At 41.3% G+C, this 72,089-nt stretch overlaps 1 protein-coding gene across 2 annotated transcripts; it reads left to right on the top strand.

The window, feature by feature from the left end:
* Positions 1–19,835: 19,835 nt before the first annotated feature.
* Positions 19,836–67,813, top strand: GPD2 (glycerol-3-phosphate dehydrogenase 2; the record flags this gene model as incomplete). 2 transcript variants are annotated; one of them, XM_082001441.1, is made up of 16 exons in its annotated part: positions 19,836–19,934; positions 29,916–30,087; positions 33,391–33,515; positions 34,499–34,596; positions 35,655–35,818; positions 50,534–50,698; positions 51,445–51,589; positions 56,449–56,642; positions 59,238–59,372; positions 59,601–59,776; positions 60,302–60,433; positions 60,894–61,052; positions 63,594–63,706; positions 63,802–63,880; positions 63,997–64,095; positions 67,688–67,813. In XM_082001441.1, 16 exons carry the CDS (start codon positions 19,836–19,838, stop codon positions 67,811–67,813), a joined length of 2,181 nt encoding a protein of 726 aa, XP_081857567.1. The 2 variants fall into 2 exon arrangements, with proteins under 2 accessions (XP_081857567.1, XP_081857566.1); XM_082001440.1 differs by having other exon boundaries at positions 19,836–19,937.
* Between the last annotated feature and the right edge of the window lie 4,276 nt (positions 67,814–72,089).

The raw sequence follows: 72,089 nt of genomic DNA, 5'->3' as shown, positions 1-72,089 counted from the left end.
AGGCCTTTCAAAATGGCTTCTGAAAGCCTCTTCAGTAAAGGCTTCCAAAGCGTGCTCTTGTCTCTGCTTCCAGAGTGCAGAAAAATGGTACCATCCCCGGCGAGTTCTCTGCTGAGTGGAGTATGCGCACATCAACTTGGTTTTAACAGGTCACGGAATAAGCTGGGCATTTAAAAATATCCACCTACCCAAAAGGACAAATGAATACATATTGTGGAGCCTTCAGCAAAGATTGTTGAAACAAAACAAACAAAACAATCATGGTAATCTTTTAGGTAAGACTTATAATGTAGAACAACTTGTCAGTGCAGGTTAAAGTTTTAAGGCCTAGCAATTTTGACAGCGTCCCTTTGAGCACAGTGAGAGCGCAGGGACGAGCAGGACAGCAAAAGGTCACTTGGTCACACATATCTGCTGCCTCTTTTAAGTTTATCTCAAGACCCACCAGGCACGTCCCAATTAATTATTTAAATCTGCAGGGAAAAATATTTCTGTAGATGAAAAGGTATAATCTTAAATTCCAGGGAAGCTATAGGATGTCTGGCGTGGTCAAAAATAGTGTGAAGAGGAAGCCGGGGCGTGATATCCAATCCACAGGCTTTGGACACCAAGAGAAGTTGTTTGCATCCAGTAATGTTGATTTGCTTTAGGTATCAGCGAAGTGGAAACTTAGGGATTTTCCTATATCTCTTTGTTTTCAACTGAACAGTTCTGGATTACAAAAGGTCACCAAACCCAAACGGACAATGATATATGTGGTTATTTAAAATAACTTTTCCCAATACAACTATTGATTACGTTGTTAGCAATCTGCATAAGTTCCTTATAAACCTGTGGACACTCAGGAAATGTTTGTCCTAGATACCATTCAAATGGTCACAAAAGCCATCACGCAAGCTATGCTAGTGAAATGGGCATTGTAAGCGAACAAGAGACTCAAACCCAGTATGTATTCGTTATGTGCTGGAATATTAAGCTAGGGCTTTCAAAGTGATTCTATGTGTCTTTGAACAGGTTTTCTAAGATTCTCCCTAATCAATTCAATGGAGAAAATACCTGGATAAAAAGCAGACGTGTATATTCACTGGGGCTGATTTTGGTCTGTCATTGTCCGAGAGAAAAAAACAACATAGCACAAGTTCCAAAAAGCGTTTTGTCTTCCACGTTCTGAATATAACCTCTCAGTCTGGCACACATAAAGAGAAAATAAGTTTTAAAGATTTTTTTTTCGTATTTCCTGCCACAACACAGATCTTCAAACAACAGAAAATAAATACTCTTGAGTAGTCCAAGCAGTCTTCTTTCTAAAAGATATTGTCTGTCTTTTCTCTCTCTCTACAAATGAAATTCATGTTCTCTTTTAGACCTATCTCAGCTGTTTGGCCCAGAAAAGTATGGATACTTCACATCGCTTCTTTCCATTGCCCAGCTCTTCCATAGATAGCTGCCTGAGCTACCATTGCAGGGAGAGGCCCATTAATTATTGTGTTTGTTCTGCAACAAATAATGTGACCTGTGACCTTATTCTTTTCAAACTGCAATTTTTGCATTTGTTTCTGTGGCTCAGCCTTGATGTGTTACCTTTACACAAACAATAAGGCATAATTATTATGATAAACACATTAGTTTTAATAGAAATATGAGCCACCTTCTCTTTTCAGATACACACACACAGAGTGAAGGTTTTTATCTGTTGTAGTGTAGGGGGAAGATGTTTAAAGACTAGCAATACAGCCTGGTTCAGCTGGCAAACTGGGTATCCGATATGAGGCAATACAGTTGTATTTCTGAATGATACCCGATACCAGCAGGCAGAGATGGGAACACTTTTAAACATTTAATCATAGCATGACTGAGTACTTTTATTTTCCAATGGGAGGACCTACCATGGATCCTGGTAAAAAAATCTCAGCAGAGAAATTCTGCTTCTGTTTCTGTCACTTCGTTTCTGTCACTTCATTTCAACTCTTCTGCGATTGTTATTACTCCTTGCTCCTCACAAAGACATTTTCCTGAAGATGGATTAGGAGAAAACATATTTGTGAACGTATGAACAGATTTTCTTCTTATGATACATAACTTTGGCATGCAGTCAGGAAATGATGATAATCTTTTTCTCCATCTTCCCTTGCTAATGAAGAGAAACTGCCTCTGGGGCTAAGGACAAAAGGTGAACTCTCCCCGAACACAATTTACACCTGCTGAGCACATGATTTCAGGCATCTAAAATTCTTGTCTTGGCGGGTGTCCCAGGGACCAAGCCACACGCACGGAGACTTAGGAGGTAATATTTTCATCTAGACATTAAATAAAAAACAGGCTCAAGGGGGATGAATTTTGTGATACTTTGAAGGCATCTCATTTTTTTGCATAACCTCGCAAAAATCTTTCACTATTCAAACTTATGAAGACCAATCTTTACCAACCAGTAACTAAGACAAAAACACAGTTGAAAAGAAACTAAGATAAAAAGACAGCTGTAGTGAAAAGAAGCATAATCAAGAGAGGAAAGAACAGCCCATCTCTCATTCATTAGTAGCCGCACTGTGAATGCGTGGAGAACCTCTCCTGGAAAGGGAGATTGCTAGTAAATGTGATCCTTACAAAAGTTTTCACTCATTCTTGGATTTCCCTTTCTGAGAATAGTATAGTGCTCTCATTTTCTACCCCCTTTAAGATTTTGCAGGTTTGGAGTCAAAGTGCTGGGGTGCAGAATATGTTCACCTGGAAACTGGATGGAGACACACTTTACACTCATACACTGCCTTGTTTTGAATCAATCAAAAATTATCAGAAATCGATAGTGATAATGCAACCACATCTGGGTAGACCACAACCTCGAAGGGTGCGAGGATAGGATATTTTCCCAGTTCTAACAGATTTATGATGATGTTTTGCATATTTGTTAGGGTCGGATGACACGGCAACATTTAGTGCCATGTTAGTACACGTATATGGGATAGGTATTCACATCTAGGTAGACAGATCACATAAGATCATGCTGAACTTATTCACCACAAATTGCATTTAAATCCTTTTTTTCCTAGCCCAATTATTCTTCTTCCTTTCTCACACTCTCTCTCAAACCGCCTCCCAAAACCATACCCCCAAAAACCAATGAATCCACTTCTGGGGGAGGGGTTTCCTTTAATTTGCTGTTCTTTCTGTTCAGCTGAGGTATTCACCTGGATTCTAAGCCTGAATAACTATGGAGTGTACTAATTCCAGCTGCCACTTGAGATCTTACTTCCTTTTAAGAGAACTACCGTGTGTCCTAATGTGTCTGGGATAAAAGCTGCTTCCAGCATCAGTGGCCTGAATATCACTTACTTTGCAAAACTTCTGAAATCCAATCCTTGCAGTTGTTTAGTGACTTTAAATGCCACCTAGAGAGTTGATAGCCATACATTATTATTGCAGCTTCCAATTTAGCTCATCTGGTCATCTTCCCTCTTGGATTAGGTTCCTACGGCCTCCTCAGATGGGACCTGTTGCTGACATTTAGCTGGTTAATGGGGGACTGGAGTGTGCCTGAGGACACTGGGAGGGAGATGTGTCCCAGCCTTCATGGCAGCAGCAGGTTGTTTTTCTGTGCCTGATAGAAAACACGTCTCATGCTGCCTGTAAAGCATGTTGACTAAGCAGTGCGCACGAAAGAACAGCAATAAAAGCAGTTTCTGGGAGACAGCCAAGAAGCACGCTTAGAGACACAGCTGATGGCGGTATGCCTGGAAAGCAGGGAACCACGGACAGTACAGTGCACTGCGTGTGTAGGGGTCCTGGATGTGTGACACCGGCTGCATCAGGCAACTGATAGAGGCAGCGTATGGGCAAAGGCAGACTCGTGACAGGCTTATGGGTACAAATAGTCACAAGATCAGCTTGTGTTTTGGTCCAGCATGGAAAAGGAGATGCCAAACACTTGTGGAACCACAACTGCAGTGCACTGAAAATGTAAATTTGCAGGGAAGAGCATAGCCAGAAGTTCAGCAACAAGTTTTGGAGGGGGAGGAAGATCCTGGCTTATTACTAATGTGCGTCTGGCTTTCTCACTGCAAAAGAAGCAACAGGTAGGAATCTCCAGATGATTCCTCAAAAAAACATAGCTCTCTATGTTTGTCAGCTGTGTCCCTAGGATCCTGGGGTATGGGACCCAGGATGAGAAACAAAAAGGACCATTAGAGACCGTAATTCTTAGCGGCAGCCCTTCTGAGTCTTGTCACTTGGTATCACAGAACAGAAAGCAGTAAGAGGATACACAAAATGTCTTAAAAGGTATCACCCAGTCAGCAACTCACTTATTAGCCTGACACAGCAAGTGCCTAGGGAAGTTCAAGGCTGGAAATCTGCTATTTTGGAAAGGTGAAGAATTAGAAAGCTTTCAATCCAGGAAGCCTTCAATAGAGAAAAACAAGCCTTGTGCTGCAAGCTTCCTCTCCATGACACTGCGAGTGTCACCCTGTGGTGGGCTTCATTAGCTGTGCCCCAGAGGAGTAGTTGTGCAGCCTGCCTGCAGGTGGAAAGCCTGGCTTCTGTGAAGACCTGGATTAACTGCTGAATTGTGCTTTTGCCAAGTCCAGCAGACATCAGGAGCTCAGTGGGGTTTCATGAGAAGTTTCAGTTGAAGTAAGAGAGCTGGCAGATGTATCAAGCCACCGAGATGTTTCTCAACCAGCTTCATGCAATACTGGAGCCAAATGGAGAGGACACCTGAAAAAGAGAAGATGTGAATTTCTACACATCCATCATGCGCTGCATGGTTTTGTTTTGTTTTCAAAGGCAGATCCTCAGTGATTTAGCATTTTTCTGGTCTAGGATTTCCTCTGTGACTTGTCCGGCTCTACTACAGATCAAGAGACATGTCGGAAAGGTCTTCTCTCTTTCCACTGTACTGTGCTTTATCCCACTGGGCAAGCAGGGAAGGATCTGCAGTAGGTAAATAGGCATTAATACATATTACTATCATGTAATGGATCCGTTCCCCATTTATTTCTAAGGAAGAAAACTCTCCGTGACCCAAAAGTCAACCACCACCAGAATTCCCCAGAAACAAAGATGATAAATTCAATCACATACCAGTTCCTGGCTCAAAGGCAAGGGCAAACAACCCCAAGAAACTGCGAATGTCAGCGTCCAAAGGAGCCTGAGCTGCCCCCGTCGACCGGCTCGGGCTGCGCGGGCGGCGGAGCCAGCCCCCCACGCGTGGGGGACCTACGGCCCACGCGTGGGGGGCTGGCTCCGCCGCCCGCGCAGCCCGAGCCGGAGGAGGGGCCGAGATGGGCCGCGACGCCCTTAGCTATAGACCGGGGTGACGAGGGCCCGTCGCTCTCCTCAGCGCCGGAGCGGGAAGGCGGGAACAGGCCCCAGCGGCCGGGCCTAGTGCCGTTTCCCTTCCCGAGGAGAACCGGCCTGCCGTTAGGCCCCGCCGCGGCCTGCCGGCGGGGTGAGGCGGAGGGCAGGGCGGGGAGGTGCCGCTGGTGGCTTTAAGGCGGAGCGGGGAGGGCCCGGGAAGCTGCTGGAGGTGAAGCGAGGCGTGCCGCGGCCGGGAGAGCTCGCAGGGAAGCGGCCGCCTTCACCCCCCCCCACCCTTCCCCGCCCCGCTCCTCCTCGCGCCGGCCGGCGAGCAGCGCGGAGAGGGACCACGGGCTCCTGAGTGAGTGGATTTTGGGGTGTTTTTGTCTCGGGGGCGGGGGGTAATAGCGGAGGGGAGCGCTGCGGCTTCCAGGGCTTCGCACCTGGGCCCGGCTGCCGAGCGGGAGCGGTCCCCGCCTTGGGGGTGACTTTGCGTGAGCGGCTCTGGGCGCTGGCTGGGAGACCCGGGAGCGTGCCCTGCTCCGGTCGGGAGAGGGTGTTTCAGTGTGTGTCCGTGGAGGACACGCGTGTTATAACCACGGGTTAAACGCTGAAGTTGCTTTTATTACATGTCTATAGCAAATGCATCATTACTGGCTCTCTTCTTCTCCACATCTTAACTTTCACAAAGTGCAGTAAGTCTTGGCCCTACCAAGGGCTCCCAGCCCCCTCCCCCCTATTTTATTTAAGGTTTTGGGTGGAAGAATGACCCCAAAAGTGAGTGTATGGCTGTTTTAATGGAAGCAGTATAGAAGTGCTTGGTAGCTGTCCCATCTGTCTGTGTGTTGGCCCCTTGCGCAGAGGCTGGGCTCCTTCCGAGTGTCCTCATAACTGGAGATCCAGCCCTAGTGCCTGTTTATGGATAGCTGTTTCACATGTGTAGGTATCTATATATAACGGGGTGTTTTTTGTAACTCTTTCACTAGGCTTTCTTTCTCTGATAGAACTGGTATATGCTGTCTCCTATTAAAAAAAAGTGAATGCTGGGCAAAGAATAGCATAGCTATAGTTACACTGAACTTTGGAAAATTAAAACAGTTACTTCTTACTTGCATGGAACACTTTAATGGGACCGTTTCTGGGTGAGAGCGTGTCGGTGTAACAAGTCCTAAATTTTTTTGAGTTCTTTTCTAACCAATCACTTCAGTAAATGTTTGTAAGCCCATTACTACAGGAGAAGATAGAAATGCATGTGTGTGGAGACCTTGAGTTTAAAACAGCCACATTTACTACCTGCTGAACTTACTCTACTATTTACTGTAAACAGATAGTAAAGGGGCATTGAAAGTCAGCTCCTTTCCACCCGCTGTTAGGAAGCGGGGGCTCTCCCTTCTCCACTCTGAAATAGTTGCAGTTTTCTTCTCTGCCCTGCTCCTTGCTACCCTTCCTAATGTCTCTTTACTGCTGTAAGAGGCCCTCGCATCAGAGAGCTGTGCCTGCTGCAGCTGTGCTGAGCTTCTCGAGGGGCAGTGTCTTTGACCGTAGGGCAGGAGCGGTGGCTGGAATGCATCTCCCAGCTTGCTGGGCGCAGTTTCCAGCTGCATGCAGGGCAGCTGCAGAGGCAAGGGATGCTTTCTTCTGAAGGCTTAGAACATGGTGGACACGTGAACCTGTTACCACTACAGGCTCTTGCATTTGCCTTCTAGTGATTCTCAGGTAGTGGCTAGACTTCTTTGTACGTCTTATTTTCATTCTCTGTGTTTGCAGTCTGCTTCTCTACTGAGCTCTCTTTGAACCATGACTGCTGTTCTGTGATGGGGTTTCCACCCAGAAAGTTTCCCTGCGTGAGAGGTTTGCTTAAGTATAATTTCAGGCCGATGTCAGTGTAGGTTCTGAAGTCCCTTTGTAAGATAATCTTCTGACCATGGATAAGAAACAAGCTTGGAGATGCAGCTGTTAGGAGCATGGTGTATTTTTTTATAGAAGTTAATCAGACCTTTTTTTTTCCTCACTTATTTGTAGGTACGGTTCCTCAGAAATGTTTAGTGATGAGCAGTGACTGATGATTAGCTAGTAAAGACTCAATCTGATATTTCAAGATCTTTAAGGGTTGATAGCTAAGGCAAAATCCTGTATTGGCTCTTCTATAATAGTAATAAGCAGAATATTATTAATTTTAATGTTAGCCATTTACCAATTTTATTTAGTCTACCTTTGGATGAAAGTTTTGAGTAGGGACGTACGTGCATGAAAAATTATACACACATGCACCTTGTATCTAATTTATAGTGTTACTTTGGTTGTAAATATTATGGATGTATGCTTTGTTTTGCTTAATTATGTTTGTGCACATGTATGTATGCACAGGAGCATAGTAATAATAACTTCATGAGCTGGGCCCTTATTACATAACGTAGTATTTTCTCTGGAGATCTGCTTCCACCTGGTAATCTGTCATTAATAGAAATTTGTAAAGCTGGATGGATGTGGTAGGTTTAAAGGCCATTAATGCAAAACAGTTTTCCAAATGAAAGCTCACACAGGTTCCTTTCTGCTACCTACTTTGTCTTTGCACAGGTCTCTGCAAGCTTTAGCAAATATTTAAAAGAAATGTGCTTTTTCCACAGTCAGTTTGCAGTTGTTACTGTCTACTTTCCCATGTAAGTATCTCAATGGTTTCAAAACAAGGGTTTGTATTTGCAAGTAGCTCTGTTAAGCAACAGCTTACTTTTATCATAGTGCTCGTTTACATGCTGGCAAACACGACTTAAAGGATTATTCTACCTTTTCTAAAATACATGGGTCTATGCTGCACTTGGTTTAAATCAGAGGTCTGATAGTCTAGTTGTGTAAATTAGTTAATCTCCTGTGTGTTTCTTGGCCTTCCGGTTGCAGTTTGAGCCGACATTTCTTTGGGGATTAGCTTTATGATTGTGGGTGTGCCCCTGCAACTGATGTGAGCTCATGGATGTGAGCAAGACTGCAGAGTTCTGGATGCGGATAGCTGGGCACATCCCTGTCCCCTTCCTTCTTGAGTGCTCTCGGGAGAGTGGGAGACTGCTGAAAAGCTGAGTGCTGGGTAAAAAGGGAAATGAACAGGAAATAAAAATTAGAGGCAGGAAAAAAAATTCTGAAGCGGATTGGCCAAAAGTGGGAAGATCACCCTTTAAAGAAGGAAGGCCTCGTGTGCTTCAGCTGTTTCATGGGTAATTGTGGGTCTAGACTGCAGCTAGTTGGCATAACCGATGCGGAGCACAGAGACCACAGGGGCTGTGTTCTCAGCAACAGCCGCTTTGCTTTAGGGGTCTGCTGCAGTTGCACCACAGCTGTGGCTAATGTAGGTGTAGCCCATTTCTTCCAAAAAAGCATTATTTGTAGAAAATATTTTTTATTATCTAATGAACAAACAATTTATAATCAAAACTCTTCTACAGTATCATGGTATTGCATTTAGAAACATTCCGTATCCCTAAGTAGTTTTCTTTGAGCCAGGTTGCCAAGCGAATGTGTAGCTCTCTCTCAAGAAGGGGTTTCCAAATACGAGATGCACTCACCCTGAGTTATATCCTGATAATGCTGATGGAGCCCAGGTTGTCATTTCTCTGGTGGCTGGGAACAAAGTCTCCAACTGTGCCTTTTTTGCAAAGTGTTTCTCAAGCCAAGTGTTGATTCTGATTTCAAAATTGTATTGAATGTACACCCCTCCTCTGGGATTAGATTTGCATGTACTATCAGGTCTCAATCTTTCTACCAGTATATAAAATCAGGCTACTTCCTTGACACACCTAAGTAATCACCTAATTTGTAGGTATTTTTTTGAGCAGGTACCTGTTTGTATATGCAGGTCTGTGTCCAGTCTTGTAATAAGCAAAACACCTTGTTCTTTAATCCTTTCTCCTTTAGTGTTTGGCTAGTGGGGGGGAAAGAAAACTGGATATAGTTCAGTATTGGGATCAAGCTGAACTGGTAGACTGTCTAATCAAACATCTGCATTAAATAGGAAGAGAATGAAGAATATCAGAAAAAAGAGTGAACAGCTATAAATTAACTGTATCTAACAAGAACATTTGTTTCCAATTACAGTAATTGGTTTATAGTATTTGCAAGCTTGTATTCTGTGTGTGGTGGGTTTTACGGCTGATATTAACCCCCACTAATATAGAAAGCAAGAATGAACTATTTAAGCTAAAGACAGTGTTGGCACAAGAACAAAAAAGTGCGGAAATCATCCTGTGTACATTTAGTCAGTAATCAGGCTGGAGACTACATTTCCCACTCCTTGGGTGGCAGATTTCTTCAGTAGGACAGGAGAGAATTTAAATACTTTTATGATAAAACTTGATAAATATATTATGATGTTTCTATGGAGGGAAAGCTCAAAATACTCGTGACCTAAGTGTTTCTTTGTATTCCTGTTAGTTCTTAGGTACAGTCCTTGGGATTCCAGACATCATTGTCTGTAAGTATTGCCTCACTCTCAGAAGCATACTGCTTTCTCTGGCAAAATTATTACTATCTGAAATCCCAAGGAAGATTTACAAATCAGTCTTTTACCCTCATTATCTCTAAGACTTTTTTTTTTTTTCCTAGGAGGGTCATGAAACAGAAGAAGAAAGTGGTTAGGTTAAAAATATAATAGTGGAAAGAGAAGCCAAAAAACCTTTGTTCCTTGAAGGACACAGCTTAAAGCAGTTGGGGTATCATCTAATGCTGTGTGGGAAGAGACTGGTACCAGAGTACAAAAAGCAAATTAAGTGGTTTGAGGCAGTGGGGACCAAGAGAAGGAATGAAGATAGTATGCCTATTTTTTGCTTTGTTTTTCCTTTATTTTTGTGCATGTTGCGCTGCGACTACTTTTGGGCATGATAGCCAAGCTAGTTGCCTGTACTGGAGCGTGGGAAGGATTTTCCCCATATGCTGCTTTGCTTCCACTTATTAGTGCAGGGGGTTTTTGGGTTTTAAGTTCTGTGCACAGGAACTTACAAATTTGTGGTGTGGTCTGTGGCTTAAAGGGACTTGTAGCCCTGCGAGCTGTCTAGATATTGTGGGTTATGTTTCTGTGCTTGGTTGGCAAGGTAGTTCTTGGATAATTACTTTAATTAAAGTGCTGTAACTTGTGTTTAGGAACCTGAAGTAACCATCGGAGGCTTTAGGAGAGGATTTGGAGGAGGGACACTGCTGTGATGTTTCGGCCACATTTTGTATCCACTGGAACTCTTCCTTGGTGTGTGGCTTCATTATAGGTATGGCTTACAGTAATTACATGTAGAAGTCACGAGTGCATGAGTCAGTGGCCCGGACTTCTGCTAGTGAGGTAGATAACAAGCTTTGGTTGCCCTTCAAAGTGTGCTGCTTTGTTCTCTTGTTTGCTGTTGTCGCTGGTGAGGTAACGAGTAGCACAGGGCAGCCCAGGAGATTAGACCCAGATCAACTGAGGAGAGGTGCTTGATGACTGTTAGGAGTGCTGAAGGGGAAGCACGCTCAGTTTTGGTTGGTTTAAGCTTTAATCACTTCTCAGATGCTTACTTGAGTTAGTATGGTCTGACATCCTATGTAATGTAGTATTAACCACTTCAGTCTTGTGAAAAGCAGACAAGAAAAGATACAGGAGAGCTGGTAGATGATCTTGTTAAGGGGTGTGCTAATAGGATTATTTTCTGATTACACCTCCTTTTCCTTGTTGTTTGGCCACTTCCTGCGTTGGCACACCCATAAAACACTGGTAACATGCTCTCAGAATAGCGCAGCTTTAAACACTTAAGTTGCCCACAGTAAGAGTCCTAGCTGTGGCCTGTCTTACTGCTGTTCTGTGTGCCATCACAGTGGACACCTTTTAACTAGTCCTGCAAGAAGGATCAAAAGCTGAATTAGAGGGAGCTGAGGATAGTGACTTCAGCTGTTTGGAGAGGCAGAGGCGGTGCAGGACTCTCGACTCAGCCTGGAGGGGCGTTGGGCTGGGGCTCTCATCATCCAAAACTTACCTGAGAAGCTTTTGGAAGGAATGAGAGAGATTGAGTTAGACAGAGCTACTGTGCCAATGGCAAATTATGCAAACTGTAGTGGTGGTGATTATAAGCTTTCTATTTTTAAGTCTTCCATTGAGTGACTCACTTTATTAGATGTGTTCATTTAAAATGGAATGTGAAGCACCCAGATTCCATGGTAATGGCCTCATAAAGCACACAGATATATGACATAACAGATTGGATTTCTTCTCTTAATTTAACAGGTTTTGTGTCTCATACACCATGTCTGATGGCAGCATACAGGGCGTCACACACTCCTATTGCTAAGCTCCGCAGTTTGTATCCATCTGTCTCTTCACTTTTGCTAAAGTAGTCATCTTTCTTTGATCTCTAACTCACGATTCTGCATCTGAATTATCCACCATTCCCCTTCCCTCCCTCTTCCTTCATTCCTCTCATTCTTTTCCCCAACTTTGTCCATGCGCTGCTTAGATCCAGCCTGATATCTTAATAATGAGAAAGCACCTGACTACAGCAATGCCGGTGATTGCAGCACTTCCTTTTCTGTAACCTGGCCTCCTCAGGTGGGAGTGGGAGGCCTGGTAGGTGCCTGTGCGTGCTCTGGGCTGTACAGAGTTACACAACTCAAAATAAGATCCAGCCAACAGTCTTGCAGCTACCTGGGCTGGGCATTACGGGAAATAAGGAAGGCAAGTCGCTCCTGGTATTTATATGAGGCTAATGAGAACTGTGGAGTGGCAGATGTTTTTTGCATGGGGCATGCTATACAGAAACATCTACTGAAGACGGGTGTTGAAATCACTTCTTTAAAAAACAGGATGTAAGTTGCGCTTTGTATGCTGCTTATTTTTTTAAATGTGGTCCTGAAAGTGAAGCAGAAGAATCCTGCCTTTAAGAAGTGTATTGGGTGATGAAGCGGAGCCCTTGCCCATGCTGCAGGAGGTCCAGGGTCTCTTAGCTTGTGAGGTTCACCCAGGGACCTCACTGAGGCAGGGTCACCGGTCACCAGCCTGGACTTGGCTTCCTGTGGAAGTGACTACTGCATGCTTCTTTACGTCAGAGTAAGTGCAACTCTGAATCGCTGGTTAAGAAAAGCACTGCAGGAGGGAGCGGTTCCTGCTGTGATGAGAGCTTAACTTTTTTAACTTTTGGAAACTGAAAGCATGAACTTGTCCTGATAAATCTTTTGTATAGTTTCAATTTCATGTAACTACTGCTTTCCCCATGCCCCCGGCTTTGTTTTCTTTCAAGTTTAAAGCCTATTTCTCTTATCAGAAGTCCTTTAATAGCTAGAATTTTGAGCTAATGCCCCTGTGAATCTTTACCAATACCCAGCTGGTTCGCTGAGAAATGTTCTCTGTGGGTTATTTAACTCTTTGGACAGATCATGCTGTATGCAGTACCCACTTCTCACGGCATGCCACTGGCTCCTCACATGCCAGTCAAGGGCTTCTTGCTCCTGTTTGAACTTGTTCCAGAGCCACTTCAGCCCACCCTCAAATCAAGGGCATGGGTCCAAAGGGTGCCGTTTATGACCTGTATTGAAACTAAGGCTTAACATGGGGATTTACAGTGTCAGGTGGCACTTAGAGTGTTAAAACACTATATACTGTTTGAGCCATTTTTAAAGGTGACTCCAAATCACAGAATCACTAAGGTTGGAAAGAACCTTCAAGATCATCAAGTCCAACCATTAAATATTTGTGTTATGGAAAGATGACTTATTTCTGACTGCATCACTTTTCATGCTGTTTGCTATTATAATTTTCATTAGAATAAAATTCATTTTCCGTCATAAGTTATTGATCTCAGCTTGGAAGAGAGTCAAGTTTTATTACCTACTTGCAAAAGATGAGGGGTTTTGAAGTGTGGGCTGTTCTCTGTGTACATAGCACTTTGTGTACTGCCTTTGTCATAACTATGTGGACTGCATTCTTTCCCCTTTCATCTTCTGTGCTCTGGTTTATCCTGCTTGGTGCTGACAGTAGCCTTTAGCAGCCATTCTGGGACAGAACTTGAGGAAAAAACCTACAAGTGTGTGCTGAGAGAGCCTCTAATTTCTCTTTGGTTGTGTGTACACTGGGGCAGCGCTTAAGCTGTCCTCCTGCCTAGAGGAGACCTTGTTGTGCACTGTTTCCCATATGCAATGCAGTTCCTTTTGGAAAGAAGCTGGAGCATTAGGCAGGGAGAAGTCGCAGTATGCTGGAGTAGAGCCCCACTGAAGAGTCTGGGGCAGAGCCTCAGGCATGGCTTGCAGCAGCCTGGCACGTACGTACCGCATCTCTGCTGTCTCTTTGCCAGGGACTCTGCCTGCCTGTAGTACCTGCTAATGCCCTGAACTCCATTCAGCCTAATCCAGATAAATCTGCTCATACCTTGCAAATACGGGCTCGTGGGTTCCTAGGATGAAATTGAGGTGTTCTAGGTGTAAAAGCACCATCTGTAGGTTTGGATGTCTGTCTAGCTTTGCGTTGGAGTGGCTTATGTTAACGTATTTTCCTTTCTGTCCCTGAATAAGCTTCTCTTGCCGATGGTGAGCAAGATTTATGTGGCAATTTGAGCAGCTGGTCTCCTGGGAGTGTTCCTTTCTCTGGAGAATTGCATATAATCTGGCTATCAGCTCTGCGTAGAGCTAATGACCCAGGTAGCTGGCTGTCGGGCAAGCAGAGGGTAGCCCCTTCTGGCAGCTGATGGCCGAGGCTAGAAATCCCTCCTATATAGAGGGCACTGAGCCTGCCAGTTTCTTTATGTTATATATGTTACCTTCATGATGAAAGGCACTGTGGCGTATTTAGTGTCACCTAGTGCAGTTCAGACACCTGTATGCCCGGTGAGACTGGTGTAAGGTCCCACCACAGGAGTGACCCTGAACTTCGTTCCCTGTGTGCCTGTACCTTCATGCCCACTGTGGCAGCACACGGAGCTCACCCTTGGTGTCAGCTGAGTTGCCATGAACGGGCGGTGTGAGTAGAAAGGCTTGTCACAGCTCTCTGCGTGGTGTTAGATGTGCAGTGGGAAAACTGCGCTCGTTTGTGGGAGGAAGCTATGGGGCAGTCGGATCAAGTTGTAACAGTATGTGGGCAACCACATTTGTATTCTCAGGATATTAAACTGGGACAACAGAGGTGAGTGCCACTCGGCTGTCCAGTGTGATCCCCTTTCAAAGTTATTGCCTTTGCTGCTTTTGAAGCAGCTTCTGTACTGCTCCGCTTTCCAGCCCGGCATACATAGACACTCGGGTCTCTCTTCCCCTCGTTACCAGCACGCGCTGGTGTCTGGCCTCGTGGGTGGAAGCCACAGGGGAGGTGGTGGAAGCGGGCAGGGGCTGTTTCAGCTCCCCAGGTCTGACTGCCTGTGGCTGAGTGTCAGCACGCTCAGGGGCCGGGGAGCTCTGCAGGCTCCCGCACGTGTTGTGTTGCTTGTACCGGATTCTGTAGGGTAAAAAGTTCCACTGGCAGAAATTTGAAGGTGGAATAGGTTAGTATGCCAGAAGCCCATGATAAACAGACACCATTCTAAAGGCTTTGTATCTTATCCAAAATTTTCAAGAAACCAATTTTGAGTTGAACTTTCATTTGATTTTGATAATCATTTAACTTCTGAACACTGACTGTCTTTTATTTATACATATGAAGGAATATTTATTGCTTGCAGTTGGCAGTAGAGTTCGTTGGGTTTAGGAAACTGTTAAATCAAAGCAGTTTGCTTGCCTCTGTAGTATTGTGTTAGAGCCGGTGACAGATGCTTCAAAGCTTTCTGGATCAAAGTAAGCATTGTGGGTGCATGGGGACTTTTGCTGTCTTTGCTATTTGTTTAAATGAATTTTCTTATCTGGAAGAACTGCTGGTTATTCTAGTTAATGAATGAGAACCTATGGCACCCATAACAAAATGTTGCCTGTCAGCACACGGGAGCACAACAGTGGAGTGGGGGGGTTATGAAAGGTATTGTCAGCATGGCACGTTGCTGGTACCGACGGCAAGTACAGAGGAGATGGCACAGGAGCTCCTTCAGCTGAAGCTGCTGAAAGCTGTTTGGGTCTATGCTGGCTATTTGTAGAGGCCTGTTGGGAGATGGAAATGGAGGAGATGTAGCTCTCTGAACATGAAGAGCAGGTATAATATTAGTCATTATCTTATTTCCCAGCACTGGCCCAGTACAGCTTTTATTCAGTACGTGAGCATATTCTGGTCGAGGGTTTTTTTGTGGCTTGTTTTTTTTTTTTTTAAAAAAAACAAAAAGGTTATCAGAAGACTACATAGTTTGGACTACTGAAAAATAGCATAAGCCTATCTCAGAATTGCGGTGAGTGTTGAGTTTATTACCCTTTATCACCTTAATAAGTTTTGTGCAGCATTGTTGTACAAAACTTAGAAGCAACTACACAACTTGGTGGGAATTTCTGCCTTTTTTTTTTTTGTCATATATGCAATGATATTTCTAGTGTGATTCACAAGGTGAGAAACTTTACATTTAGGTTGATGCAGTAAGGGTTTTTTAACCCATAACTAAAGATGTAAAGGTCAAATAGCTACACAATTTCTTCAGTTTTAAAAACGTGGTTGGTGTGTGTGTGAGGTTTTGGGGGGGGGGGGGGGAGTTGTGTGTTTCTCTCCCCCCCCGAAGTATTGATAAAATGCTTGTTAAAAAGGCCCAGTGGAACATGTAGTCCTAAGATCATTATTTCCTTGTTTGGAAGTCATTCATTTTCATTCAAAGCTGTCTGGGAAACTGCATTTTTGAAGTAAAGTGGTGTAGGTGATGATCACTGAGACTTTAGTCAGTGGTTTGTATATCTTGTGGTGCTCTAATTCAGTCCTACTCAGTAAAAATGTAATGGTTCAACTCTGGTAGGTACGTACCTGGTCTTCAGAATGAAACCTCAGAAAAGGTGTAAGGAGGCCAAGGGACAAGCAAGGATTAGTGTTGGCCTTGCTTTCAGTTGCTCTCTTTCTGCAGCCGGCCCCTCCGCAGGCTTGGCTTGCCCTTGGGTGGAGGGTGCCTTGTTGCGCAGTGGAAGGTGCTCAGCACTGGGCTAGCAGTCTGTTCGACTGTGCTTGCCAGCTAACACAAGCTGCTGAGCTATGGCTCTCAGTTTGTTCATAGTTAACGAACTTTTGAAGAGTTTAGTTGAACTGGGGTAAGTAGGGATTTGTGCTTCAGCCATCACCCTTTCTTACTGAACTTGGTAAAACATCGTAAGGATACGCTTCCATTTGTTTTCTTGAAAGCCAGTACCTCTGCAGACGCATAAGCCAGCTTGTTGGAAGATGCTAATTTGTTCTTTTTCAACTCCCTTGGATTCTAGAGCATATTGTGTTCCCAGAACAGGCACTTGCAAGGGTTTCATACTCTTATTTGAAGTGATTCCTTTGCTGGTGCTTAAGGTGTGTGAAACTACTTCAAGACTGCCACCAGTTTGCAATATGAAAGATGAGTTGTTATTCTAGCGACCTGAAGAAACGTTATGGTAGAAGTGTGTAGTACACAGAGTGCTTGGATGATGTGTATGTATTCACCATCACCATATGCTTCGTGTGGCTATGGATGGTATGTGAACTGATGTTGGTTGTCATAGTTCTTTTTTGGTTTTTTTTTTAGGCAATTAAGAGTGTGGTGATGGCAGTGCAAATTTTCCAGCTGCACGTTTTAATTCCTGTGCAGTACTGAATTTCGTATTGTTACGGCTTCATGAGTATCTGTAGGCATTTTCAGGTATGTAGAGGTGATATTACAAAAGGTTGCCTCAACAGATTTAAGGTGGTAAGGTTTAGCTGACGGTTAGTTTTTACTCTTTACTTTGGGGGAGGTCTGTAAGCCTACAGCATAGGGTCTGATTCAGACCTGCCGTGCAAGACTTGTGCCAGACTGACAGGTGAGGGACTCCGCAGATACAGGCACGCGTGGCTGTCCCATGAGCTGGCTGTGGCAGCACACCGGCAGGTCTCCTGCCGCGGGCAGCCTTCCTCTGCTGGGTGCTTGCTTTCCTCCCGCAGTGGTAGCCCGTGCGATGCGGCTGGGCGGCGGACCGCAAACCTGACCAGGAGCCTTGCACCGCTTGGGAGCCGGAGTGAGGCAGCCACGGCGCAGGGCCAAGCGCAGGCCGTGCAGCCAGCGTAAGGAGAGGTGTAGGGGTGGCCACGGCAGCGTGTCAGCCGGGCGGCTGTGATAGCCAGCACCCTGGCACGGCGCGCTGCGTACCTCTGTACTGGTGGTAGTGCGGCTGCTCGCTGCTACTGGCAACAAGGTCCGAGACATCTGACTCAATGCTTACTCCCTGTTTCCGTGCAGGTGCGGTAGCTTTCAAGGCCAGGCCTCCACAGTAACTTTCCTTTGATAAAAAAACCCATAGCAAGGGAAGTTTTTGTCTGTTGCCTTTCCTTTTTACTCCTCCCTATCGTGTTGTAGAGGAAAGAAGAAGCTGGTCTCTTTTGAGACTGAAGAGTGAACAAAAAAAACAGTTTAGGGACAAACTTTTTAGTAGGACCTGTTGTGATAGGGCAAGAAGCAATGGTTTTAAACTAAAAGAGGTTAGATTTCAACTAGACCTAAGGAAGACATTTTTCACAGTGAGGGTGGTGAACCCCTGGCCCAGGTTGCCCAGAGAGGTGGTGGATGCCCCATCCCTGGGGACATCCCAGGTCAGGTGGGACGGGGCTCTGAGCAACCTGATAGAGTTGAAGATGTCCCTGCTTATGGCAGGGGGGTTGGACTAGATGGCCTTGACAGGTCCCTTCCAGCCCAAACTATTCTGTGATTCTATGAAATAAATGGAAAATGTGATACTCTCTATACATACCATGAGATGTTGTTAAGGTGGGAATCTTTAAAAGCATGTGTGCTGTTCTTCAGAAAACCTTGTGGGAAGCTGCAAGTCTTGCCTTCTGTACAATAATCACTTGCATGTAGTACATACATACAACATCTGTACATCAGATGTTTGCATACAATAATTGTGTGTGGAATTTCCCCACACACTGGATGTGCTGCAAGGAAAGTGTGCAGGGAATGAAGTTAAGATCTATGCCATCTTAAAAGTAAAGTTTTCTTGTTTGGCTTGTGTCTTAAACATGTTTGGTGTATTTTCCTCTAAGAAAAAAGAACAATTATGCTAGGTGGAAGAACTAATAGGAGAAAAAAGATGAAATGTATACAGACATATAGTAACATACAGCATTTAATGTTTAATTGTATTTATAAGACCAAAGAAATAACTCTTTAATTGTTAAGTAGTTTGCTGCAAATCTTGACAAGAAAGCTGTACACTGCCAAAAGTAATGGTTTATAACCATCTGGTGTGTTTGGTACAGGGTGGGCAGCAGTTGTGGAGGCTGCAAAGCCTCTAGATCAGCAGGCGTGCGGTAAGGCCCCGCGCCGTGCCGGAGCCGTGCCAGACCAGGGCAGTGGGGCTAGGCCGGGGGACCAAGGCAAGGGCTGAGCCCCGCCAGCCAGGCTTTGGGTGAGGCTACTGGGGCCTTCCCCCTGCTCAGCCCTGGGATGGGGAGCTGTGGCAGCTCCCTGCTCCTGGCCCGGGGCCACTTCTGCCATCTTGTAAGTCTGCTGCTGTTCGGGTGTTGGCACGGGGCTCTACACAATGCCTGCTTTTGCTTTAAGCCTTAACGGTGCTAAGTATGGAGTCTGCTGGGTGAGTCTGGGGCTTGGACAAAGATGTCCTCATAACCAGAGGGCTTGGAGCACTGATGGGAGTCCTTCAGACTTGATGTATGTTGTTTGTAATGTGACGGGAGCTGCCACGGTCCTGGGAAGATGGATTGGTTGTGCCTGCTTAAGATTCAGGTCAGTGCCATGCAAATTTTTCATTCAGTATCCGAACACTGGGTCTTTTAAGAATTTGCCTGACCCACATAGGGCTAGTTTTAAACCCTCTGTAGCTGGACGATAAAGTTCTGCGCTTCTTTCAAGTCACTTAATCTTGTCTGCTGTCACTGCTGCTGCTTCCCACTGAAGGACCTGCTTCCTGACTATCAGCACATTGCTTCTCCACCGTTCCTGGGTAGGACAAGCTTTGCTCGTATACAGTGAATACAGGGATCATAATTCCTGGCTGGGAAGCGAGATGGAGTGCTGTTAGGCAAGTGTGACAGCAGAAATAGTTTGATGGGATGGGAGGGTAGCTAAAGGTGATCTTGTCAAGCAGATCAGCTCTTCTGTTGTGATAAGGATTTGGTGGCCATCTGGCTGATGACAGGGTGTTCTTGTTCTGCTTTTGCCATGGTATTGTAAGCACTTGTCACACACATGAGTACTTAGAGTTTAAAAGGGGGGTGGTGTACATATCTACTCGTATATCTAGCTACTCTTTTGTCATTCAGCTTTCGCAGCAATTACCAGAGCACTCTGGCTTGCCTCTGTCTAGACTTTGTTTAGAAGTTATTAATGTGGCAATGAAAATTGCTAATTAATATATCGCTACCCTAAGCGTCAACTTGTCACAACATTGTCATTAGTTTCTACAAATGGTCTATTCTGTGTAGCCTAGATTCTAACATGGTAAAACTGCTTATTAATTTTTATCTTCTTTTCTTACAGTAAAAAATGGCATTTCAGAAGGCAGTGAAAGGAACTGCTCTCATTGGAGGAGGTGCCATAGCAACAGTTTTTGGCCTCTCTCAATTTTCTCAGTATAGAAACAAACACGTAAGTATTAATTATGATTTCTGATAAAATATGAAACTTAAAATCTGTTTGAGCGTATGTTAGGCTTATACGAATAGTTTTGTTTGGAAAGGAATGCCAAGAGCCTCTCAGCTTGATTTCGTAGGTGCTAATCTGGAGGATGGCATTAAATGATGTTTCACTTTTGTAGGTCTTTAACCAGTGGGGAAGTGTGATTCTTGTAAATCATTTTTCATGTTTAAAAAATGACCTTTGTGTACCACTAGGAATTTTAGTTAGTTGCAGGAGGCGTGGAAAGTACCGATTGAAGTATAAACACTAAGTACAGTTTGGACAGTATTTTCAAACTCACAAGCTTGAAGTGAAACCATTAGCACTACCTCTGAAAATCTGTGCTTCAGAACAGTCATGGTGCCAGCTCTCATTCAGTTCAAAAAGCTGAAAACTGTTTGAGGATAGGATCTGTGCCGAAGAAGTCAATGGTGAGGCTGCTGGTGTTTCTGGTGGGCATTGGCCTCTGCCTGGGTGGGCAGAACCTGGATGTGGGTAAGCTTGAGGCACAGTTCAGTACTGTCTTCCAGGTAACTAAGGCACACACATACACAGAAGAAATTCCCTGAGCAGTGAAGGACGACGTTGGAGACTTACTGTTAAAGTAAAGTAGTGGTAGCAAAAAGAGGTGCAGTAGATACTGGTGTCAGTTTGCATATTGATTCTTGCCATTGTAGAAAATAGATTTCATTGACATATCTGCTCCTCAGCAGAGTCAGAGTTGCCATGCTTTTTAACTCTCTTCTTGATGCACAAGCCAAGGACAAATCAGTAAAAGGATCATGAATTGTGGATTGGTTTTAAGCAGAGCTGGTGTGGATCAACAACTGCTCTTTGTCTGAAAGCAGATAAATGCCCCTTGTTTTAATGCAGTTGTGCTGTGCTTTAGAGTTTTATAAAATAACCATGTCTGGGCTATTAGGTACGTATAAGGGAACATGTCTTCTGATCTTGTGTTAAATGTGGGCTGTGAGTATGGCACCCTGCATTTGGCCAAAAATATTTGCAGTCAGTGTTCTGTAAAATGATTGAAGTAGGTGTCATCAGAGCTCTGGCCTGACTTGTTTCAAGTCTGGGTTTGGAAAAGCTTAAGCCTGAGGAACAAGAGGGACCTTGACAGCCTTGAGAGGTGGGCCCATGCAAACCTCATGAAGGTCAACAAGGCCAAGTGCAAGGTCCTACACATGGGTCGGGGCAATCCCAAACAAATACAGGCTGTGCAGAGAATAGATTGGGAGCAGCCCCTGAGGAGAAGTACTTGGGGATGTTGGCTGATGAGAAGCTCAACGTGAGCTGGCAGCGTGCGCTCGCAGCCCAGAAAGCCAACTGTATCCTGAGCCATATCTAAAGCAGTGTGGCCAGCAGGTCGAGGGAGGTGATTCTGCCCCTCTACTCCGCTTTAGTGAGACCCCACCTGCAGTGCTGTGTCCAGCTCTGGAGCCCTCAGCACAGGAGAGACATGGACCTGTTGGAGAGGGTCCAGAGGAGGCCACAAAAATGCTCAGGGAGATGGAACCCCTCTCCTGTGAGGACAGGCTGAGAGAGTTGGAGGTGTTCAGCCTGGAGCAGAGAAGGCTTCAGGGAGACCTTATTGCAGCTGCCAGCCCTTAAAGGAGTCCTACAAGAAAGCTGAAGAGGGACTTTTTACAAGGGCATGTAGTGATAGGACAAGGGGTAATGGCTTTAAACTGAAAGAGGGTAAATTTAGGTTTGATAGCAGGAGGAAATTTGTCACTATGAGGGTGGTGAGGCCCTGAAACAGGTTGCCCAGAGAAGTAGTGGATGCCCCATCCCTGGTAGTGTTCAAGGCCAGGTTGGACGGGGCTCTGAGCAACCTGGTGTAGTGGAAGGTGTCCCTGCTCACTGCAGGGGGGTTGGAACTAGATGATCTCCAAGGTCCCTTCCAACACAAACTGTTGTGTGATTCTGTGAACTACCTCCTCTTTCCTTTGAGATGGTATCAGTCTGAGCAGCTAGGTGAGCAGGGCCTCATTGTGTGGTGTTTTCTGCTTCTCACCTTAGAAATGTAATCAGTCAGCTCTTTATCTAGACAGGCTGTTACTCTGTGAACTGCTCTGGTTACCACACATTTACTATAAGTTGCCATTCAAATTGGGCAAACTGAAAATAGGAACAGAAGTGGATCTTAATGGTTTAGTTGAAGGTAAAACAGTGGGTGATGGGAGATGGTCTTCACTGAGCGCCATGAAGGCGTGTATTACGTCTGAATAAATGATAATCTGAATCTTCTGGCTGTTTCTATGGGGAGGAGGAGGAATAGCAGCTGCGGTATTGGTAAAGGAAATGAGATGATTCATTTCTGGGGAACCTAGTTGGAAAGTGGATAAGCCAGAATCCTTATGGCTTCAGATACTGTTGCAGAAAATAAAACCTAGCATTTAAAGTGAGCTTCCCATTGGGCTGCCTGTCTTGCACCTAGCTGATAATACTGTTTCTAACTCTCTCTAGACTTTTACAATCTGGCTTTATTACGGTAAGAAATGGCAGCTTCAAATTTTAGGACTGTTAAATAAGAGAAGGAGTTGGAAGGGAAAAGTGATCTGGATAGCTCACTTCTTGTATATGCAGAATTTGGGGGAATTCCCATTTTTCTGGGAATGGATGGCCATTATGAATTTCCAGAGGCAGATTAAAACCCAAAGTTTCACAGAAGGTGATCGTGGTGTCAAAACGAAATAACTGCTTGTTCCCCGATTTCTAAACCTATTGTGTAGGATCAGTCTACAAAGGATCTGAAAATTTCCAGCATATGTGTAAGCAAATGGATCTGTCAAGTGAACAGCATGTTGTTTTCATGTTGTACTAACTTGCACATTTCCCACGTGGTGTCCCTTAAAGCTGCTGCTTTAAACACCTAATATAGGGCAGCAGGTGGAACATAACTGGAGGGATTGACACAAAGAAGGACAGTCCATTTGCTGTGTTGACATATCTAAGCTGTGGGCATGTCCCTCAGCCCAAATGTCCTCTCTTTAATAATGTCTGCCAATCAAATATATACTAGGGCAAAGATCTTGTCTTCCTTTGCCAGTGAAGGATATTGCCCCAAGATGTGCACTAATTGGCTACACATTGTAGGAGATCTGTTGTTATTTCAAGAACAGAATCCATCACATAATAAGACAGAAATAAAATGCTCAGTTTTTTTACCCTTGACTGTACTGCTTCACTCAATGACTGCATGTCTGTGCTGTGGCTAGCATCCTGGAATTAGAGGCACCCAGTTACAGGATAAAGGCCTCGGCTGGCTGATAATCCTGAACACACAGTCTAGTTGATCTATCTTTCTTTGTTTTTCATGTTCACTCAGCTGGTGTTTGGTGCTTCTGTGAGACTTGGCTGTCCTGGTAATTCCGTGGGAGAAGCTGAAGGGTGGGAAAGTTCTGGCCCTTGAGAATGGGTGGGAGGCCCTTTGGGTTGGTTTGTCAGGCATACTAGCGAGTGGTTTGCCTACTAAAAGGGATGAGTACTGGCAATTTCCGATGTTGCAATTTAAGTTGTCTGTGCTAGATTTGAGTGTCGAAGCCTGACTGTGAGGAGAATGGCACAGTTAGCATGATTAACCTTGTCTGTATGTAAACAGCTGTAAGTGTTTACGGCTTGGAAATAAAACGCTCCTCTGATTCAGATCTGTCCTGGTTTTCAAGATTTTTATCCCAACTTATTTTTCTGTACACACATGTGCTGACCACATTTCTGCAACAGCAACTGAGGCGATATAACCTTAGAATACGTATCTACGAATGGCATATGCAGGCGTACAAGCAGTTTAGTAAATTGCCCTTATTGTGTGTTGTTTTTTTTAAATATTGCACTTCTGTGTCTTTTATGGTAACCTGATCACTGGGATATTTACTGAATTAATAAGCTGGGTTAGCTTAGTGCTATGTGTAAAGGAATAAGTAGGAATGACACTAATTCAAGCAAAACCTCTTTCAGCAAACACACAGGAGTGGTTCTTTCATGTTGAATAACCATTACCCTTAAGGAAGCGGGTCGAGGTTTCTGTGCAGCCTTACTGACTTAGGCTGTTGAGGGCAAATGCGTAAGTCTGACAAGGAGGCTTTTGGTTAGATTAAAAAGCCCTTTTCCAGAGAAAAGGAGACAATTGGGGAACTCTTCACAGCAGGTAGTGCAGAGGTCTGAAGAAACTAGTCCCTCCTAAACTGTTTTTGGCTAAAGCAAAAGTGTGCGTAGACACTTACATATGTTTTTTTCAGTGCTACCACTGTAAATGAATTTCATCTTAAACAGTGCAGGAACTCTCAAATCCACGTGCTACCAATCCATTGACTATCAATCACGAGCTCCTGAAAAGAATTGCATCTGAGATGAAGTTGGACCCCTCTGAGACATTAAATACACAGGCCATGTACATAATTGATTGATTTGGCCTCAAATATTCAGATACCTGAATGGCAAAAGTGATACAGCCAGCCTTTGCTAACTGTTTTGCCAGGCCTTCTAACAATAATGGTGATAGAGAAATGGAAATACCAGTTTCTCTTGCTTCTTGTACATGCTGCCTGAATTGCTGCATTCTTGCTTTTTGTGCCTTTATTTTAATGCACCGAGACAAGTGGACTAGTACTACATATAATGTGGGTATACTTTGATGTGCCATGTTTGAATTGGAGTCCACTGATAATTTTACATATTTTATTTTTTCCGCCCTCCCTGTAATCATTAACGGAAAAAGCACTGCTTTGTTTTGGAGTTGTAAGAGATTGCTGTCTTTTCCTAACTAAGCCCACCAGGCAATCCTGCTCTCTTTCTGGTGTGTAAGTTGGTCAGTAGGAATCACTCATCAAGGTGAATGCAGTAGCGTGTGGTAATATGCTAATGCATCAGGGCCTGCTTTTGTTTTTTTTTTTTTTTTAATTGTTTGTTTGGGGTGTTTTAAATGAATAAGGATGACGAATTTGATTCTGCAAACCTACCTGGGGATTTACATTAGCAAATTAACAAGAATGCTTGCTTATGGATTACTAGATCACTTTATAACTTCATGATTGAATTCAAACTGCCAAACTAAATTTCCTCTCACTAAGAGTGTAATCAAAACCATTCAAGGAACTCTTGCCTGAGAAATTGTAGATATAAACAGCAATTGCTTATTTCAGTAAACATACTTGTTCACTGCCGAACTAATCACGTTATTGCAGATGGAATCCCTGTATGCAGCTTTTCTTCACTCTCACATTTAATTGACAGCAAGATGAATCATATCTATATCAACTCCTAGTGCGCTAATCACTTTCCTTATATTTCAGTGCTAATCTCGAGGCTCTTGCTATACCAGTCGCTAGCTGCTTGGGACTCTGGTCGATGTCTTACTGCAAGCCAGTTGTTGACATAATGCATTTAAAAACAAACCAAAAAATATAGTCAAAACCGAATTATGTTAATACTTCTTGAACTCCGAATTTTGTTGTTCTTGTATCCTCTTATTTTCCCAAACTTAAGTTGTACACTTTGAAAATAGTCACTTCTTTTGCTGAAGAAGGCATGTCTGGACAGATAGTGCAGAACTAATTTTGAGATGGGGATTTTCACTTTTTTAAAGTTTAAGAAAGTTGAGCGTATGTAGCTGAACTTGATCAACTGAAACACATGCAAGACTAAGCCCCGGGTGGTTTTCATCTTCACAGTTTCATTCTGGTTGCTGTTGTCTCCAAGTCACAGGGTGATGCTTAGGGGAGGTGGGAAATTAGCATCAGCTGGCTGCCTGTGCCCACTGTTATGGTACAGTGCTAAAAAGCATGCTTAATGCCACAGCTTACCGAGGGAAAAACAGAGACCGTGTAGGAAGCCAGACACTTCCACTTGCTATGCAACCCAGAAAGCTGCAGCGTTGTCACAGTTTTCAGGTATTCGAGGAGGAAAAACCTTTCATGTGCTGCTTTCTCATCCCCTTTCAGGAGGGGAAGCAGTGCAGAGCTGCTGCTGGAGGCAGTCAGAGGGGTCACAGCAAAGCTCTGCAGAAGCACAGAGGCAGGAGGGTTGTCTTTACAGCCACAGAGGAAGGGGTGAAGACAGGAATGGCTGGATCCTCTCAGTGTCTCTCTCCTTGTGCCCATTGCTCCCTGGGAGAACATGTTCTGGAACTGCATCAGTGTACCATACTCCAGGGATATAAAAGTTTCCACTGTACTTTGGGGGATATAAAAGTTTTTAGCACTGCTAGAGATGAGTAGTCTGGGGAGAGAGCGGAGCAAGAGGTGAAAGCGGGTGGGAATGTACAGAATTCATTGGCCAGAAGAATAATGTGGAAGCTGAATTTCTCTGAAGTGCCAAAAGTTTGTACCTCATCTGGTGATCTTTGCCAGCTGCTATGTGTTAGTATGTAGACATGTGAGAGCAAGGGGAGACTAATTGCGAGGCTCATCAAGATTGACCTGTCTGCTGCACTTTGACTCAACCTCGCCACTGTCCGTGTGTTTGTCATAACTCCTTGAACTCCGGGGGCTGGCGGCATGTATGTGTCTATTTGAGGGTTGCGGTGGGTTTAAACAAGCCTCGAAGTAGAAGACCTTTCATTACTGTGCATTTGTAGTTTGTGACTAAGCCTGGGCCACAGTCGGTTGAATGCTTAATGTGGCTGCTCAGGTGCCTGGAGGTGAGCCCGTGCCCAGTCGCTTGCTGCTGGGCCAGGGTCTGGGGCTGGCCAGGCTGGAGGTCACCCCAGTGGAAACCACAAGCACTGTGCTTGGGAAAAATCAGTGGTAATGCTATAGCTTGAGTCACAATTTGACAAATTTTCGTTGTTTTAAATCTTAATTTTCAATTTCTTTTGGGGAAGGTACAAATCCTTAATATGAAGTGAAGCACTCTTTCTTGAGGCCAGCTTGCCTTATTGATGGTGATTGAATTGTAACACACGTGCAATGAAAGTGGCTGCTGCTATCCTAAGTAATTTGCATGAACTACTTGCATTGTGGTGAATATAATCCTTAATCATTAATGATTATAATCATTAATTATCTTTTGAATATCCACTTCCTTTAGACATGGCTACTAGTTATTAGATTTTATTTTCAGTTGTATAGTAGTGATAGGAACATTGAGAAATAACGCATTTGAATCTTAATGCTTCTGAAGAATGAGTAAATAACTTTGAACAAAAATATTTAGGTTGTATGCACCATATAATCTGAGTTCAGGCTTCTTGTGCGTGGCTGTATTGGCTGTTAATTTACAGTGGACACGTTGCAAGAATAGCTTTTACCTTTCTCACAAGGTCTGCTTACAGACTTCTACCACAGCCAGTGAATTGCTTGCTAAAGAGGAGCTACACCATTTGCGTAGCGAGTCATGGAAACCCATTCAGCTGCGCATGTGAACAGATAGTGACTGAGTTACCTTCTGTCAGTCAAGCTATTTTAATCTGGCAGGTGTATATTCCCTCATCATTGATTGCCAGGGAAAGTGGCTGGAGCTCCTAAAACCTGGAGGTGGCTTATATTTGCAGAGAGCTTTTCCTAACTGTAGTGATCTAGGAACGTCTGTCTGGGAAACTCAACATGTGGGCTGAGTAATGATAAAACACTGAGGCAGGGTGAACGGTGCTGTGGTGGTGTGTTTGCAGCGTGAGACTAGGCTTAGGAGCTATTTCTGTGGGAACTGTAATTCCCTGTTAACAATGGAATAAGCAATACAGTTACATATTTGTTACTATATACAGTATTGTTACTATATACAGTATTATTACTATATTTGACTATATATTATTATTTGACTATATATTATTACTATATTTGACAGTAAACCACATAGTCTCATTAGCCTCATCAAATTTGAGCTTATATTAATGCTACTGTATATTTTTTAATTAAATTAAAAAACTTGCCTAGTTCAGTTTATTCAAGGAGCACCAGGGAAGGTTTAGATTGGATATTAGGAAAAATTTCTTTACAGAAGGAGTGGTCGAGCATTGGCACAGGCTGCCCAGGGAGGCGGTGGAGTCACCATCACTGGAAGTGTTCAAAAAACTTGTGGATGTGGCACTTTGGGACATGGTTTAGTGGGCATGGTGGTGTTGGGTTGACGGTTGGACTCGATGATCTTAACGGTCTTTTCCAACCCTAATGATTCTGCGAAATAAAAACTTACATGAGACCTTCCTTGCACATTGTAAGCAGTGGATGGAAAGAGATTAGACAAATTCTTCTAGATGATAGAAGAAAGTAGTATTTTGTGTTTTGTCACTTGAATTTAATTAGTTTAGTTTTTCCTGTGTGGGAGATCTGGAAGCTATTTTACACCCGTTTAAGTCTGCCGTTTGAACTAAAGACTGGTTTATGCCCAGATCTTAGACTATAGGTTTTTCCTGTGTCAAAAGTGTTTATAATTTTCAGGAAACTCTGAAAATGTTAATTCTTAATTTCCTGTTTGTCTATTTTGATCCATTCTGAATTGGCCAATTAGTTCTTCTGTCCTGGTTTGCTCATCTGTGTAGTGTAGGCCTTTATTTGTTTTCACATAATGTATTTCAAATCAGTAGTGGTTAAAACATTTCCTTTGGAAGTGCTAGGTACCAATAAAAGTACTTCTCTCGATGAAACGAAATTCAGAGCACTAAAATCTGGTTATTTCTGAAAGAGATGGCTCAAATGATGTTCTGAAGGTTGTGGGAGCTCTACTGCCGAGCTAGGATGTTCTGGCTCGGTGGCCAGTACCTCACTTCCCCTTCTTATATTGGAAATGCAGGTGCTTTGTCTGCTAGGTATGCTTATGTACAAGTGATTACTCTGTTGTGGAAAAGCTGGGTCCTTTGGGTCTGTAAAAGTAGTGGTCAGAGAAATTCACTGACTAGTTTTGTGCAGAATGAGGGACAATGGTGAAGATAATTTGGGAGGAAAAGAGCTGGAACAAAAAGCAAAGCTAGAGCTGAAAGCAGAGAGAAAGCAAGCATGACTTTTGTGGTCTTGTACCCTATTTAACTGTCTGAATAACTATATCTGCCTACAGCCCATTCTATATAAAATCAGTGTGATGAATATGAACCCACAGTGATGGCACTCAAAACATTATTATTATGAAGTATGTGACCAGTAATAGAGTTTGGGGATTCCTGTGACACTAAAGGTTTTCAGAATTCAGTTTAATTTAATGTTAACTGAAGAGATCCTTCAGAAACTGGTTAAAACCTTAAAATTTAAACCATGGTCCATATTAGTTGACTGAGCAAGGCGACTTTCTCATCACAGCCACTAAATGGAGAGCAGCACTGCCTCATGGAATATTAGGTAGAGTAGCAGGGAGATTCGCAAAGCCATTCCAGTAAAATCTGAACTTGTCTGGAAACTGCCACATCATTAAGTTTTGTAATTTTTTTAAAAAAGTTGTATTTTAGTGTGCTTTAGGATATGAATTGCTTTGCTTATAGGATTTTTAAAAAAGGATATGGAAATAGTGTTTCTGTGGTGTTTTAGTATGCTATATTTGACAGTAAACCACATAGTCTCATTAGCCTCATCAAATTTGAGCTTATATTAATGCTACTGTATATTTTTTAATTAATTTAAAAATATAAAAATGTACATTCATCTTTTAAGTCTTTTTGCTTTGGATTTTTTTGGTAGAGAGCTGAGAGCCTAACCATATATCTGTTTATGAAAATACTTCTGAGCATCCTGTAACATTTGACATAGCAGAAGGCTATTCCTAGAAATGTATAGGTGGTAGCACTAGAGTACTGCATTATATTGAAGTAGGCAAGATTAAGTGAATGTGTGCTAATGCTTTATGGTTTTAGTACTGTTTGTCGCTCCATAATGTTTTGTTACAATACTATTATTAAATATAGGTAAAGTGACTGGGAATATTTGAGTTTACCTTTATGGTTATAGAAAATACTGTGATTTGGCTGTGTGTGCATATACACAATAAATACAGAACCTCATGTATTGTGGTTAATCTTTGTAGGGTGCCTTTGTGCATGTTCAAGCTGCAGAAGCTGTGACTGTTCCAATAAAGAACCATTTCCCTACAAGGGAACAACAAATTTTGGCCCTGCAAACCACAAGTGAATTTGATATCCTTGTTATAGGTGGAGGAGCAACAGGATGTGGCTGTGCTTTAGATGCAGTCACTAGAGGTAAGGCTTGACAATTTAATTGCATTTTTATTTTTGGATTACATGGTTTATAGTAAATTTATCAGATTGGCTTTTCAAAAGTACTTTAAAATAGAGGTGTGCTCTGAATGCCTGGTTATAAGACTTCCTTCTGTTCTCAAAAGGTAAAATGAACTTGAAGAAAAAAATGTTGCATTTTGTTGTTTCAGCAGTCTTTATTGTCTAGGCGCTTGTATGCAGTTGTCTAACAAACCTTTTTGCTGGATTGGATGTTCCTGGATGGGACTTCTCATGCTCTGTTATTCCTTACTTGGTGGGTTTATCTGTAGTCACATTTCAATTGTTTGTGCAGGAGAGTATCTGCAGCAAAGAGAAGACAAGACTTGCACAGCACTTTTAGCAGTTACTTTGAAAGGGCCAAGCATGAATTCTAGATGAGGCACAGTGGCTCTCCAGCTCATATTTCTTGTAACATGAGATATCTACAACTTCTGCTATTGCATTGTAGCTGCTTAGTGTATTGAGGGTTTGGAGAAGTCTCTTTGGATTTTCAGTTAGAGGGACTACCACCATTCAGTCTGAAGGTACATACAGTAGTTCTCTACTCAGATATCCCCTCTTTTGGGGGATTAACTGGTTTAAGAAGCTACTAGAAGCAGCAGAACTGATGTTAACTTTATTGCGTAGCCTTAACTTGGGGAAAGCCTAAGGTAAAATGAGTTTAAGCTAATGCTTTTTACCTGACTTCCACAGGAGGATGAGAATTTGTATGGTGACAGTCAGTTGTGGCTCAGTAGATGTGCAGATGTTGCCCAATAGCTCATGCAGTTGGTCAGATGTGTGAAAAACTCTGTTCCGGGAGTGAAGAAGCAGGATGCTAATGACCACTCTGTGTCATCCACCTCACACAGTAACCTTGAAATTGGCCAATAGGTTCAATCAAATTTGGCAGTTCTCAAAGGGAATGTATCATTTTACAAATTTAGTGAAAATAGATCTTCAGATACAGAGATAAGAATGCATGGGTAGTGTTTCTGTGGGAGAGGCTGTAGCATCAACTCCTGTTCTATTAAGATGCTATATGCCCCCAGAATATCATATTTTTAGCCAAAAACCTGTGTAAAAGATTTGTGAGAAAAGATTGTCTTTGGTATGGAATATAAGGCATAGTAGATAGCCATTAAAGTTCTTCAGGTTCTTTAAGCTGTGGATACACCTCAGAATTAAGAGGCAAAAGCTGACTCCAGGAGTGTTTTGTAGTTTGATTTGGAAAATACTTGTCCAGAAGGTGTGATAATTTTGAAATGGATAAAGCAGTAAGGTCTTCACCATTGGTAGATGCATAGAAACTCAAATCTGGTTATTATTTTTTTTTCCTGTATTATTAAAGATAACGGGATCTTTTCACTTCTCTCTCTGCTATGTTGTGGTAGAAAATGCAGTTGTAAAGCACACGAAGTCATTATAGGTAATCTATGTTTATCTTTTTACTAGATATTCTGATTATATCAGTAGATTTCTGAAGTGTGAAATATTCCTAGGCATTTTGTTAATGAATTGTGTATTGTTGATGTTCATTCATGGAACTTGCTCTTTTGTTATGTTTGCTTCGCTTAACAACAAATTTTGCTTTTCATGTGTTTGATATATCTTAGCCAAATTATTTCTGATTGTATCTATTAATCTTCAGTCACATTTGACAAAAATAAATTACTCTGATCTTTGGAAGTTACTAGTAATAATTGCTTTGTTTTTTTTTAAGGACATAAAAGTTTTGGTAGACCAACAGATGTTAAAATGTATGTTCACCAACCAATAAGATAAAGCACCCCCCAAAGAGCGTGAAGGAAAGACCCAAGGGATAACTTCTGGTGCTCTTCTCCTTGGCTATGCCTTGTTATGTTGTTGCTGTTGGTTTTGGTAGCAATGTCACTGAATTTAATTTACTTTTTGCCTTGCCTGCCGAACTTTAAAATTCTGCCAGTGATGGAAGGGGTCTGTTATGTGGACTTCTGTAAGAAGTCCTTCCACATATGTTTATACACTGAAGATGGCCATATACTTGTCCTGTGGTGCTCATCTTGGTTGGGTTTACTTATGCTGGGTGTTGGAAGTCAGTGGTGGTTTTCATGTAGATATGTGCCAAAGGATGTGTCCAGGCTGTTGCCTGTATCTTATCACTAAAAGGCATCAGTTTTCTGCAACTTTTCCTTTCACCTAACTTCCATCACATAACCCGATGTCGGTATCCTTCATGAAGAAGATGCCAGCATTTCTCTTGTACAAGGGATGTACTGTAGACAGCATTGGGATATGGTTTCATAGTGACTTCCCTGTGAAGTGGTGTGCCTTCACCCATGGAAAGCTTTTTCCTGGCTCTCAGGGTAACTGGGAACACAACTTGTGCAACAAACGTGCCAACCTTGTTCCAAGTGTTTGTTAGAATAAACATTTTAACATTCATTGTACAGCACTTTGTGTGACCGTCTGTGAGCCACGTGGTTATCCCTTCCTTGTGCTAGTCAGACTGTCAATGCTTGCCGGTGTCAGGGAACATGCATGCACATTTTCGAGTAAATGTTTTTCTGAAATACTTAGTCATGTCTTGTAGCAAATGTTTTGTGTGCATGCCCTTTGCATATGTGGTGTGTAAAAGGGGGATGTCTGTGCTGTGTGAGCACTGTAGTATCTGCACAGTAAGTAAGTACATGAACTTACTTTTTCCCTTTGCTATACTTCCTAGGTAAGCTACAATATTTTGTATTAAGCCTCAATTATCAATTTCATGCCTATAGCAGAATTCTATATACGTGTGCTATATATGTCTCTGGTGAGCTCTCCCTGAGCGGTGAGCATGCCCATGGCTGGCGCTCTGCTGTTTTTTGGGCACCTCTTAATCAGACTGTAAGTAAGCAGACAAAGATGCCAGTTGTCTGCCTCTCTGGTATGCTGTTTAAATTGTTAGTGTAGTTTAGAGCTCTCTGCTGCAAAGAGTTAAAAGTATTCATGAAAATATTCTGTTCCTGCCATGAATACAAACTATAATTTGCTTGAGGGAGCGTGGCCCCTATAATGTACTGTAATGCCTTTCTATTGTGAAAGGTTTTAATGTGCTTCTGTTTAAGTTCTGTTTTGACTTTTCCCTTAGGAAGGAGGCTAAAATTTTTCATTACAATATAGACAGTGCACTGCACTTTGAATACAAATTTATCCATGTATAGAGTAATTTTTCTTGTGATTGTCTCTACCCTAGAGAAGTGTCTTTAATGAATTACATACAAATTGTGTAATTTAAGAAGTTAATTTGGTTTTCTGGTAACACAGGACTAAAAACAGCCCTTCTAGAAAGAGATGATTTCTCATCAGGGACGAGCAGCAGGAGTACTAAATTGATCCATGGTGGAGTGAGGTATCTTCAGAAGGCCATCATGAAGTTGGATTTTGAGCAGGTAATTGTTTATGCTGGTTGTTAAGCAAAAATTGCTAGTAGAAACTTCCCCTGTCCCAATTATATCCGAGTCTCCTTCTTATTTTTTTCAATACTTGACTGTTGTATTCCACAGAAAATGTCTTCTCTAGTTGAGCTTTCCAGACTAGGGAAATCGGTGCTGCTGCCTTTTGCTAAATTCTTTTATGGGCAGTCTAATTGCCGTACAGTGTAGACTCTGTATATTTTGGGGAAGGCAGAGACAGAGCTGACTTCAGCATAAAAAGAGTTTCCTACCTGTCATGATCAGAATTTGAGGGAGTGGTATTCTTGTTTATTTTGGCATGGCGAAGGAAAATATGGTAGATGAGTGATTATATATCAATGCTTTTATGTATTCTTGTGTTGGTGGAAGTGTGATATTCTTGTTTTGAGAAATTGATTTGTCTTCTCATTGAAACCTCTCTAACTTGAAGTATGTTTTAATGGTTACAATACTGCTATGGAAATGGTGACTTCTCATGGAAAAAATGTATTAAACATGTAGTTATTCAGCTATAGAAATCAACCTTCTTTTTTGCCAAAGAACAACTTCGTATTGATTTGTATTGATTGATTTGGAGAAGAACACTTCTGCATTTGCAACTCGGAGTTAGTATGGGATTTAATTGTGGGAATCGGCACAGAAGCTATACCATATCAGTTCTAACCCTCCTTAAGTGCCTCCTGCCCATAGTTAGGAATAACACAGTTTGTTGCGCTTTACATTCAAATGAAAAATTATTCGACTGACCTGCCAAGATACCCAAATGAAACTAGTTAAACTTAATTTTCTTGGGACACATTTTCCTTAACTTTTGAATTTTTTAGTAAATCTCAGTGTGTTTTTTGAAAGAACAGTAAAAATTAGGTGAGGTATTTGCTTTGATAAACAGTTTGCTTAATGTTGCACATGGAGACAAAATCGAGTAACGTGGGATTTACATGTACACTTCTGTTTTTCAGTACAAAATGGTGAAAGAAGCACTTGAAGAGCGTGCAAATCTTCTTGAAATTGCTCCTCACCTATCAGCTCCTTTGCCAATAATGCTACCTGTTTACAAGTAAGCTCTGCTATAATATCTCCCCTTTACCATTGCTTTTGACAAGCAAGCTATTTCCTTGGAGAGGTTTTCAGGTGCATCTTTCCAAGCATGTCTTTAAACCTCCCACAAGTCAGGTTTTTGTCCTCCAGGAGGTGAGATGTTGCTGTATTGTAGAAGCATGGAATTCTCTTATGGCACCAACCAGCTGTCTAGGAACACATCGCGGACTTCAGCTTTTCAGTGCACTTCTGCCACTCCAGCGGAGGGGAGTTTGCAGCTGGAATGAACTCTCATTCCCAGCATGTTACTTGCTATTCTTTCCAGTGCATCTGTGTCTTCAACACATGCTATCATAGTGTGCTTAGCAATGTGCTGTTTAGTCCTTACAACTACCAGTGTTCAGTGCAATAATTCAGTGCATTTACCTTCCACAGTACGTGACAGTTTGGTGTTGAGAAAACAGTTTGCTTCTCATATGAGAAAGAGACTTTAAGTGATTTGGGGTATGTTTTTAGGTTTTAAGAACAGTTACCCACTATTAACAGGCTACTTAGAGCAGGGAGTTTTTGCTGAAGGATCTTAATGTATGGCTTTATTCCTGCCTTAGTAGAAAGGGCTTGTAATAGCTGGAGCTCATGTAGGTCAGCGATTCACTGCAGTTTTTTGGTCCTGTTTGTGCAGGAGGCATTGGTCAAGGTGTGCGTTTGAGGAACCCTTTCAGCTTGCACTTACAGCCCAATTCTTCCTTCAACACATAGCTTTAATATGTCACCTTACACTGAAGTACAAAAAGTCAGTTTGTTTATTCCAGAATTAAGATCACAAAGCCTTGAATCTGCTTAACTAACTGCAATGAATAGATCAGTTGAAAACAGAGGCAAACAATACACAAGTTCTTGCACATTTACATTATATTGTGATACCATGAATTTTTATGTACAAAGTAAAAGTGGCGTAATACAACATACTGTGTCACTTAACATGTTCTATGTCACAATAGCAGTGTGTGCATGCACTTCTAAATTTTCCTTTTTTAATTTCACTTCATGGGTGGTTTTTTTTTTTTTCCCCTGCAGATGGTGGCAGTTGCCATACTACTGGTTTGGAATAAAACTATATGACCTCGTGGCAGGAAGTCAGTGTCTGAAAAGTAGTTATGTCCTTAGCAAGTCAAGAGCCTTGGAGCTCTTTCCAATGCTACGCAAAGACGAGCTTGTTGGAGCTATTGTCTACTATGACGGTATGTTGCCTTTCTGTGCTTTCATTATTACATTGTGCTGTATTTTGAGGGAGGAGAACACAAGTATGCAACTGTAGATCATGTATGTTGACTTTCTAAAGGGAAGAACAATAACTTGTAGGATTCAGCTTGCATTTAATTTTTCTGCCGAATTAATGCTTATGTTTTTCATGACAGTAACTTAGTGGATGTAGGAGAGACTATATTAATTTTCTTGGCTAGTAGGTAATAATGATATGTAAAAGTGTTTTAGTGTTCTGGCGATTCCCTACAACTCTTCAGCTGTGCATGATTCTGCTATACTGGAGAGGCTCTTTCTGCTGCAAATACTATACACATGTGGAACTGGATGCTTCAGCCTGTTCTGGCTAAGTTAAATATCCTCATGACAGACTGAATGGTACAAACTATTCCTAATTAACTTTTTTTTTTTAGAAATAAAGTCAATGCCCCTAGTGTCAAGCATACTTTATACAACACTACTTGCAAGTGTTTGGACACTTTTCAGACTGAACACTTTTTCTGAGGTACCACAAGTCAAGAAAGTGTGATCATTCTGGTAATGTTAAATGGTTTTCTGCAGCACTTCCAGTGTGTAAATAACTTCAAACCTATTTAGATGATCTGGCTTCTGGTTGTGGTTCTTGTATTGGGCTGGATGAGGCCTGGATCAATTACTTTTTGAATCACCAATAGAATTGGTTGCTCTGCAAAGACAGTGTTCATTGTAATTCTAATCAAATACAGAGATTGCTGTAACACATAAATGGTTACTGTTAAAACCCCTTTAAATAAAGGGTTTTAAATTTGTGGGAGGAAAAATGCCTCCAGAGTTACTTAATCTATTGTATCAGCTAGTTTTAGGTATGTTTGTGTATAACACACAAAATCAGTGTTTGTGTATAACACACAAAATCAGTGGGAGAAAATAAAGATGCTTTCTGCAAGTCTTTTGATGTTCATTCAAAACAGAATGATGATTTAATAGAACTCATTGCAGTCATCTAGAAATAGCAATTTTCACATTCAAGAGTGTTCATGTGTATTCATGTTTGGAAGGAGCATCACTCTTGTTTCTAATTTAAGAATGGATAAGCCTTTTTGCCTTGTTCTGTGAAATAAGTCTGGTAATAAGTCCATGGCATAACTGTATAGCAACAGGTGCCGCAGTGGATCTGCCAAGCAAAGAATTCCTTAACTCTGTCCCTTCAGTCTCTACAGATGCACAAGGCAATCTGAGACACAATTGGTGAAGGCTGGCTTACTTGACAAACTACTACCTAGAAGTTTGTTTGTCCAGAATGTTAGCCTTTGTGTTGACGTACAAGTATGCAAACTGCTGTATCTCAGTGCTTTCTAATGTCAGGCAAGTTACATCTCCCAACTGTCAGAACTTCAATATTGGAAAAAATACTGAACTACTACAAATTCTGAATGCTGCAAAGTTCTCAACTTAAGGTGGAGTACCAGGGTATACTGTCATAACTGTTTTCATGATGCACTTGGTGATATTGGCATATCTAGAAGATGGATTTTTTTTTTTCTTTGCATCAGACTTCTATGCTGTTTCACAATGTGTTTTTAATTAGATTGGTATTCCCCCTTTTTCAGTCCTCTTCCACTTCCTTTTCAAGCAGAAAGTTTTGGTGAAACTTTCTTAGTAATGGGGCCTGTAAGGTAATAGCAAAATGTTAAATTTGTTCAGGATAGGGCAAAAAGCCACAGATTGTTTGCAGGCTTGGAGGAGCCCTCCAAAGAATACATAGCTTAAATGCTGCTTTACTTCAGTAGTGGTACAGTTCTAGTTAGTTTTTACCTGAAGATGTAGTTTCTGACCTTTTGGCAGGCAGAAAGGTCTTCACACAAAATTGATTATAAAGGTAGTTCTTTTCCCTTTTTAGAACTGCATTTACACTATTCATCAGCTTATCAATAGGGGCTTTTGTACTGGGAAGAAGCAGGAGGGACTCTGGAAACACACTGGACTCAGTATTTATGAGGCTTCTGGCAAAAGCACATGTTGATAATTGCAAGTTGTCTCATACAGAGCCCAGCAGAATGGAAAAAAATATATATATGTGTGTGTAGGTTCTCATTTGGGAGTAAGGTGAGATTTAAAGGATGGACTTGATTTTTTTACCTGTCTCTAATGGAGACTGCATCTTCTCTACTTAATTTTTAAGATCTGGAGGAATTAAGAGGTTATTTAGAAGCAAAACTTGTTACGGGATTATGTGGTATTTTTTGTATACTGTAACAAGAGCTGCTGTAAATAGCATACATAGAAGCAATTCAGATTTATTTTTTCATTATCGTAAGCTGTCCCTTAGACTGTTTTAAGGGATCCCAGGAGCATGCAAGAAGAACGAAGTGGTTCTCTTAACTGTAATTACACCTCTTATAAGAGCACTATAACTTGAAATCTATTCATAATATATTGAAGTTTTTTTCTAATTAAATAGATAATTTAGGTGTATCATAGCTATTTACTACTCCACCATTCTAAAGATATAGATCTATAAGATAACCTTAAAATTAGCCATCAAGTTTCTTGGATGAATTATTATTTTAAACAGCGTTGCAATAAATGAAAACTCAGCACCAAGATGCAATGTGGTCTTTTAGTGGAAAACATCTGAGCAGCAATACAGTGCAGAACTCTGTGAAGGACTGAGACACATCTCTGGTGGTTTTGTTGCCTTCCCAAGCAATAGGAAAAAAACCCACTCTCTGCATATTGGAAACAAAGGAGTGTCAAATAGGGAGAAAAGGAAGTGTACAAAATACTGAAGAGCAGTTTAATGGAGAAAGAAGATTGTGTAATCACTCTGTTTATTCATACAAGTTTCATAAAACCAGGTAGCTGGCAGAGACTCTTAACAATTCTCCTTCAGAGGATCAGCTGCAATGCTAGCAGGGCTCTCAAACTAATTTGGTGAGAGATATTAAAAGTAGACCTGAAGTTTTGCTGCCAGTGAAACTACTTGTTCATGCTAGTATATCTGGCCTTATTTTGCTTTACTTATAAGACTACAGCTTAGTTATCCCCATTTTTATGCCAAATTTAAAGAAATGGTGTTTTGCAGTGACAAAATTTTTAAACTCTCAAAGCTCCACCAAACCTCAATTTCCTAGAATAATAAAGTGGTTCTGAAGGACTAAAGTATCAAATTTGTGAGTTCATAATATACCTTTGGGTACTTTGAGGCTGCACCTAATCCAAAATAAAAACTTCCCATCTACAATGTTAAATCAATTCTTAACATTCCACATTCCAGATTTAAATTTTGTCTGTAGTGACTCCTCTGCAGGTTAGCCTATGGCCCATGTGTAGATGGGCTCACACTGTGTTGTAGCAGATTAATTATTTTATCGTGATCAATTAACCTGTATTCTGTACATGGTAAATTTGTTTTAAGTTATAATGTTTCAGCAAGCACACTTTAGATCTTGCAAATTATTATACTTGAATTTTAGTGATATGCTTTCATACCCTAAATCTGGAGGAAGGGAGGACAAAAGGGAAAGGAAATTGAGCTTAAAGTATAGGAGTGGATGATAAGCTTGAATTAAACTCCTTTTAGTTCTTCCAGAAGGATTAATCATAAAATTAAAAAAAAATGGTGAAAATATATGTATGTGTTGTATAGTAGGTCATATCTTTATCTTCTCTGTCTTCCCTAAGTAACGAATAAATAAATTGGCCTGTTAAGAATGGCATATCTTAACTGATTCTGTATGTGCAGAGAAATTTAGTTTTATCTTGTTTTCTTGCTTTTCTCTATTCCTGTCTCTATCATACTTTCTTCGTATCTGTAGCTGTTAATAGCACCTACTTGCTGCATCTCACTGTTTGGCATGTTGATCACCACCACCAAAGGGAACAATTAAAAACATTCATTATGTAGGTTACTTTTTATTTGATAAAACCACCTGCCCAGTTATGACTTATTGGTGGCAATGTTCTTCTGCAAAGGAAATATCAGGAATGCTTTTGATTTGTTTTGTAATTGTTAATCAAACTAGTGGCATGTCAAATAATCCATTATTCATGAATATGCTGTGTTCTGAAATGTTGCTCTGGTCTTCTTAATTACATTTTAAAATTGTTTATACAGGCAAAAAAAAAAAAATGGTACATTATAAATGTTGGAACTACCAGCAACAGCAAATCACAGACTTTACCAGAGGCTATTCTTGCTCTGTCTCAGCATCAGGAAACTAAAGCATATGTTGGATGTTAGCCTGGGTGTACACAATGTGTCCTATTTATTCAAGGTTTTCTTTGAAGCCACAACTTACAAGTTTGTTTCTTAGGGGTACATGTCAGACTTCATTTAGCATTTGTTGGTATTAGGATACTCCTGAATAGCAAAAAGGCAACATTTTGGGGGAAGAACGTGGCTGCTATCTGAGCAGTGATCTGTCAGTTCCACTTATGTAGCTCAAGGAAAACTGGAGAAGAGGCACTATGGAGAAGCTGGGCTGAGACCTCAAGATCATAGGCAGAATTATTTTAAAGCACTTTAAATGGAAGAATTAATCTCCATTTAAATTATACATAGTTGATAATGTTTTTTCTAGTTTTTAACATAAAAACAGAGATCAAACTGGCCAGAATATTTCAATTTAAAGTGTTTAGAAATTCTAAGTGGCACGAATCTCTTTAAGGTGTATTATTTTTCTACTTCTGGGTGCTTGCAGACTTTTTGTTGGCGCATTTTGCAAGGCAAAATATGTTTTTAGGTGTGTAAGGAAAACTTGTGTTCATGAATCAGTCACAAATTTAAGATTTTAGGGCTGCTTTGACCCTGCTCTTTTAATTTACCGCTATTTTCTGAAAGCAGGAATTAACATATAGTACTCTTTGTGACTGTTTTGCCACATCAAGATATTTGGCTGTTTAATGTCTAGTTCCACAGATTTCCAGTATACTTGCTGCAATGTAAGTAGTTATTCTTTATTTTTTGCTTTCTCAGTATTTTTGTGTATATTCTCTCCTGAAATATTTAATATGGAGGTTATTTAAAGGTAGAGAAAAAAGCTTTGGCAGAGGATTTAGCTTTCCTTGTTTACAGCAAGCCCCATGAGAAATCCTTCCTGGGCACACATGCACACACACAGACACACACATGCAAAAATCAATGCAAAAGAGTAGGGCATTCGTTAAGCTGTCAAAAATGGAATAAATGCTTTTTTTTATTTAGGCTCTTGTAGCTGTTTTTCCTAGAATTTGAGTGTGTCCTGAATTATGAAATGTTATAGCTTTATAATTCATATTTGACAAATTAATATTTTGAGACTGCTGAGCTGTAATAGGGGTATTACCATATTACAGATGCAGACAACTGTGTGACTCTTTTCCTTCCCTGGATATAAAAACTCTTTGACAGTTTGTCACTAAAAAGACTTTCTATAGGTGAAATACATGGCTAACCGTATTTCTTGGTATTTCAAAATTGAAGCTGGGTGAATGAAAGAAGCCTTGCAGGCACACTAACTGTAGGTATAACCGGGAAAATACCGTGTGTATTCTCCATATCCCATTGCTTTCACATACATTTTGTCCTGTGTTCTGTATAATAGAGTTGTGTGTGAAATCCTGAAGATCGGCAGCCTGCTACGAGAGGGCTTGTAAAGGTAATACTGGCTGCCTCTAGTGGAACGCATGTAAAATGAGATGCACGTCTCTGGTGGAACCTGTAGAAGTGGTAGTATTTTCCCTTGCTGGCGTTAGTATAAACACCAGTGGGGAAGACAGAGGAAACAGGATCCGTTATAAACGGTGCTTCCCAGTCCTCTGATAAAATCCGTTGGGTCTCTGTTTGCTTGTAGTGCTTCTCGGCGCGCGGTGGCTCGAGCCGTGCCGTGCTTTAGCCGTCAGAGCTCTTTTATCGTTTTCAAAAGGGACAAAATCAATAGCCTAAAATGGCTTGCATCTTTAACCCAGCCTTGCCTCTGTCAAAGGGTGCAGCCGCACAAGTGTCCCCGGCAGGAGCAGCTGTTTGCCCCTAACAAAAGGGACGGTGCAGCCCCAGCACTCTTCTCCTTTGGCTGGGGGCATCCTTCCCAAAAGCATGCGGACGGTAACTGCATCTCCTGCTGTACCTGTAACAATTTAATTGTGTAAGTCAGCCCAGTCAAGCATCCCCAGCTCATGACTGGGAGACATGAAATTCATTGTCATTATTGTCCCTGTCATTTTGGATCATTATATCCTGCCGCAGAATTTTCCTCACTCCACTGCTTTCTTACCTCCAGGAAGCAGGGATTATGGCTGAGGTTGGGGTGGGGGCAGGACTGTGAACTACATTTACCTCAGGGGAGCCACAGATTAAATTGGCTTTGCTCTCTGACTTGCTGGATTCGTCTGTTTGTACGCTGTGGGTTTAAGGTTGGAAATGATGAATATTCTAGTGAATTCTGTGCCTCTCTTTCTTTTTTTAATGCTCATATAAGCAAAGGATGGTTTTTGTGTCCCTTAAGAAGTGAACGGGGAATAATTCTTCAGATCATGTTACCTAAAAGATTTAAGATTATTCCTGAGCAAAACAACATTATTTGCACATTGTGCCACAAACATCTGAGCGTTCCCCAGTGTGTCGTGGCTTTTAGGGGAAAGACTCCATCGAAGCATGTAACTCTGCTGTAATTTATATGTGTGCATTTTATGTGAACTTAATAGTCGGTCATTAGTTAATATGTACACTGTTCCATATTGTAGGTATGGTTATATGTATGTTGAGGGAAAACGGATTATGGGGTGGCTGTATGTCTTGCTGCTCTACCTCTGCTCCGGTGGCTGTCCCCGTGTTGTTCAGCATACAGGGCCAAGGCAGCTCCGATCCTCAGGAAGGGCTGGGGAGGTGCTCATCTTCCTCACTGCGCTCCTCCTCTCCCATCAGCAGAGTTCGCTTTGCCCAGCACCTCCTGGCCTGTTTCTGTGTCTGTTCGTGCGCTGGGTTTCTCTGGGTTTCGGGGGAGAATTACCGGTTAAAATGCTCCCGCTTGGCTTCCCCGTCAGATGGGCCGGATCCCTCCGGCGGCAGCAGCCCTGCCAGCTCCCCTGCCTGCTCGCTGCCTGGCACCGCTCAGGGCGCGTGGCACCCGACTGCCCGTCCCGGCCACTTGCAGCGTGCCACGTCCTCGGGAGCAGCGCTGCCTCTCGCCACTCCGGCTCTGGCACGGCCGGCTGCCCCTTCGGTGGCTTCGTGTTCCCCGGCCCCGGCCGCTCTGCGCTGGGTCGCACAGCGGAGGTCAGCGTCCCGCCTGCTGAACACAACGTGCGATCGATTTGTCAGCTCTTGCTACTTCATTTAGGCTTAAAAAAAATGGCTACTGCGGTCTGCAAAGCAAAGTTTGCCTGAAATTTAAGTTTGCCCCAAATTTAAGCTGTTAGCATGAGCGTTGGGAGTACTAGTCAGCTCTTATGCCATGCGGGTACGCAGTAAGCTGTACTGACATCATCACGTTTCTTTCTGGCGCGGTGGCACGGCCGCAGCAGGCCTGCCGTGACAGTTGTTCGCGGTGACATTTTAGCACAGTTTCCATAAACTGACAGTGACAATGTTTAGTTTCATTTTAACACTGTGCTTTTACTTACACTGACATTGCAATATGATTGTAGTGACAAGTTGAAGGCTGATAGAAGTGGGAAACAACATAATTATAAAGCAGTAGCACAGAACAATAGTTCCAAATTTTGTCTCTCACTTGATGTACCTGGATATTGGCGCTTATTTTTGTATGCCAATATCTTAGTTTCAATAGGAGTTTTAGGTTCTGTACCATAACTTGGCAGTAGACTTAATTAGACAGACATTTCATGGTATTGTGATTTTTTTTTTTTAAGCTTTTATGGGCTTCCTGTCTCTTGCTTACGTTAGTCATTTGTTTATAACTCTATACATAAGTTGGAACGTATCGTACTTTCACTTCCTAATCTTTGTTGTGATCTCATTTGTTTTTATTCATATGTGCAGTTTGTTTGGTCACAGGTTCCTCCATTCCTTTAGTCTTGCCCTATGAAGATAATCTTTAAGTTCCCTAAGATTGTTTTGTAAAACAGTGGTTACATTGCATCTTGTGTAGTCTCTGCAGCGGACTCGCAAGCTCTGTGTGTTAAGGTTTGATAAATGTAGGTGTTACTGGTAAATGGGCATTAGTTCTTTCAGACCCTTGAGGAGCAGAACCTAAAAGTCAGAGGCTGATGGTTGCTTCACCTCCATCGCTTACAGGAATAGAGAAATTTATTTCTTGCGGTCTAAGCTGGTGCTAAATGGAGGAAGCAAGAAAATATTTAAAATGACTGCTACTGGATTATTTAAACTTGATGTGTCAAATTTGAGACTGAATCTGTTAGAATAAATTGGCCTGTGAGAAGGCCAAACTCAAGCCTTTCCTTTCCCTTAAAGCTCCTACAGAGTGAGGGCTGAAAGTATCTACCTCTTAGGGCAGATCTTCAAGAACTAAAATGTGTGGTGTGTGTGGTTTTTTCCAATGCAAAGTGCATATTTAGATGTGTATCATTCTTCCTACCTGGTTGGGCCATATTTCAGCGCCACAGATAACACAGTGGAAAGCAGAATTAAAATTATATATGGCTTGTATGAGAAGTACTAACAGTCTGGTGTGACATTGCTGTGTCGTTATATGTGGGTGTGACGGAACTGATTTAACTGACTCAGAACGCTCTTCCCTCTGAAGCAGTCCAAGAACAAATGCGTGCATGCTATGTATCCTGGAAAGTCTGTTAGTTTTCAGCAAATTTTTGACTTAAGTTTCATGTGATTCAGAGAGTGAGAAATAGTTGAGGTCTGAGGGCATCCTTAAGGATGACTTGTGACTCACGAGTCAAATTTGATGTTTACCTCTGAACTTTTTCTACTTAGGTTTGGGGAAAAGAACTTGCTGAGCTCTTTCTCAGAGAAGTCTGGAACAATTTTGAGTCACTCCAGCTGATTCATAATGCCTAAACTTGGATATAACTGATTTCCGTATGTACAACAGATGTTGAGTTCCGTTTTAATGCTTGTAATAAAACTGTTCATGCAATTAACCACTTAAAAATTAGAGGATGCGGGCAGTCCTGGTAACTTAGTTACGTGTAGCGGTATATCATTTATCACTCATCAGCCTTAAATTTGGGAAGGTTTTTGTAAGGTTTGTATATACACAACAAGAAAACTTTCATGCACGTGGAACTATTTGAGTTCATGCATTGCTTTGCTATATGCATACAATTATCTAGTGGGAGGCTGTTGCAAGACTTTAACATATAGGTACAGAAATATACTTGTTTTAAAACAACTTTCAGGATAACTAATACTAGAATAACTTCCAGTGCTTTTGGGGACAATGGGTGTCATTATTGCGATCCAGTAATACCCCCATCTTGATGCTGGGTGATAGGTTTTTGGGTATGTTCCAAATCCAAGGGACTGCCTCATGAGTTGCAGTTAAGTATTCTAGTTAAGTAAGTGCAGCTTACTGGTATCAGTAAAGGAGTAACATACAAGCAAGAGACTAATTTGCAAGTATTTGGTTTACATTTATCCCTTTGGCTTTTTAAAAGAAAACAAAAAACCCTACTTACTTGTATGGCTACATTATGTAGGGATATAAAATTGTGACCGTACTGTGGGCCTAGTTGTCTCATTCAAATATTTCTTTTAATGTATTTTTTTCCTTTCAAAAGAAGCCTGGTAGGTGGCTCTATGGAAAGATTTGCCCTCTTGAGAAAGTTCATTAAGACTGTCGTATACCTTCTTGCATGGCTAGTTTCCGACTCTCCATTAAACTGACCTCTGGAGCAATAACTAGATATGCCTAATCGGAAAAGCCTGTAAATTGAGAAAAGGTGAGAAGGCTTTCATGTCTGTTGCAGGGACCAACCTGTTCTTTAAAGCAAGAAGTTTGCAAACCTGCATATTACAGCTATGCTGTCGCAGCATGAGCCAAAGTGTATTTGGGGCAATTGCCGCAATGCTTGCGTGCATTGTTACATGACTAATTGTCATGCAGCAGGTACACTCAATAACAAAGTGTTAGTTCCTAGCGTAAAAACGTTGACGTGAACAGAAGTTACCCGCTTAAGACTGGAAGATCTTTTAATCTTCCAGACAAACAAATGCAGTCACTGGCTACTGTGTGCTGTTTGTCTTCAGCTGAATAGAGTTGTAGAGGAGAAAGCAGAAACTGGCATAAAAGTAGTAGGTGTCAGTGTGACACAGGACAGAATATACTAGAACTAGCAGAGTGCCTTATTAACACTGTGCTTTTCACACAACTCTACTGAATCAGTCACAACCAAATTTCTACAGTCTGTGGGCTTTGTTACCACTAGTGGCTGTGGTTCAGCATTGGTAAAAATAAAATTGAATGTACACTATGTGCACTCTGTGGGAGGATTCTTCTAGTGCCAACGGAAGCATTGTCTGTTTGTCTTTGAAGCAATACAACACTAAGGAATTAAAATAGAATTTTCCTAAATTACACAAAAAAACCCACCCTTATAAACGAAATGGCATTACTGTTGGTCTTAACATGATGTAGGACACACTTGCACAAAATGTCTTCGCGCATTAAATGTCACCAGCAGTATGCCTTCTAAGAATAAGGGTTTGGGTTTTTTTTGAAGAGGACTCAGCATTAATTTAATGAAAGCACTTAGGCCAGTGTTTTGTGAAAAGCTAGCTTGACTACCCATAATAAAAATGAAAGTATCACTCCATTGTTGCTATATTACAAGCAGATGACAATAGTGAATAATGAGATGGATGATTCTTTCAGTTTTTCTTGCTAGAAATAACTTACGGGATTTAAACATCCTCTTATTTTCAAGAGGTATCGTGGGAGGAGTTGCAAAGAAAACTCAGCATGTTCCATCAGTTGGCTCTTGGACCTTTCTTCCAAAGACGCTGAGGTATGACTGCCTTTTCTACCACTGTTGAGATTCATCCAGCTGACAACTGACATGCTCACAACAAATGAGTGCTCTCAAAACTAGCCCTCGAGCAGCAGGACTGAGGGAGCAGTGACCTCTCCAGGGCAGGGTGTTTGTGAACATCTATTGTTGGTGAATGTCATAATTCTAATTTCACTGTATTGCCTAACTAACAGGTTAGTTATGAGATCTTCAGGAGCTTGCTCCTTTATGGAAAAGGATGCCAAATTAATTGGGCTTAGCTATTCTGTTGTTATAAAATAACTTCTTGGCTTAGAACGTTTGGAGAAAAAAAAAACAACAACCCCATGGTATCATAGAGGGGTTACCTCTAGTAGCAAGGAGGAGTAATCTTTTTCTTTGCCTTGCTTTGGCGCACCAGCGCTGCCATGAAGGATGATGGATGCAGAGCTACCTTAAGTAGGTAATCCAGGACCTCCGATAGAAGCTTTTGGTTACCTTGCCATTTATCACACAACTATGCCTTGGGTTTCCTGGGCATCTTCTGAACATGGTAATAGTGCTTGTGTCAAGAAAGCTTTACATGTCTGTTCTGGAGAAAGTTAAGCTTGGAGGTGCTTTTTTCTTGGGTTTGGAGGATGTCTGAATCTTACCTGAGGAGAATGGTGTTTAACTGGAAAGTCGAAAAGGTTGAGATGCAGAATCCTTGCTTTTCTTCATCCTTCTGTTTCTCTCTGGAGTGGTAAGGATCATCTAAGTACCAGCACATATACCAATCTCTTGGAAATAGATATTCCTGATTCCAAACTAGCACATGTGTAAATAGCTAGTTTTACTTTAATCACTAGAAAATATGCTTTGTCGACTGTGAATGGTGCTGTATTAAGAACCGATCTGGCTACAGTACCTTTATAATGGGGGATGTGTATGGAGGAACAGCAACAACTTCTTCAGACAGCAAGAAAAAAAGATAATTGCATATAAAGTGCAGGATTTTAACGTAATTGCCTTGGGGGAAAATGTGCATGTGTGAGTTGGAGGGCTTTTAAGGGAAAGAAAAAAAAAAAGAAGGAAAAAGAAAAAAAGCGCTGTTCCTGAGTATAAAAACTATTGTACTGTGACCCCATCTCTACCAAACTGTTGCAGTATTATTCTCCACAGATGATAAATTTCTGAGCTGAGAAGTCACTCTTCATTTCTTTCAAATCTAGACTTCTACAGATTGCTGCTGTTTATACTATGAAATACTCTAGGACTCGACACTGTAGATCACATCAATCTGAAGGCAGTGAGTTTTTCTAGATGTGTAGTTAATCAGGGACCGGTTATTTCCCCGTCCTCTTCCTGCAAATACAGTACATACACACTCAGAGTTCCCTTTGGACAGCTGAGAACTGAGTAATAGCAAGGGCTTTCTTGCATCAGAATAATGATGAAGGGAAAATGGAGGAGAGTTTTAGAGAAAATGTGAAAACACTATTTTGAACAGGGTGGTCCAAACCCCCAAATGCAGTGAGCATATCCTTAGCTCACTCTGCTGTTATGAGCATGAGGAATTTCAACAAAATGCTGAGCAACTCTTGGATTTGTGGCTTAATAAACAATTTTTACTTAGATGCTTGTTCTTTTTAGAAATTACACCTGTTTCCAAATTATTTATTCTGCTGATTGGCTTCTCTGGATTGCTTTTGGTCTGGACAAATAAGTCATGAAACTGGGAAGAGGCAAGCTTGCAAAATTTAAACAGTAAGACTTCCCATAGACCAAAGCTAATATTGGCTAACACTATAAATTATGCTGCTTTTGTGTGATGAATCCACAGCCTGTGTTAGCCAGAGGAGACCAGTTTGTATCGGGTACCACCTTGGGCAATGATGGCAAGAACAAATTGATGGAGGATCAAAAGTAACTTAAGGAAAACCTCTTGGCCCTGGGGTTCTTCTACAGTAAAAGAATTAATCCTACCACACAGAAACGGGTACTTCAGGGTTTCATTTATACAGAGATGGCACTTGTTTGAGGGCTGTGTTTCTGGTTTATGCTGGTTTCTTGTCCTGTAAAGCCAAGACTTGCGGTATCCTGTGGGTCAGGCAGTCCCCCAAATTGAGCACCACATTAAAGAGGGATGTCTCCAGAACAATACATTTCTGAAAGCCTTTGACTTTGGGCTGGAGGAGCATTTCCTGGATTACTTTGGAATAGGTCCTGTATGCGGCTTTACATAGAAGCAGCTACTGTAATGCAGCTTGTCGCTGTTCTTTGTCTTTTTTCTCTCTAGTGCTCCCTCTGTATGTGAGATGTACATTCTCTCAACGCTGCGTTAAAATGTTAAGGTTTGAGGTAAACCTCATAAGGTCATTTTATCCATTCCCTGACACTACTGCAGCATAAATTTGATATGCATAAAGTTGATGCATTTATTTAATGATTTGCCTGCCACTTCTGACAGATGGTTGTTTGGTCTTATGCATCCTGTGTGATGGAGCATCCCCAACTTTTCTTGACATCTTGCTCAGTTGTTTTGCTGTTCTTTTCTGCAGTTTATTCTGGGCATTGTTTGCTTAGTTGAATCTGAGTTACTGTTTGTTTCTTCATCGGTGCTTTATCATGTTACTGTTTCTGTACGCTTCGCGTAACTTTTTTTTCGTGTAGTTGAAGACTGATTGCACTGATTCATCTTGGCTGTGTTAGAATGAGAAGTTTGGGGAGGGGAGGTGGCGCCTTCGAGGCCATTGATCCCATCTGTATAACTTTGCCCTTTTAGCTAGGAACAGATTATTTGCGCAGTGGTTCGAGGTTGCACAGGCAGAATCAGAAGGACCAAACTTTACATAAACCATTTATACTAAACGTTGGGAATGCTGGCAACATAAATCAACTACAATATCTATTACAAATTTATCACTTTATCAGTATTATCTTTGATAGAAGTGGACCAAACACGTGGGGAAGTGAACCGTACCTCAGGAAGTTTAGACCTCTCGTAAATTAATTATTCAGGACACACAGAGCCTGGCCCCTTCAATGTATAGTAATTCTTTCTAGCCAGCATCCAGGACTTTAACTTCAGCAGCAATAATAAATAGGAAAAGTCTCAGGTGAAGCCAGTATTTCAAAGTAATTAATCATCTTCCTCTCATGGTCCCTCCGCCTCTCTCTCTCGGTTTTTTTTAACGCGGGAATTTCAGTAATAAATCTTTAATGATATATGCTAAGAATCCTTCATTAATTCTTGTCTACTTATTTCTCTTTTTTTGATGCTTTTATGTTGTATGTTGGGAAGTTAAAATGCATATACCAGAAGAAACAGTTTCAGAAAGCTGATAATTTGGCAGAGTCTCTGAAAGGTTGTTTCTTGGATGTTGGATGGTACATTTGCTAATGGGAATTGTTGATTAATACTGGTTGGACTGTCAAACAAGTACTTGGATACAGTTACAGAATTACAGCATGATTGCGCAGGGAAAGGTAGCGAAAAAAGTTATTTGTCCTCTCCTAAATTGGAGGTGAACGGGCACTAACTCTCAGTTCCATAGTGTGCAAAGGCTGTGGCGTGTGGTACAGTCTCGGATGCCACAGATGCCCGCGTGGGGAGCGCAGCTAGGCATGCTGCTGCCGGTACAGCAGTCGGATGCTCCGGTGCAGCAGAGGGGATGTATCTTTAAATAACTCGTTAGACGCGAGCAGCCATGACGCCTATTCAATGTGACAGGGACAGATGTGACAGATCGGTTCTGACACACTTCCATACCACAAGTCCGTGGCTGGAGGTGACTGGTGTCCTTCCTCCGGTCCCGTCCCCGCTGCAGGACAGCACAACGACGCACGGATGAACCTCGCCATCGCCCTCACTGCTGCCAGGTACGGTGCTGCCACGGCCAATTACGCTGAAGTGCTGCGCTTGCTGAAGACGACAGACCCGGCCAGCGGGAAGGAGCGCGTGTGCGGGGTGCGCTGCAGGGACGTCTTAACAGGTGTGTGCCTTCCCAGCGGTGCGGGGACACAAAGGCGGCCGGCCGGCGAGCGGGGCGGCACCGCGCGCCCTTCGGTCTGCAGCACCCTGCTCGGTGGGTGGAAGGGATGGTGTTCCGCAGCGGGCTTTGCCGAGCCGCAGTTGAACAGAAAGCACAGCGCTTCAGAGAGCGTATGCTCTTCGTTAAAGAAACGCAGAAATAATGAAACGAGGGAGGAGCGGGGAACAGTGCTGTTTGTAAATATCAATGAGCCGACAAAGGAGCCGTCTTCCCAGGGTGCAGTGGCATACCATTAGTGTCAATCATCTTTAACTTCTGTCAGATTTTTCATTCAAATCCTAGTGTTTTGGCAGGGTAGACTAAGCTTTACATCCAAACCCTTCTGTCAAGCAAAGATGAAATTGTAAAATGCTACATACTGTACAGTAATAATCCCGTTTACCAAGTCTGTGGGTTGAGACTGAAATCTCTCTTGTTTGAGAGGCAGATTTCAGCTGAACTTCTTCTACCCAATCTACCTTCTTCTGCCTTTAAGCATAAGATGGAATTTCACTGTAAAACATTTTCTTTCAAATCTGGTTTTACATGAAAAGTTTGTTAATTTTTAAAAACCATTCCAGCTGTTCTGTTCAGACAAGCACAATATACTTTACAGTAGGTTAAGTTCATAGATAGATTAATAATGGAGACTGTCAGTGAGCAGGAAAACAAATGGTGTATGTGATTGATACTGTTTTCTTTCACAGGGCAGGAGTTTGATGTCAAAGCCAAGTGTGTTATCAATGCTACAGGACCTTTCACAGACTCTGTGCGCAAAATGGATGATCAGGAAGTACAAAACATCTGTCAGCCAAGTGCAGGCGTGCATATTGTGATGCCTGGTTATTACAGGTAACGACATTCAAAGCCTAAACCATTTGTAACAATCTCTGCTGGTGCCTGTAATAAATAAGCTTGCGAAGACGCATTTGTGGGTTTTACGGTAGTTTTGAATGCACGATTTGATTTTTATTTTTTGGTTTTTGATTTTTAAGGAGGATTCTGGCACTGTGCCTATTAGAATAACAATTTCACATATTCAGAAAAGCATAAAGTCTTGTAGTTCTTAGTTACAACTCACCAAGGCAGAACTCCTGCTGTAGCAGAAGGGTGTTTAGGCAGAGCATCTACAACAGACTTGTGAAAGGCACTTTTTTTCATAATGAGCTTGAGTTGAGTGTACTGACTGCTTGTTCACCTCCCTTAAGAAAACAAGACACATAGAAAACCTTCCAGAGAGGTTGCCATCTTCATACAAAAACTCTTGTCCTATTAAATACCAAACTCTATGCAATGACACTCTGCTGCTATACTCTGCCACGTCACAACTCTACTCACAGTAAGTATGAATGCAGCATGTAGGCAATGTAATCAGTAGTTCAAAATAACACAATTAAATCCTGACAGTGCTGCGGACACAAGCCCACCCACCCGTGGCTGTGTTGGTGGAAGGGCCTTGCCTCCCTCTGACCTTGTTACAGAAGAGGTTCCCATGGCACTCTGAGTGCGCGCTGTGCAGACTCCTGCTTCTTTCCATATTTGCTACTGCAAAACCAAATCCCTTTCTACCAAGTAAGCCTTGTCAGTTGAAGCTCAAATATTACCTTTGGTTTCTGAAGTCATTAGCATCCTAATGGAAATTCATATTTATAGACTTATCCCAATTCTGTTGATACAGTGCACTTACAATAATGCCGTCCATATGATCATTGCACTTCTCTCTGAATATAAATCCAGACTTCCAGCGCACAATGCGTTGTTTTTGCCGGAGCTGTCCCACTAGGAGATGACCATAGACTGTAAAATTGAGGTGGTTTTTGGCCTAGTGTAAAATCACTTTTGTGTTCTGTTCTTTTTTTTGGTGTCTTTCCACATGAAAAATGGGGAGATGACCTGATAGCTGCTTAAAGCACAGCAATGTGGAAAATGGGTTGTAATCCTAGTTTTCTCATACACTGAGAAGCACATGTGTGACTGACTCTATGGCCCTACAGTGAAAACACTGAAAGTTTTAAAACTTTGAATCACTTTGTAAATTCAAAGTAGAAGGTGGCTCGAGATGCATGAGGGCTCTAATTTATTTATTGTGTAATAACCTAATAATTTTAATTGGAAATGCAGAGAATACTTGTTCTCCTTGTTCCCTTGTGTATGTCAGCATGTGGGCATTACTTGTGAAATAGTATCTGCCCACATAATGCCTCCACAGTGCAGCTGATTAGATAAAACTGAACTGAATTTCCTTGAAGTGGGATAGCTTAAAGTAAGGAGCTGTCTGCTAAATAAAAAATACTTGTGGTATTTAATCTTAGTTGTATCAGGTCGTCTTCTGGTGCCAAGGAATACTCCATAACAAACGAGGACTATCATTTCACTGCGTCCGCTTGCCTTGTGGTAAATGTTTTACAGAGCTCACACAAACGAAAAGTTTGTAACAGGTAGAGGGTTTTAGACATAAACATAGTTAAGGTTCTGTAAAGCTAATGTTAACCTGATGCATTGATTTCCTATGTGTTTCTTACTCATTTATGTTCATTAATAGTACCAGTATTCCTCGTCTCATTAATTCTATTTTTAGTATACACATACCTATTCTAGTAGCTGCAATAAGTCTCTTTCATTCCCTATTGTTTATCGTCATCTAAAATGAGAGAGGATTTTGGCTACCTCTGTTCAGATAGGCTTCTTGCCTGAAATGTGTCTGTGATTGCAGTATTTCTTTCCCCTCCCTTCTGACACATATCAGATGTTTTCGGTCTTTCTTGAATTTTCCTATGTGCTCTGCATTCCAGAATCCAGGTAAACTTGTCTGTTAAACCGTAGTTCTACTCTATGGAAAGTCACCTATCTGCTCTTTAACTGCATTTGTGGTGCTTTGGTCAAATGCTTCTTCAACTCCGAGATCTTTCATGTGTCTGTTCTGCTCTGTAAAATGCCGTATTTAATGTCCAGGAATGAACCACTTACTGGCCTCAATGCTGAAGAGTTCTGATCTGTCCTTCAGTTAAATAATCTTGTCTAGTTTAGTAGTCTATAGCTTCTTGCACTCTAGGTATACTTTAGTAATCTGTTTTCAAGATTCTTTCCTCATTTGTCATACACTTGACATATAATGTCCAATTTAACTGCACTGCTTTTTGGGAAAGGAAGCTTTTTAAAAAGCAGACATGCTCCAAACATATTCAGTTGTTTTAAGTCAACTCTTAAATACCATACTGTTCCTTTACCATTGGGCCAGGTATCTTGATGTTTGTTTTTACTGACGAATAGCCACTTCAGATCCATCTGTATTATACTTCAAGGCTCTCTATTTGCCCCTGTATTTCTATGTAAAGGTATTGCTTTCTACTTCATGCTAGAGTTTACAGTCCTGAACTTCCCCATTTTAGTAGTCTTTAAAGATTACTAGAGAAATCATACAACAGCTGATGCTGCTACAGCTCATAGCACATTCTTGCATCCATTCTGTAATTACAAGAATCCGTGTCTTACTGCTGAAACAACATGTTCTTATATTTCTAGTGCAGCAACATGACTCCAGAGGCGTTCCAGAACAGGCAATATTCAGGTGTTAGGATGCTGCTTCTTGATGGGAAACACCTTATTTTAAATTTGTTTTGGTGGCTCTTCAGTCATTTATGTAAGATGGAATAAACATAGCAATGGGAGATTGAGAGCGTGCTTCCCAGGGTAGTCGGTAGTCATTAATTCAGTAAATTAATTGGCATATGGAAAACTGTTTCATCTTTTCTCATCATTTGCAGTGTCATCTAATTAAAAACACTTCAGTTCATAGGTGTTGTGCTGAAACTTAGTTTTAAGTCTTCACTTGTTTTTAATAATTTTTACTGAAATCACTTAAAATTATTCATACTTTTGAGAAAATGTCTAAAGTTTTCTGAATATTCTGATGCTGTATATTAAATCTCTAGTTTCCTCTGTCTCTAAATCAATAGCGCTTTCATTTTAAAAAGTAATCATTTGTCTGACGTGATTTACCTTTCACAAATCTGTGTTGACTTCCTCTATTAAATTGTGCTTCTCCAACTGTATGCTTAAGCTGTCTATAAATATCATCTAAAAAATCTTCTAATATACATGCTATATATGAAATTTTCAGCTTCTCTTCTAGCCTTTCCAGATATTGAAAACTTACCTTCAGTAATCAGTTTAGACTTCCTAAAAATGAAATATTCAGTGATTCAGCTTGCGGCTCTCTTAAGTAGGTAACTCATATCCAAGCAGGTCTTTGTCTACCTTCAGCTTATTGTGTTAGCGGTTATTTGAGTCCATTGAATTATTCCCCTCTGATGGTCCTTATTACCACTTAAATATATACCTCCTATCCTCCTTCCATATACTTCCTATATATATATATCCTCCTTTCGTTATCGGGAATAGTGCAAAACCTGAAGACTGCAAAACTGACTGCAGATGTTTTTACAAGGACTTCCAACACCTGAAATGAAAGTCAGCATCTTTCCTTTAAATAAAACTAATGAAAAAAAGGGGCAGCTTAAACGTTTTCCTATATAAAAGCCGCTTACTTTGAAGTGTTTATAGAAGCCTTTTGTTTTCTGAAATATGAGCAGAGCTATTTAGTAAGTAATAAGCATAACTGGTTTTGTACACGTGGTTATTTTTCTTTTTTTTTTTTTTTATTTTACATTATACCAGGAAGCATTTATACATCAGTTAAAGTTTCCTGTATGAAGAAATACTGTTTTTCTTCATTTTACTGAATCATTCTGCTTATAGGACATAAATAAATAATTAAATATCTGAATACTAGCATCCAGTTAGTGTCTGTTAGTTATTATGGAGGTGATATCTTTTGCTTTTTTTCTTTAAAAGATGGTTCCCCATTCAGAAATGCTGTAGTGGCAGCTGAGAGCACTCGGAATATACTTCATGACCAGTGGTCAGCAAACTCAGGCTGCAGGACCATTGGAATTTTTCTGTTTAAATGTACTCGGAACACTTATGATTTCAGTGTTGCTGTTCTCTTGTTTTCTCTACTTTTTCTTTCTGTTAATAACCCTCACCCCACTCCCCTGCCCCACCTTTATTGCAAGTGCAGGTTGTAGAAGGTTGGGATTTTGTATGTCTTTACTTCTGCCCTCTGTTTAGGGAGCAGTTAATTGATAGCTTGGGTTGATAATATTTCATCTTAAACTTTTCTTGTTACATACTTAGGTGCATCAAAACAGAACTAGGGCTTTGTTCTTGTTTCTTCCATTTTAATGTGCATTCTGTTTCAGCCTTCCCTTTCCTTTGTGGTATAATAAAAAACATTGTCCATTTTTTGCTTAAAAGCAGTCGCTCATTCCATAATAAATTTCAAGTAATTGCTGATTTAAAATTTTCAAATGTTTGTATTTGAAAGAGCAAGATTTTCAAGAGTGAATGGAGATGTGAGATGCCAAAGGCCTGATTGCTCAATTTAAGGTTGTGGTCTGCTAACTTGCTTAAGAAATCAAACTCTAGTAATATCTGAGCATCACATTCAAGGGCTTTATTTCTTAAAACTTCTGGGACTACCTTTTAAAGTCAGGTCCTGGACACATGTGAAATCTCTGATCTTTTTTTTAATCGTTTGACCCAAGAACCAAGGTAATGTTCTAATACTTTATCTGGAGTACAAGGTGTGCAAGAACAGAATCCCTGGTGATGCCTGACCTGTTTTGAACTATGTCCCTTCTTTATTTCAGCCCAGATAATATGGGTCTGCTTGACCCAGCCACCAGTGATGGTAGAGTGATTTTCTTCTTGCCTTGGGAGAAGATGACTATTGCAGGGACCACAGACAGCCCGACTGATGTTACGTCCCATCCGATACCAACAGAAGAAGATATCAACTTCATATTGAATGAAGTGCGCAACTACCTTAGCGTTGATGTTGAAGGTAAACCTTTGTCAGCTCTGTTTTTCCCTGGGAAGGCACTGATGAGTCTGTGGCATTTCAGTTTGAGTAAATGCTGTCTGAAGTTTTTAGATAACTGATGACTATGGTTCTTGTGCATCTGGGTGTTTCTAAAACTCGTGGGACGTAACTGTCATCTTGATCTATTTATCAGAGCTAAAAAATTAGGCTTTTCCAGATACATCTGCACTACTTGGACTCTTTAAATGGAAATCGGTTGATAACTGCATGTTCAGATTCCACATACCTTTCACCTAACTGGCACTAACTGTCCAGCTCCACAGCCAAGTCATTCTGGTCTCTTTGGGTGGCAGATGCAAGGTTTTGCAGAGCTGGGATAGTTTGGTCATACAGCAATGCAAGTATATCAAATAATTCATCTGCTTTTCTTGAAGGAAGAGTTGTTCTAGCTTTTCCGGTGTCTGTTTTTCTGGTGTCTTTGTTTTTATTTCCATTTTTCTAGGCACTTTATTCTTAGAATTTACTTTTCTCAATATGGTAAATGTCTAATAGTGTCAGTTTTCACTGGGAGAGGAAAGTATAATGGGCAAAAAAGGGAATTTATAAAAATGACTTGGTGATAGTTGTTCCCTTCAGTAGCTGAGCTGTTGTAAGATGCTGGCCTGTTTTGACTCAGTGCTGGTTTAAAGCAGAGAGGCTTCTTTCCTTTTTAGTTAGTTTTTTAAAAATTGTTCTGCGAAAGCATTTGTACTTCTGTATTTCTGTTGCAGTAGCAGCATTAAAATAAATCTGAAAAGCACTTGGTCAGGAACATTGCAACATCCTTAGATTTAGGAAAATTTGCTGTCCAGAGGTTGGAAATGCTAGATTACTTGTTTCCTGAAGTGGGTAATTAATGGCTCTGTATTGTATAGGTTCAGGAAACGTACTTTTAAGTTTCCTGAGGAGCAGTCAATACAAGTAAATGTGGTAGGCCAGACAGGTAGCTGGTAGAGTTAAGACTGTAAGATGGAGATTTTGCAAGCTATTTTACAGAAGTACATTATGAAGTGTTTAATTCTTTTGAATGAAACCTACCTAGGTGCACGCTGTTTTTCACATATGCAATTAGCAGTGTTTATAGATTGCTTGTTATTGAATTAACAACTGTGCTGGCCATATCAACTCACTGCAGACCTGCCTTTTTGCTGCCAGAGACAGTGCCAGGGTTATCAACTTACACAGGCTTGGATGTGTTCCAACTGTTTAATTATAGTGTCACGCATGCTGCTTTTTCTAGTTTCATTAGTTTATAAACGTAATATGGTATCTTATTTCTGTGATTAACACTTCATTTTGGCAGGTTAAACATGCTGGCAGAGCACCATTGATTTCTGAAATCTATTTTGTGTTCTTTGGGGATATTTTTACACCCCGTTACTGATTTTCAATTATCATTTATTTGAAAGTTGTATAAAAAAACCACAATGTTCCAAAGGCTTCAGCATAAAGCAAATCAGTCAGTTTATCTATTGCAAATTTAATAAGTAACAAAACGAATTTTATTAAATTCTCTATTGGTCCCATGTTTTACATGTTTTAAAAAGTGAGTTTCGGAGGCTAGGGTATTTTCCTACAATTGTTAAGAGCTTTTGTGACTACTTAATGCCTTCAGGTTTTCTTCCTCCAAGTTTACTGAGTTTATTGAGACGTCAGGGTTGGCTTTAGGGGTATGTTTGTAACAGGGCAGGGAGCAGAGGAGTAGCACAGCGGGGAGAAAAAAAGTAAATGGCCGTTTGGTCAGGCTTCTTGTGGAGTGGGACCACACTTCTGAAGCACTGAGGAGGAGGAGGAAGAGAAGGCAGAGCTGGAAGGAATGGTGGTGGAAGACCCAACGTGGAGTTCTGTTGGGTAGCTTTTGAGAAGTCAGCCGGGCCCTTTTGGGTTGCTGTGCAGTAGCAACCGCTGGTGTGGGGTACAAGCTTTGGGCATGTGCTACAGATGACCACAACCTTGCCAATAAATTTTCTCCTTGCCTGTATGTGTAATTGCTCTTCTGATAAAGGCTCTGGATAAAGATCACTTTTCAAGAGGAAAACAAGCTAGAGAAAAAGAAGTACTAAAAGCAAATGTTTCACTCATGTGGAACAAACTTTATTTTGTTTTCTAAAATGTAATATAAGTACTGTCCTGTCAGCACAAGCAAACAAGGGCTTGGTGCTGGGGGGGGGGGGGAGGTGTGGTTTTGGTAGGGTTTGGGGGTGGTTTTGAGCTGATTGGTGAGTTTGACAGTTGAATCTCTCTTGGTTGGTTGGTTCCCAGAATATCTCTGTTCTGTTAGATTTTTAACCAGCGTGAAAAGCAGACCTCTCTGTCCCTGACTTTGTTTTGGGCTAGAGTATTATTGAAACCTATGAAGGGAGTGCTGTGTTTAATTCTGTAGCCCAGCATATTCCATTACTTTGGAGAATCTTCTCCAGCATTTTGAGTTGCTCAACTAACAAGCATGGTGTGGTGCAGTCCTTGTTTCACAGCGAGTATCTACTCGGAGGCAATGCCACAGAGGCCACGGGAGGGATACGAGATAAATACCTATCAGTTCCTGGCTGACTTTGGCTGATCTTTGGTTCTGAACAGTGAGAAGAGGAGACGTGTTGGCAGCGTGGAGTGGCATTCGTCCTCTGGTCACAGACCCCAACTCCAAAGACACGCAGTCGATATCCCGGAATCATGTTGTTACCATTAGTGATAGTGGTCTTGTCACGATAGCAGGTACTGGAAACTTTAAGTATAGCTTTGGCCTTCCCCAGTGTATTTTATTAAAAATATTTTATTATAGGAATGTGAAGGCTTATCCTGTAATTAGATAGTGCTCTGTCAGTGGTAGTGTGACTGGCTTGTTGGAGCAAGTCTAGTAAGTATAATGTGTTATATGTAATACATACCAACTTTGTATTCCCCTTGCTTTCCTCAAATAAAGAAGTAAATGTGTGGTTACAGGTGGGAAGTGGACAACCTACCGTGCCATGGCGCAGGACACCATTGATGCAGCTATTCAGGCACACGATCTGAAGGCAGGTTCCAGTAAGACCATTGGACTGCAGCTACAAGGGGCTGAGGACTGGAGTCCCACTCTTTACATTAGGTTGGTCCAAGACTATGGACTTGAAAGTGAGGTGAGTCATGGTTTCTGTTGATGCTGTGATGTTTCTTTGTTGGAGGGTTGGGTTTTTTTTTTTTTTTTTTTGCCCCCCACTAAATCTAATACCAGCATAACTTGTACAAAAGACTACATGAGCCTGATAAGAGCTTATTATCTGGCCAGGGCAAAGATAGTTTTAACAAAAATAAATTGTAGTAATTATTCTTCTTTTCTTCCCTTTTCCCTTCCTCCTAGTCTTGACTGTTTCCTGCTTTAGAATGTTATGATATGATAGGGTCTGTCTGTCTTTGAGCCCAACAAAATCTGTACCTCAGATGTGATCACAGTGTAGCAGAAGAGCTGGAGCATCATTAGTCACAGTTGCATAGTAGTGTCAGTGCTGGTCTAACGCATTCACAATGCAAGTAGTTTTCTCCCACACAATTGAAATCTAACACCCTCTTCAGCCTATTTGTTATTGATAGGAGAATTGACCAAAAAAAGTGTGTATATTTGATGTGCTTTCAAAAGCATATTGAAGTTGTTTTCAACTCCATAGGTGGCTCAGCATCTAGCGTCAACATACGGTGATAAGGCTTTTGAGGTGGCCAAAATAGCCCAAGTTACAGGAAAGAGATGGCCTATTGTTGGAAAACGTCTTGTATCTGAATTTCCTTATATTGAAGCTGAGGTATGTGGAAAAACTACACAGTGTTCTTTGGTTGTCGTCTGAGGATAAGCAGGTTATCAAGCAGGTTGGTCTTGCTCTGTAAAACATCTCCATAAGGCCTCTCCTTTGGTGAGGTCCAGATTTTTTTCCTGTTCTTATTTTTCCCCTTCCCCAGAGCATGTTTTATTTTTATGTTTATACATACACATGTTAATATATTTATACATAATTTAATATTTATTATTATATAGTCTATATAGGAAATAAAAAATAGACATGTTTGATCCAGATGCATTTTATAAAATGTTCCAGGGAAAAGTAATCTTTTCAAACCCTTCTCTTGGTTGGGTGGGAATTAGTTACAGAAAGTTAATTTTGTATAGCCACGCCAGCACTATGGTTTGTGATGCCAAACATAATTCCCAACAGTGCCTGTCAGCTTTCCCATCTACATTTTTTCCCCCTTGTCTTACTGTTTTAGGTTGTCTATGGTGTTAAAGAGTATGCCCGCACAGCAGTGGATATGATTTCCCGACGTACTCGCTTGGCCTTCCTGAATGTGCAGGCTGCAGAGGAAGCCCTGCCAAGAATCGTAGATATAATGGGGAAAGAACTTAACTGGAATGAGCAGAAAAAAAAGGTACAAAGGGCCTTTTTCGTCTGAAACTGTTTTGTTTTTCTTAAGTAGTTTCCATGTTAACGATCTAAATTAGTTGAATAGAAAACTTCAAGGGATGCTTTCTTCCTGAGAGAATGCTTCACTTGGTGTATTTCATTATAAAGACTTTATCGAAATAGCTGTGAAATGAGTTGGTATTGGCCAGAGGGTGGAGAGGAAAGTGATCCTGTTCCCTCACTTCAAAAATGAAAGCAGACTTGGCATTGCTATCCTATTCCTGTTAAAATATTTTGTTTACTGGCACTTTTCAACAATTTGCCTCAGAAAATTAGAATCTTGTAAACTGTGTCCTTCCTTTTTGTCTGCTGTGTCTTTGAAAAGTGATGGTACTGAGTTTGCACCATTCTCTGGCCTAAGTTAATTTTTAAGGTTTGCGCCCTTTGCCCCCAGTGAGTGTGTCCTCAGACATATGGCGTGGGACTCCTCTCACTTTATTTGCTGTGTTGATAGCAGACTGTCTCTAAGCTAGTCTCTGTATGCCTGCTCTGTAGTAAACAAAGTTCAGTCAGATGCCTTACCCCAATGAAGGCATCTGCTGTGCACGCAGTGAAATGCATCCTACAGCCCTGTTTCGATCTCCACAAACTGTCAGGAGTACCTTGAGTAACTAGCTTAGATGTAGACATCCCACCTACTGACACGAATTCTGCCCTTTTGAATTATCACATCATCTAAGTTACCAATTATTACTTCTTTCTGTTGTCATAAAAAGATAAATGCCTAGAATACTGGAAGCTGCACTCATAAGGCTGTCCAGAGTATGGTGGAGGAAAGGCACTGAAAGGAGTGCTGAACCCAAACGGGCCACGTAGTTTGGGACTTCTTTCCCTCTGAAGCACCCAGAACCTGTGAATGTTCACCTAGCTCCTCCACCCCAAAGGGAATGGGAAGCTTCCCTTGGACTGTTTTTTTTTAGCCAGTTAAAAGTTTGAGTAAAATTCTGGAAGGAGCTCATTTGTATCCCACCAGTCAGAGGACCTGTCTAAAGTCTCCCCATAGGAATGCATAAAGAAAGGTATACCGTCATGTCACAGTTGTGAGCTGTGATGCTTCTGTGCATGTATGTTGAGCAACCTCATAGTCAGAGGTGTTTGACTGAAGTTAGAGGTGTCTCTCCCTTACCTAATGAGATTTGCTCATCTAATAATTTACCATGTTAAACGAAGGTGTATCAATTCTTCCATAACAATAGATTAGAAAATGAGAGGCTTGCAAAGCAAGTAATTTGAAACCAGTGTGACGTTAGGGTTGCATGGACAGCCTCACCTCCAGCAGCCTGTAGTTTGGGGAGTTAAACACCCATTCTCACCATAACCTGCAGGACAGAAAATCAACAAGTACTGCATGGACCTGTAAGACTTACAAAGCCATTGGTGGCTTGTGTGAGCTCACTAATGCCAGCAAGGCAGTGTCTGCATTCCCTGAATGTCCCCTGGGGTTTTTTTGGGGAAGGTCTCTTTGTCTTTCAAATGAGGCTAAAAAATGCCTGAGATATTGACCATCTCTTCTGTAATCAGTCTTGGGCCATTTTGAAGTGCTACATTTTTATAGCAATCTTGCATGTGCTATATTTCAACTTGATGGACAAGGCAATTCAATGCCTATCCAGAAGAGTGTTCTTTAATTTAGATTTTTCTAGTGAGATGGTTAAATAAGTCTTTGTTGGTTTGGGACTTTAAGGCTAATTTGTGTGCTTATATTGAAGTATGTAAGAGTAGTCTGGTGTAGTTTAGTTGGTCTCCAAATATGCTTGCACAAACAAGTCTTTGCTAGATGAAGTGGCTTATAGGTACGTGCCTAGGAATCTCTTACTGCTACTGCAGCTGTTACTTAGCATGCTTACTCTTGTTTGTTAACTGCAGTGCGGGCTATTTAATATTGGTGCCCAGGTGCCAGATGCTTGTATTACTCTTAGAACTGTGTTTGGTGTACCCTTCGTCATAGAAAAGAACTGTGTTCTACAGTACTTTATGTCAGGTGTTTATCACTTACCAGAAGGCTGGCTATGGAAGACCTTGCACTGAACCTTCAGGTAATACATTCATTTTACTACCATCGAGAAACACAGTTTAAAACATAAAGAACCTGCCTGATGTTGAGGCTCCTAGTCTTTTTTTGCCTGCTTTAGACAGTTAGGTGAAACATTGCGCTAAGATAGCAGCTGCGAGCTAAATGTCACTTTGTAGGCCTGACCCACAAGTCCTGTTCTTCATGAAATAGGTAGATGTGTACTATGTGTGACTGAAGGCGTGGTATGGTCATAAAAGCATTTACATAGTAATTGGAAGTCTTCCCTGGACTCGATATGTCTTTTCAAGACTAAAAAGTGCCTACGCTTAACTTATTTTTTTTAAACACTTTTTAGCTACCATCTGCTTAATTTTTCGACCTTAGATAAATTTTAGTTAAATGGAAGAAGCTAGTAAATACTACATTAAAATAATTGTGTAAGAACTTGCTGTTCCTCAGATACCTGTTTTTTTTCTTTTTTTTTTGTTGTAGGAAGAACTTGAAGCTGCTAAAAAATTTCTCTATTATGAAATGGGCTACAAAGTAAAATCAGATCAATTAACAGACAGCTCTGAAATCAGTCTAGCACCTTCAGATATTGAAAGGTAAGTAAAGTAGAAGAGTTCCCTATGCTGCTAGGAATTAATACCTGCCATTCTTCTGAGTGCAGCTTTTCCCACCAATAATCCTTATCTTGCAGGTACAAGAAGAGATTCCACATGTTTGACAAGGACAAGAAAGGGTTTATTACTATACTGGATGTGCAGCGTGTCTTGGAGGTAAGTTTCCTTGTGTTTTTTTAGTTTCCTTTTTAAGCCTCTTATCTAAATTTCAGTGTGGCATAAAGAGCGCTGAACAATCCCATTGACATACTTCTGTGCTTTTTCTTGTCTAGAGCATCAGTGTGCAAATTGCTGAAAATACACTTCACGATATTCTAAATGAAGTGGATCTGAACAAAAATGGACAGGTTGAACTCAATGAGTTTTTGCAGGTAGGCGTTTCTTTGTTACGAGAGAAGCTGTAACTTTAACGAACAAAGGCATAGGTATTGAATTTTTTTCCCTCTGCTGAAGGGCTGGGTTGGACACTAGGTGAGTGTTGCTTGGGTAAAGGCTGTAGTGTTGATGCTGTTTCCCAGATCACAAGATAAGTGACACGCAGAGCCACCCTCAAGCAACTTTGAAATTCAAGGATTTTTTTTCATATGCAGAAACAATGAGACCCAAAGAACAGGTCCAACTTATGAAGTATACTACAGTACAGACCTGAATTTGGCTTTTTTGATACAAAAATGTTGTTCAAATATATTCAAAATGATACAGTTGTCCTTTGGAAGGCATATGGCACAGTTATGCACACTGACATTTATCTGGGTCTAAGTGATTAGTAGTTTCTAAAGTATTTTGAATATTGTAAAGAATGAGCTTGTGGTTAAAGCACATCCAGTCCATATAATCAATCCCATTTTAACTCCTGGATTGGCTAACATGATCTCAGTTTGTATTAAAGACATTACATTGAGAACCCATACATGTGCTTTTTGCAGGGTTTTAAAATAAAATTAAGGGTGCTACTGAAATGTTTGTTTGCCCAGCTCCTCTTGCATATGCAGTTTGCCAGCCAGCTTTGTTTTTGTAGAGTCTTTCTTGGTATGGTATTTCAGGTGACATGTCGTTCCTGCATGGTGGCAATGACGAATGCTGAACATGAGATAAATTAATGCTGGGGATTTTGGTCAATGTCAGCCCTTTCTTCACTGTGTCAAGTTAAACAAACAAGATCAAGGCAAAGGAAATGGTAATTGTCTCTCTCGAGATGAGCTGTAGATAAGAGCAGCATTGTTGAATGTAAATGCAGAAAATTTTCACAGGTTGTGTCCAGCGTTAGAAAAAAGGACTATGTATTTGCCTGAAGTGCAGCAATTTAGCTGGGTAACTGAAATGCACTTGGAGGGGGAAAAAAAAACTAAACCAACCATGGTGGGGAAAGAAGAAACAATAGCTTTGGGAGTTCATGCTTATGTTTTCAAGTATAAGAGAAAATCACGGCTGTTTTTCTGGCTATTGAAAAATGGTCTTCCTCTTACACCCCTTTGCATGTGAAGAATTTTAAGGGGGGGGGGAACCCACCATTTACTATAAGGGCTCTGTTAAACTATAATGGTGTTAGTTTGGATACATTGTGGTTAAGAAGTTCAAACAACTAGTAATTATGTCTTCTGTGGATTTTTTTGGTGGCTTTCTGGGTTTTTTGCTTTACTGTGCTGAATAGTCTCGTTAGGGGTTGCCTGCCCTCAATCATAATATCTGTAAACTGTAAAAGGCAAGTCACCGTTTTGGTATAGCTTCACAGTTACTTTTGTAAAACTCTAACTCTGTGGTGACTGGCTTCTCCTACACATTTCACAATGCAATCTAAATATTTAACCCTAGTGATTGGCATTGCAGTAACGATCACTTGTGCCTGTGCACCTCCTTCCTGCAGAGGCAGAGAGCAGCACACCGGGAGCTGCTGCGTAGCCAAGTGCTAAGTAGGAAGTATGGTAATAAAATTAACAGGAGGTTGCCATGGAAGGAACAAAATACATTAAATGTTTGTTTAATTTTTTTAATGGATCTGTTAAGTCAGTTCCCAATACTTTCGTGTTTGCTTTCTGAAAACTTTCAAGGAATTGCATTTTACTGCAGAATGCTTGTGGAAAGCCATGTGCAAATATTTGTGGACGTTTATATTAGAATATAGGAACACATTGTACCAGGGTGGCTGCATAGCTCTCCAGGTGTTTCGCAAAGAGAAAGTGGACCGCATTGATCGGCATTCAATACAAACAGGTTGTTCCAGCATGGCAAGGAGGCAGAGCTGTGACAGTCTTTAGGTGCACACGGAGCTGTCTTACGGTAGTGACTGCTCTTCGGAAGACTTGCATACGGAAGCCTAGTGCTGCTGTCATTTATGCTCAAGAAAGGAGTGGGACATTGGGAACTCATTTTGTTATGTAAAGGCAAGAACACCCCCCATGTTAAATCAGGGGGGTGTTCCCCCAACAGCAGATTTCCTTTGGGGTCCTGACAGACCCACATACCAGAAACTCGTTTTTTACAACGGTGCCAGAGGACCAGCCATCTTTTTTTGTGGTCGCTTCCCCAAAGAGCACGCAGTACAGTCAGACCAGACAGACGCAAGACTGGTAGTCGAGTGCATCGTCAAGCCGGATGAACGGGTGTGAGGGCCAATGCCGCTCCTCCTAGGGCCTCCCTGTCTGTGCGGATTGCTCTGGAAGTGGGGAGGGAGGCGAGGGAGAACACCAAGCCCGAGCGATGGTGGACTTTCCTTGCTGGCTGTAGCTACTGCTCTTACTGTTGCTGGTCCTCTCCTTCCTGACTTCATCGTCTGCCTTGCCTCAGGGCTGCACAGGGTAATCAAAACGCCTCCAAATGCAGGGAGGTTTTTCCAGCCTCGGCTGTGTCTGTAAAGCATGGGGTTCCCTTCTGCCCCTTCCCCTCCCAGGTACTCGTTCCAGCTTTGACAGGGTTGATACCACATTTGCATAGGTCCAGCTGCAGATATAATTAATAGATTTTCCTATGGAAGGGAAGAAATCTGAAGGATTCTTAGCACTCAGTAGGAGTAAGAAATTGCATTTTGTAAGTGCCGATTGCTTTCCATAGTAGTCTTTGACAAGCTGACTTCATGTAATTTCAAGTCTAATGCTCACTTTATCCATGGGATAAAAAAGAATTAACTAAAATCTTAGCACTAGTGTGTGTGTTCGTTAAGATAGAGCTGAGTCCAGTTTCAAGGACTTAAAGGCAAATTAGTTTTAAAAGTCTATAAAGGAATTTGGATTTGAAAGAATTCTGAAAGTCAAGTACATTGTCTCTACAAAGAAGGGCATATGATAGAAAAGGGTATGGTCTGGGGTCAGTGGTAGAACAGGAATGGTGTTTTGTTAGTTATATCTTGCAGATATTTAAAAAAAAAAAACACCTGTAAAATAGATGAGTTCTCCTGCATTCTTAAATGTCACTGAAAAAACTCTGGTGTTGATGTCGGCCAGCACTGTTACTTCCAAATGGATTGTATTTGGTACTTGTAGTCTTCCTGCCACCTGTGCTTTGCCAAAACCTTTGTTTATATTTCTGGAAAATGTAAATTAGCTTTGAGGCGAGTCTTTGAAACCATGCAGCAGTTCTGCTTTATGTATGGGGAAAAACAGTTCTGTATATTCATTAATTATTTTGTCCAAGAGCCAGTAGCAAGTGTTCACTCGGGCACTTAGACTGGAGCTGTGTCAGTGTCCGCCGTCGGTGGCCCAGGGGCGGGACGGGTGGCTGTGGCCGTGCACCTCTTGTGCAGAGGAGGTGACAGCACCAAGCTGCGTGACTCTGCTGGTGTTCTCTGCCGCGTAAGCCATGTCGGTGGAGGGCTTGTGTGGTCTCTGCTCAGGGGCTGGTACGGGTTGCAGTTGCCCTGTTGTCCCTCTGGCTGCTCACTGATGTCTTTCCATGAGGGGCTGTACCTTCTACCTTGGTTCTTTGTCTTGCAAATGAGTTAACAGGATGCTCTCCCTCTTGTCCTTTAAGCTCATGAGTGCTATTCAGAAGGGCCATGTGTCTGGAAGCCGGCTGGCGGTGCTCATGAAGACTGCCGAGGAGAATCTGCATCAGAGGTTGGTGATTCCGGTGGACCGGAGCGGTGGTGGACTGTGAGTTCAAACACAACGTGTGCTCACAGCTACAGCTAATGGAGATGCGTAGCTGTGCCTCTCTGCTGAAAAACATTCCAGTGCATCTGATTGTCCCTGCTTGTTCAAGATGACCGGTGTCTGTCCATTGGTATAGCTCTTACAAAAACACATGGGTTCATTTGTGTTCGTTATTAATGGTTTTCTGTACAGCTCTTAATACTCCAGTATGTGGCCTTTTGGATTGGGTATTCTTTAGACATAGGGCTTTATTAACAAGAGTTGAGGAATACAGTCTAGAAAGACTTGGGTGCACACACAAGCACATGTGCACATACTGCCTTGTTCATTAACTTTTATATCACCTTTACCTGTAAAGAAAACAATGCTCAGAAAGTGAATTCTGCCTTTAAATGCATTGCATTGAGTCTTGCAAATACGCGTTCAGTATATTCAGAGCAGCTGCTGATCTGTCCTCTTCAACAAAAATAGCAAGAGAGGGAAAGCTAATGTTCTGGATTGGAGGTGGTATCACAAAAGGAATGAAGCTGACGCTTCCTGAGGTAGTGATTAGGGCGAAGACCTGTCATGAGTCTTCCATAGGTGGCTGGTTTTGCTCTTTCGAGTGCTGTTATTTCAGTGGTACCAATACTTGGCCAGACAAAAATACCAGCAGTATGGAGCTGCTGCTTGATTAATCACCCAAGCTAATAATTTAGTTAAAAACTAGGGGACAGCTTTCCTTTCTCCCATATTGATAAAAACGTCTAGCAGGCTGGTGTTTTATGCTGTTAAGTGTTTCATACTGATTCCAGTTTTGGACAAACACTGATGATATGTAGAATATGGCAGTTTTTGATAGCATAAGGCTTAACTGTTTATTAAAAATTCTCAAACACAAAGTGAAATGATGAAGTTTGTTTTGCATTCCACTAACTTTTCTATAAAAGTGAAAGGGCTATTTTTCAGCAGATAATTAATAATAAAAAAAAAAAAAATAGGACCACTCACCTGAGCTGTTTTCAACAATGTTGTATCTGGCTGTTTGCCTTTCTGTTGTTAAATGGACTAGGTCCAAGATCAGGTGGAAGATTTCTGCCTAATGTAGAACAAGGAAGGGAAAAACATAAGAACAGTTTATTGCTGAATTTGTCATTCTGTTGCAGTCTTTGAGTATAAACACCAATTTACAACTCAAAACAAGCTTCAGTTCCAAGGCGTCAGAATTTCTACTTTTGTAAAATCTGATCTATTTTAACTGATGTCACCACTTTCACTAATGGAAAAGAACAGTACAGTAACGAATAGCAAAGATTACTTTCATATTTTGAAAGGGAAAATGATTGCATACACAAAATGGAGATGCTGAGGAGTGTTAGTATGTACCATAGTAAGCACAGATGTTGTGTTTGGCTGGAGAGGCAGAGTCCTTTAAAATCTATTTTTAAAGACTTTTTTTTTAAAAAAAAAAAGGGGCAAGCCTCATGTGAAATTCAGTAAATGGTTGTAATTCCATCAATCCAAACAATCAGTAAAATCTGGAGGGAAGGAGATGGTCTCGGGTAAAATGCCTTTCAGATGGTTTTTGCATGTTAATTTTTTTTTTTTTTAATGCTGCCTTGTACCAAAACACAGATATTGCTAAGGGGTTATGGCTTTTTTGCTTCGAGTCCTGGGCTAGTGAGGCGCAGTCTATGCGAATGAGGAGTTAGCACGTTTGACAATGTAAGAATTTTTTTATGAACAAAGGGGTTTGTTTCTGTGGTCCTGTAAAGTTTTCTTTTTGAACTATGTTGCAGTATATTCAGGCAACGTATGTAAATATTTGACACAGCTTCGTATTTCTAAAAGCCCTTTCAAATAAGATCACAATAACAGATTTTGCATATACGGCAGAACTGGAGGGAAATGAATGTACAATACACGGGTTATTTTGGTTCAGTGAGCATGATAAGGAGGGAAAGAGTTTAGGAATCTACTATTAACAATAATTTAAGGGGAAAAAAAAGTAATTAAACCTTTTCCAGGCCACATAAATATTGTAAATATTTTTCTTTGACATCTTTTGTATGGTTTAAAGAAAAATTCTCCTCCACTCCTCTATAAATGGCACTGTTAAGAATTAATAATACAAGTTTACCTGTACAGCCAGGGTTTTTGGCTTTGTACCTGAAGTATACTCTTTATTCTCTTGTTTTAGTAATATTGCGTACAGAATGTGACTTTGGGATTTTCTTGGCTATATGTGTGTTCTCCGATATGAATTTGCTTTGCATCTTAGGCACTTTACTGTCATGCTTCTCTGCTCTTTTGTATGGCACGCGAGATCTTGTATGACTACCTTGTGTAACAAGAGAAGATTGTGTGTGTTACTTAAAACAGCTAAATCCATACGTGGAAAAAATCTAGAGGTATTTATTTATCACCTCACGCTTGTTTTCAGGAATGTTGGCTGCTTTGTTTTTGTGGTGGTTTGGTTGTTTGGTCTTTTTTTTCATGTGAATGTACTGTAGAAAGAGTTGTAAAATGTCACAGTCTTGCATTGTTCTGATCCTAGGTGGAAAAACAGCAGTGTGATTTTCTTTTTTTTTTTTTCTTTTTTTTTTTTTTTTTGAGATGGGAGCTGGATTTCTGGATGAGGGGGCTGTTATTTTGTGTTTTAAATAAACTGCACGCCCTGGGGAAGAGGGGGATGTGTGCGTGTGTACATGCAGTGTGTTCACATATATCTGTGTGTATGTATGAACACGCATATATACACACTGCATGTTTTACATGTGGCACTTAGGTATTTTGTTAGGTTACTGTTCTAGACTGAACTGTTAAATACTGTGTTTGAGGCTGGGTTGTCATTTTTATAACTGTCTTGGTGTTTTACTGCCATTATTTATTACTTTTGATATCCAGAATGAGCTGCATGCATTTATAGAGCAATAAGAGGATGTATTTAATGTGCCTTGTTTTTAACTGAGTAAGAACTGAAAGCATGAATCAATAAAACTGATTAAAAATGGGTCCTTTCACTGGCAGTTTGTTATAGCAGTTACAAAAATAACTTTGATTAGCCTTGGAAAAGTTTATTTTTAGACGAAAAATGTTCAGATAGATGCTTCTTAGTAAACATGACATAATTTTGTCCATGCTATCCCATTTTAGCTTGGAATTTAGCACTTTATAGTTTAAAAGCAAAAATGGGGAGTTAATACAGCAGTTAGCATTCTCGGGATGTAGGAGCTGTGCGCGTTCGCCGATGACACGCAGGGTAAGGTATTCCGCGCTGCCATCTCATACTAAAATTACAGCCAGCCAATTGGCCTGGATTTTGGCCGGGGGGGAAGGGGGGAATGCCAGTCGCAAGTGTTCCTTTGCACACTGATGAATTTTATCATAACTAAAATCAATAGAAATGAATGGAAGAGATTTCATAATCCATTTTGATCATTTTCCATGTCAAGTTATTCCAGGGTTGCCATGTGTTGATAAATGTTCTGACAGAAAAAATGCTATATATTTTCATTGTCAGTAAATCAGTAAAGCTGTTACCAGTTTTAACGCAATTTTTATAATCTCCATATTATTTTATAGGTTTTAATTTACACGTGTAATAGGGATATTCCACAACTGTGATGTAGCTAATGCTGAATGCAGGGGTTGTGTACATGCAGCCAGAATAGCTCCCCTCCGCATGTCCCCCACAGAAATGAACAGGACCGATACCTCCAGAGTATAATTACAAAGATTATGAATTTTATCTAATCTGTGGTGTGTAAGTAATATGTCAGAAGACGTTTGCTACAATCATCTTCGTCCCAAATATTCTGCAGCACTAAAATTGCCTTGGGTCACGATCCTGAATGTGCTGCTCAACGCAGAACTGAAATGAATAGGAGTGTTTCTGGAACAGTATTTTGGGCTGGGTTCCCCTGCTTTGCACAATTTCTCCACTGAATGTTCAAAAAGTCAGATTTATTGTGACCTATGTTCACTTGTGCACTGCAGCCTGTTTTAGAAATATGATGCAGAATATCATAGCAACATTAATATTTAAGCGTTGATGCCTGAGCTGGGTGTTTCCTGTGTCAGATATGAACTGATTGCATCTGAAGAGAAAACCATCTTCAGTGGGGATGAGTCTTTGCTGCTGAGTGAGTGTTGTTTCTTCTCGCTGAAAAAGAGGGGTTTTCAGATATGTAGGTGTGTTCAGCCTCAAGGTTTTAGTCCTCGTTCCCCTGTTTAACCAGCCTCCCCAATTTTTTTTTGCGTGCCTGTACCCTGACACAGGAGCGCCGGCTGCACAAAGC

This window comes from Phaethon aethereus (genome assembly GCF_964289735.1).
Source record: "Phaethon aethereus genome assembly, chromosome: 6".
NCBI lineage: Eukaryota > Metazoa > Chordata > Aves > Phaethontiformes > Phaethontidae > Phaethon > Phaethon aethereus.
This window is presented reverse-complemented; position numbering and strand designations above follow the sequence as displayed.